At 43.4% G+C, this 64,215-nt stretch overlaps 3 protein-coding genes and 1 pseudogene across 7 annotated transcripts in view; 1 reads left to right on the top strand and 3 right to left on the bottom strand.

Moving 5' to 3' along the window:
* Positions 1 to 26,558: 26,558 nt before the first annotated feature.
* LOC134730866 (defensin beta 4A) lies at positions 26,559 to 28,660 on the bottom strand. The gene is made up of 2 exons (XM_063606546.1): positions 28,377 to 28,660; positions 26,559 to 26,695 (listed from the first exon to the last, which is right to left on the bottom strand). Exons 1-2 carry the CDS (start codon positions 28,432 to 28,434, stop codon positions 26,559 to 26,561), a joined length of 195 nt encoding a protein of 64 aa, XP_063462616.1. The 5' UTR covers positions 28,435 to 28,660.
* A 1,006-nt stretch (positions 28,661 to 29,666) lies between these two features.
* On the top strand, positions 29,667 to 32,254 carry LOC134730865 (60 kDa heat shock protein, mitochondrial-like; annotated as a pseudogene).
* A 7,842-nt stretch (positions 32,255 to 40,096) lies between these two features.
* LOC129395877 (beta-defensin 103A) lies at positions 40,097 to 41,730 on the bottom strand. Its single transcript, XM_055107306.2, has 2 exons — positions 41,673 to 41,730; positions 40,097 to 40,740 (listed from the first exon to the last, which is right to left on the bottom strand). The coding sequence occupies exons 1-2, from the start codon at positions 41,728 to 41,730 to the stop codon at positions 40,595 to 40,597; spliced, it is 204 nt and encodes a 67-aa protein (XP_054963281.2). The 3' UTR covers positions 40,097 to 40,594.
* Positions 41,731 to 58,431: 16,701 nt separating this feature from the next.
* LOC134728359 (sperm-associated antigen 11A) overlaps positions 58,432 to 64,215 on the bottom strand; it is a 16,837-nt gene continuing 11,053 nt past the window's right edge. The window contains exons 1-3 of one of the 5 annotated variants that reach the window (XM_063606658.1): positions 63,892 to 63,946; positions 62,754 to 62,829; positions 62,509 to 62,530 (exon numbers count right to left, since the gene is read on the bottom strand). In XM_063606658.1, coding sequence (XP_063462728.1) covers positions 62,509 to 62,530; positions 62,754 to 62,829; positions 63,892 to 63,946 — 153 coding nt within the window. Of the gene's footprint in view, positions 59,676 to 62,342; positions 62,531 to 62,753; positions 62,830 to 63,891; positions 63,947 to 64,215 lie in introns of those variants that run through there. The other 4 variants (XM_063606655.1, XM_063606657.1, XM_063606656.1 and 1 more) reach the window with 4 other exon arrangements.

Genomic DNA, 64,215 nt, shown 5'->3' with positions numbered 1-64,215 from the left:
AATTCTGTCTGCTGACATTAATTCTTATCTGCTATGTAAAGAAGCATAATCATAGGTTCTAGGAATTGGGACATGGACATCTTTGGGAGGCCATTAGTATGCCTACTACACCTAGTAAAATAAAACTCAGTGTAGCAAATAAATACTTTGGCCACAAAAATTGTCTTTAAGGAGAAAAATGTCTGTGAATAACTTTTTAGTATATGGACATTGCAAATATCATGGGATATATAATGTAAACTCTACTTAAACTTCCAGGCACCAGGAGAGCAACAAATTCATTCAAACTAAAAATGTCACATATTATAAAAACTAAATGAAATGATTAAATAAATAAGACTATCGGACAGGCCTGGGACCAAGGTGAGGTGGGTAAGTTTGAGTTGGACAATAGCAGGATTAGATTCTGTCCTTATTGAAAACTTGAATATTTTCTAGATCATGTGTTACTTTTGAATCAATTTTTTTTTTTTACAAAAAAAAAAAAACCACATGCATTATAAGATCACTTATCTTGAGTGCAGAATTTTTTGATCCCCAAATTCTGCACCTGCATCCAGTGCCTCCCTCACCTCTTGGCCTGGTTAAAGGATCTACAAAAAATCTCTAGGTCTGATTTTTTTTTTCCAATCTTGATACTCTAGGAAATCCAATGGATTATTTTAGACAAAAATGCATTTAGCTAGAGGTTGATGGTATGCACATTAAGAGAAAAGTTAATATCAAGAAGCAGAGAGCTTCATAGACATGTAGGGTATACCTGCAGAGTTCACGATTTAACTATCAAACGAGTTAAACTGCCCAACGAGAGAGGGCAGGGCTAGGCAGACATCTTGATGCTTCCCCTCAGAGTCTATACTGTCTTTCTTCTTGAGGTTTGCTCTCCTCTCATTGTGTTCTGTGCTATATTGCCCTCATTTAACTGTACCTTCAAAAAGGACCTGTTTTTAAGAGCTATTACATGAATTAAAATTATGTCTAGATGTGAGGAAATGCTTTGTGCAACTCAATTTTGCCATTAAATGTATAATAATTTATGAAGTAACACCTCTTCCTCAATGACCACTACATACATGAATAAGAGAAAGTCTATACCTGTAGAGAGCTCATAGACTATTGGAGAAGTAAAAAATTATCCACATGAGCAGGAAGCACAATTGCATAAGCAGGCTAAACCAGAAGGAGGGAGTGCTTGTGAAGAACAGGAGGATAGGGCGTTCCCTCCTTAGTGGATCACCCTGATTCCAGGAGGAAAGAGGTCTTTGAGTTGGGACATTAATGAGGCACAGTCTTCCAGGAAGATGTGGGGTAGGTGAGGGCACGCAAAGAGAGGAAGTAGGAGGAGCAAAGCACAGTTATAGGAAAACAATGGGAATAATTGGGGAAGGTGAAGGGACCTAAAGGGAACAGCTGTCACTAAGCCTCCCCCAAATCACAGCAGTGCCAGTCTCCTTGTCAGAAACTTATGACTCATAATTATTCACTCACATCTCATGATCATGATGGAAAAGCTCAGGTTTGGAAAAGAAACTCACCGTGGATTTATTCAAGATGATATTGACACAGACTTTGTGCCTTTCTGACATGGGGTTTTGAATTCTAACATCCCATTGCTCCTGTTGGTTTTGGGTTACTGGAGGAGCAACCCAAAAAACTCCTCCTGTGCCATCCCTGACCCCTGGTCTGGAGAGCTGGGAAGGACATTCCCAGAATGTCAGAGATTCGCTTGTCCGAAACCAACATTACACAATCACAATTACAATTACTAGGATAAAGATTCCATGTCTTCGAACACCGTAGCTTAATTTGGTTTACATGTGGCACGTCTCTGCTGAGTGAGCCCTTTCTGAATCCACATTAGTCACAGAAGCTTCTTGGACTCCTCGTTACTTTTTGCAGCATTTTATTCTGTCATGGCCATAGGTGCCAATCTGTTTCAAGCTTCTAGAGCAAATATTCAGAACACACACACACCTTTATTCCTGTGTCAGCTAGCAGGATTTCTTATATCTTTAGAAAAACCTAAAGAAAGGAAAAGAAAAAAAAGAAAAAAATCCCAGAAGCAATAAACAATAAGCAAATCAAAGGACAATAGGAGTGATAGGGTGTTAGAATTCAAAACCCCATGTCAGAAAAGCACAAAGCCTGTGTTGGTGTTGTCTTGAATAAATCTCTGGTGAGTTTCTTTTCCAAGCCTGGGATTTTCCATCATGATCATGAGACATGAGTGAATGATGACGTGAACCTAAGTTTCTTAAAAGGAGGCTGGCCCTGCCGTGGTTTGGGAATGTTTAGTTCCTGGAACCAGAATGTGAAAGACCGATCTCTGCTAAGTGACTGGGGCCTCCAGATGGGCTCAGGTAGCAGCTCAACAAGGATTTCTTGAGAATTCAGCTCCACCACACAAAAATAACCTCAAAGCTACCCTACCTCCATTTACACACACAGGCCAGTAACCTCTGCTTTCCAAATCATGAAGTCCGTTAAGTTTTTAAAATGAGATGGAAGAAAAAGATGTGGCTCAAATGGCGGAAATTGTTTAATGTGAATTTAATATGAAAGTAACTTAGGGCCGGGCCCAGTGGCTCACGCCTCTAATCCCAGTACTTTGGGAGGCCTAGGTGGGGGGATCACCTGAGGTCAGGAGTTTGAGACCAGCCTGGCCAACCTGGTGAAACCCTGTCTCTACTAAAAATACAAAAATTAACTGGGCATGGTGGTGGGTACCTGTAATCCCAGCTACTCAGGAGGCTGAGGCAGGAGAATCACTTGAACCTGGGAGGCAGAGGTTGCAGTGAGCCGAGATCATGCCATTGCACTCCAGCCTGGGTGACAGAGCAAGCCTCTGTCTCAGAAAAAAAAAGAAAAAAAAAAAAAAAAAAGGAGGGCAAGGAGGGGCAAGGAGGGGCAGGGGGAGGGGAGCTCGGAATAAAAAAAGACAAATAAAAGAAAGTAGATTACAATTAAAAACAATAATTAACAGTAGAAATAAACCTTTGTAATGAATTGTTTCTAATCTCTAAATTCTGTTCTCAAGCTCACCCTTCCATTTGTCCTCCCTCCTTCCTTTCCTCCTATCCTCCCTTTTGTCTCTTCCTTCATACTCTCCTAAGTGGTGGAATATCGCCCAGTGTCTGTGCCTCCAGGAGCCCTGCTGCTCCTCTGTAACCCAAAACCCATAAACAATATGGATAAAATGAGGCTTTTTCTATGTAATTTCTATCAGATTAGATATCTCAGGTCTTAGTCTCAAAGTATCTTTCTCTCTCCCTTCCTCCCTTCCACTCTCCTTTTCTTCCTTCACCGTTTTGTTTTATTCTTATAATATCAAGGAGAAAATACAATTAGGCATTCCATTTTAAAAGTGGCTTTCAATAGGCATTTTTGTTCTGTGAACCTAGAGCAGCCACAGAGGGCAAGTGTTTTCCAGGGCCTTCCATCTGAAAAGACGAAGGGCCAGTGTCCCAAACACAACTTCCCAAAGTACAGGCTGCGCCTTATCACTACCTGAAATTCTCTAGGTCACTCAAATCTACACTTTAAATATAAAAATTTAAAAAATGACATTCTGTACTTACTTCTTTGGATAAAATCAAAATTTCTCACTTTTATTGAAAAATAAAAGTCACCTGACAGTTTTCAACCATAGTTTTAGCAGTCATAGAGTGAAGATCAGGGAGGAGATGAGATTTACAGGCTACTGGGCCCCTCTGGCTTAGAAGAGGGAGTGAGGCAGCCATGAAGCTCTTAAACTCCTTTCATATTGAAGGAAATGGAGTTTGGTTCAACAAAGCAAGGCATGCAATCTACTCAGTCTAGAAGTGATAGTAGAAGAAAGAGAGAAAGGGACAAAGGGAGTCAAGCTGTAGGGGAGACAGGGAGAGAGGGAGTGCCCTGACACTGAGAGAAATACAAGAGGCAGAGAAAGGAGACAAAGGAGAGATATAGACATGAGAGACAGAGAAAAAGAGAGAGAGTGTCTACGGCCATAGCACCTTGAACATGTTTGATCTTCTCTGATCTTGTAAGCTAAGCAGGAGTGGGCCTAATTAGTACTCGGATGAGAGAGAAAGAGGTGAGAGAGAGGCAAGAGAGAGCCTCTACCCCATTTTTCCACTTTTCCAAGCCTCCTATTTCCCTGACTCATCTCATGTGGAAGAGGCATCAGGAATATGAAGCGGAATGAGAAGAGAAGATAAGGACCCTTATGGGTGATGGCTGGGAGCTTCACCATGAGCTGAGGCTGGGGAGGACACCAAGCCTTCCATCTAAACAGGTCTTGGCCCCTGGTCACTGGGCAGAATTTGGAACAGGTATTGCCTACCACGTCAGTAATTACAGTGATTGAAACTGACCACCTTACTGGGGGCATCAGACAAATGGCCCTCTGAGAAAAAAGTATACCCAGGAGCTCTTATGCAAATTTGGACACAAGAAACCCCAGAACATCCCCTCGTTCTGCTCATATGACCAGGGCTTCTTTCTGTCTTGTACCATTTGGGACCTGGGATGTGAATGGAATGAGGGGCAAGGTCTTTCTTACAGGGGAACAGACTCAGGGTCTGTGAACTGGAGATCACCTGCCTGCTCTGTGGGATGTCCTGTTTTTCCTGAATGTCTAGGGACAGTCTCAGGCCAAACTGGGAGCCAGTTCCATCTAGTTCTATCCATTGCTGGGACATTCAGCTCCTGGGGATGATACAGGGCTGGCTCAAACCCAGGGACCTGGGAGGGGCTCACGGCTTCTGGCAGCACCAGGAGCATGGTGGGCCCCATCCTCACAGATCTGAGCTGGTGAAATTCATGTGAAAGGTCCCCTGAAATTCTCTGTCATCACCATGGGACAGAGATGAGGCAGATGGGTGCCCACTTCCTTCCTCTGAGAAGGAGAATGGGAGGGTGGGATTGCGACTACATGTGTCCCCTCAGAGTCCACCCAGGCCCAGGCCAGGAGGTGGCCTACCACCCACACTTGAGTTCCCTCCGTTCACACCATCACTCAGGGAATGTCAGCTCCACAGGACCTCAGGGCTTTGGGAGCCAGGGCTTTCCTTGCTTTCCACAGATGTCAGTGCTAAGTGAGCTCAATGCTGTTGGGATTTGGTAGAGAAGCACGGAGTGGGGGTGCAAGGCCTCCACGTGGTCTCTTTCACGTGCATCCATGTGAAGAGACCACCAAACAGGCTTTATGTGAGCAATAAAGCTTTTTAATCACCTGGGTGCAGGTGGGCTGAGTCAGCGAAGGGAGATAGGGGTGGGGCCGTTTTACAGGATTTGAGTAGGTAATGGAAAATTACAGTCAAAGGGGGTTGTTCTCTGGCTGGCAGGGGTAGAGGTCACAAGTTGCTCAGTGAGGGAGCTTTTGAGCCAGGATGAGCCAGGCCAAGGAATTTCACAAGGTAATGTCATCAGTTAAGGCATGAACAGTCCATTTTCACTTCTTTTGTGATTCTTCAGTTACTTCAGGCCATCTGGATGTATACGTGCAGGTCACAGGGGATATGATGGCTTAGCTTGGGCTCAGAGGTCTGACAGTCTCCCTGTTGGTGATGGGACCCACTTCTGCAGAAGCCCTGTGTTTTCAGAGCTGTGCAAGGTCTCTGGGGACTCTCAGGACCCTGTCCTTCCTCCATAACCCAGAGTAGCAATTGGTGGCCACAGGCAATGGACAGAGCCCCTGGTGTCAGATGCTCAGGGGTGGGGCTTTTCAAGGGAAAATAAGTGGCATTCATCCTGGTTCCTCCCTCTTTGGATCCAAGGGAAGTTTGAGAGACAAGCAGGCCCCAGTGTCAGGTGTAGCGATGACACCGAGGTTTAGCGGTGACAGCCATGGGGACAATGAGCCTTGAGCCATGGTCTACATTTTAAATGACACACTTTAAGAATTCACAGTTTGAGGCAGGCCAGGGGTGTTTTTAAAGAAAGCTGCAATGGATTCTATGAACAAGATCTTTAATGTCTTTCTTATCATGAAAGGAAGTTTCCGATGGGGTAGGCAAAGAGAGGGCTGGGTTGGGTGCCCTTAGAACTGCTAAAGGAATCTGAATCCAGGGCTGCAGCTGACTCAGCAGGGAGTCACTCCCTTTGTCAGAACTTTGTTTTCCTCTGTGCTGAGCAGGCTGGAATTGAGGGGCAGACTCATTCATTTCCTGACACTAAAACTATTCCTGGCCAAGGAAGCCAAATAGAAAAACTGAATGAAAAAAAAAAAAAGCACATATGTGCTCTGTCTAAATTAATAAATAATTTTAAAAATATACTTTCTATGTCGCTGTCACCTTTTGAAAGTAACAGGAAAATGTCATGACATTTCACCCTAATTATCTCAGCATGGATCTCTTATAAATTAGAAAAAAATTCCTGCATCAATCACACTACCATTTATGCACATTAACAAGAAAATTTCCCTGGCCTGAACACTGGGACAGCAGCCATAGGTGCTCAGGAAGCAAAGTGTCAGTAAATTATTGCAAAACAGAAGTCAGTGCATAGACATTGAAATTGTTCCAAGAATAGCTTCGTGGCTGTTGAGTTTTCTGGGTACATGTTCAATCCAGATTCACACATCGAATTAGGTTCTCACGCCTCTTTCCTTGTTGAGTAAACGTTCTTAAGGAAATGCCATGGTACGTGGCAAGGGGCCTTACTGGAGTTATTACATAACTCTTATATGTAAATAAGAGTTTGAGTTAAGAGAGTGGTTCCCATCTTTTTCATGTGTGGCATCACTCCTGATTGATATGTCCTTAATGACTGCTGTACTTAACATGATTATTATAAAAGTAATACACTTGCATTTAAAAACTAACCCATAGAAGAGAGTGAATTTCTCCTACAATCCTGTTGCAATCCCAGGAACCACCGATAGCACTGTGGTTTTACACTTGTTGTCCTTTCTAGCTCTCAGTACATTTGTGAGGCCTTGTTAGAGAAGGAGGTGAAATTGCTCTGAAATAGGAAAGTCACTGTGAAATGCAGCACCTCTGTGTCCCTGGGGAAGAAGCCACCAAGGCTTAGGGAACATGGGCCTGGTTGCTCAAGGACAGCTGGGCTGACTGTTCCCATGAAGATTCCTATGGTTGCAGCTATTTCTTTTTTCCTGGCACAGCCCGATGTGACTCCTTCAGAGCAGTGTTCATCCTGGTGATAAAGTGTGTTTGATAAAGATCAAGGGAGGAGCACTTTTGTCTTAAAGGTAGGGTTATTATCTTGCTTCAGCAAGGAAGACTATCCACCAGCACAGATATGGGTTTTTTCCCAAACCAGAGGCTGTTTTCTGTGGCAAAGTGGTTCATTTCCCCAGGCAAGAGTGGGCATTCCTTTAGATAGGCTCCCAGAAAGCAAAGTCTCTCATATCTATAAGTTTAGAAAGCAAAGTTTCTCTGCATTGTGTCCTCAATGATAAATAACAGAAGCAGTGTTACTGGCTCTCAATTCTGGAGCCAGGACCAGCTTCATGGGCTTGAGGGCTGGGCAGTGACACAGGGACCTGCCCTCAGAAGGGCCAGTGCCTGGTAGCAGGCTCTGCCGACACCCTCTTGACCTTAGTTTTTTTTCTTTGAACTTCATTTTATAAGTGAAGCCCACTGAGACAATGGAGCAGGCACATGAGCAGAGTGGCTATGAGGGGGGACAAGGTGGGCAGGCTCAGGCCCAGTGACATGAAGGCCACATGCTGGAGCTTGCTGCCCTGAGCACGGGTGCCTTGGAGCGGCCCAGGCACATCTCGACTGGGAAGGAAGATGGCAACGGACCAGGATGGGAGGTGGCAGCAGCAGCAGCAGGTGTCCTCAGCCCTGGGGTGAAAGGAGGGTCTCTGTGTGGAGGCAGCACTGACACCTCTGTGCCTGTGCATTCTCAGAGTCATCCTTGGAGCTTCTGCATGAATATTTACCCCCTGACCTGAGCACCGGGACAGGAATCATAGGTGCTCAGATAGCAAATTGGGAGGAGAGAATCACAAAACAAAAGTGTGCCCATGGACATTGTGAAATAGTATGCCAGGGAGTTCTTGGAATTCCTCAGAGAGTTTAGAGTTCTTCAAGGAGTTATCCAAGGCTCAGAAATATAAATTAAATATATAATGATAGTCACAAAACTTCTGATGGGACAGGCACGGTGGGTCACACCTGTTATCCCAGCACATTGTGAAGCTCTGGTTAGAGGACTGTTTGAAGCCAGTTGTTGGAGACCACCATAGGCACTACAGTGGGCAGTATAGTTAGACCCCAACATTAAAAAAAAAAAAAAAAAAAAAAAAAAAGATTAGCTGAGCACAGCGGCACATGCCCGTAGTCCTAGCTACTTGGGAGGCTGAGGTAGGAGGATCATACGGGTTCAGGAGTCTGAGGCTGCAGTGAGCCATGATCATGTCAACAGATGGAGACCCTACCTCAAAAAGAAAAGAAAAGAAAAGAAAAGAACACTTCTGATCAATCAATTATTAACAAGTAGAGCAATTTTAAAACTTCAGTTCTTCTTGTTAAAGATACAACAATAGAATTCATAAAAAGGAGTTTTGAGTAAGTTACAAATCATGATGCCACATTTGGTCTGCTGTGGGCCTCTGCAACTTACAGAACATGTCAGAAGATGCATCAAAATTCCATTGGAGAAATTTACACTTAAAATTAAATTCAAACTTCCATAAAACTGATTTGCTTAAACAGTTAAATCCTTTGAAAAAAATAGCTCCACAAGAACCACCAGCTACAGATATACTAAAATTTGTGTCAAAATAGTTTATCCCAATATTGTCAGAGTTTAGATAATATTCCAGAAACAGTTGCTTCAGCAGATTCTTTTCAGAAGAAAAAATGAAGTTGCTCAAGGTATAAAGTTTGATGACCTAATAAACTAATTGAGAGAAAAGTTGGCCAGAAAAATTGTTTCATTCATCTAGATCCAATTAATAAAGTATTATTATTTATTCTATTAAAACTGTGACACTGGTTTCTGGTGGGGATTTATATGATTCTGTTCTTACTCTTCTAGAAGTATTATCCCTATTACATTTTTCAAACTATAAAAAATACTGGCTTGAGAAAGCTGAATATCCTCCTGCCTTTCATGACACTTTCTTCTGCTGCTCTTTGAACAAGGCACCCTGCATTTCCATTTTGCACTGAGCCTTGGGAATTTTGCAGCCAGCCCTGCCGTGGCCATTTTTATACAAGTTATCTCATTTAATCCTCAGAAGCAAACATGCCAGGGGGTTATTACCCAAGTTTACAGAGGCAGGTCCTGGGGCCTAGAAAGGTTAGAGGACATGTTCAAGGTCATCTGACTACTAAGTGGCAGAGATGGAATTTGAAATAAAATCCCTCTCTCTTCAAAGCCCATGTTCCTAACCAGCACTACACAATCACCATGGTGTCCTGATAACCTCCCCGCTTCATCCTCTTACAACCCCAAAGCTACAGTAACGCTCTGCCTAAGGCCAGAGTCCACGGGGCTACTGTCACCCTCTCCCATCTCCTGAGCTGAGCGGTGAGTCCACAGCCTGGCCTGGCCTTGCAGGAGGTGAGGGAATGAGCGCGCAGTTACTGCCACCTCGTGGCGGCTTGACTACATGACCCTGAAACGGAGATCTAATCTGTTTCCTGCCTGCCTGAAGCCTAGGTGTGCACCTGAGACTTCTAGTAATTTCCTTTTTCCCCTTAAGGAACCTATCGAGAGTTCTCACAATTTTATGCATTCTCTCAAGCAAGTAGCTTTCATTTATTTATTTTAAATATTCTCTTTTGTGTCCACATTCTTTTTTATTCACTCGTTTTCCTATTTACTTTCAGCTTAATTAGTTCTTTTTTCCCCAGGTTTTTTACAATGGAATATTAGATTGTCTATTTCTGAGCTTTCGACTTCCCATCATAATAGCAGTTAATGTTATCAATTTCCCTCCAAGCACTGCTTTTGTTGTATTGCCACAAATTTTGGTATGTTATGTTTCCATTTGCTGTCATGTGAAAATATTTTTAAATTTCTCCTTTGACTCATTAGAAATATGTTGAGTAATGTCCAAATATGTGAGGAATTTTCCAGCTATTTTCCTTTAGTCACAGCTTCATACATTCCACTGTGGATAGACATTATGCTTCATATGACTTTCAATTGTTTTGATTTTTTTGTTTCTTAGTCCAATATGAGCTCTCTTAGATAATATTTTAATGCATTTTACTGTTATCGGGAGGAGTGTCCTGTAAAGCTTATATAGGTCATAATGGATGATACTGTTGTTCAAGTTCTCTCTATCTTTATTTATACTTTGCTGCTAAAAAAAACTATTTCAAAGAAAAAAGTGTTGAAATATTCAATGGTAATTCTTAATTTTTCAACTTCTTCTCTTAGTTCTATCAATTTCTTTTTAAAAATTTTGAGATTCTCTTATTAGGTGCATACTAATTTAATAATAATGATATGTGTTCTTGGTGATTTAACAACTTTATCACTGGAAAACATAGGCTCTTTATCAGTAATAATACACCTTGCTGTAAAATCTACTTTGATTTATAGTCAGTTAGCCGATACAGCTAATTCTGTTTTCATTAGATTAATGTTTCCATGCTATAACTCTTTCTGTCCCTTTACTATCAACCTATCTTTGTCCTTATATTTGATAAAGACATTGGGTTTTTATAGACAGCGTGTATTTGGGTCTTGTTTTATACTACAAGTTTGCTAGTGAGGAATTCTCTTAGTTTTTGTTATTGTCATTAGAAAATGCCTTTACGCGGTGGGTCACGCCTGTAATCCCAGCACTTTGGGAGTCCGAGGTGGGCGGATCACGAGGTCAGGAGATCCAGACCATCCTGGCTAATACGGTCAAACCCTATCTCTACTACAAATACGAAAAAAATTAACCGGGCATGGTGGCGGGTGCCTGTAGTCCCAGCTACTCGGGAGGCTGAGGCAGGAGAATGGCATGAAACCGGGAGGCGGAGCTTGCAGTGAGCCGAGATCACACCATTGCACTCCAGTCTGCGTGACAGCGAGACTCCGTCTCAAAAAAAAAAAAAAAAAAAAAAAAAAAAGGAAAAGAAAATGCCTTTACTTATTACTGGAATATGTGTTTAGCATTAATCTAGAAATGTATTTTTGTTTGTCAGGGTCCTATGTTGACTTATTTTTCTTCTTTTGGTACTTAAATATGTCACTTTATTTTTTCTACTTCTGTAAGCAGTGTCTTCTCTCAGCATGCTTTTAAGATTTTCTCATTATTTTTGATTCAAAACAATTTGATTATTGATATGGTTTGGCTCTGTGTCCCTACTCAAATCTCATCTGGAATTATAATCCCATAATCCCCAGTGTCGGGGGGCGGGACCTGGTGGGAGGTGATTGGATCATGGGGAGGTGATTTCTGCCTTGCTGTTCTCATGATAGTGAGTGAATTCTCAAGAGATGTGATGGTTTTATAAATGGCAGTTTCCTTCTGTGCTTACTCTTGTGCTCTGTCTCTCTTCCTCTCTCTCTCTCTCCCTCTCTCTTTCGTCTGACACTGTGGAAGACTTGCTTGCTTCTGCTTCACCTTCCATCGCGATTGTGAGATTCCTGAGGCCTCCTAGCCATGCTTTCTGTTAATCCTGCATAACTGGGAGTCAATGAAACCTCTTTTATTTATAATTATCCAGTCTCAGGTAGTTCTTTATAGCAGTGTGAAAATGAACTTGTATAATTATGATATTCTTGTTCTGTTTTTTTTTAAATAATTATTCTTCTTGGATGTCTTTCAATAGCGAATTTGTATGTTTCCAGTCTCACCAAATTTATAAAAATAGGCTATTATTTCATTAACTTTATGCTTTCTCCTGGAACTTCTTTCTGCCTTCAAACACACATAGGTGCTAGATTGCTTGATATTTCTACGAAGTGCACTGTTTATTTTTCATCCAGAGTTTTTTTTTCTCCCTTTGCTTCATTTTTTCATTTGTTTGTGTTAATGTAGACTCAGGCTTACTGATCCTTTCTTCTATACTGTCATATGTCATTAATCCAATTCAGAAAATTTTTTGTTCTCATGATCATTTTGTTTTATTGCTGGAAGGCCCATTTGGTTCTTTTTATGTGTTCCTCCTCATCAAAAAGGTTTTCTCTTCAGCCTTTGACATATTTATAACTTTTATAATAGCTCCTTTACGTTCCCTTTTCTGATCCTAGTACCTTTGTCATTATTGGGTCTGTTTTTACTGAATGACTTTTCTCCTAGTTATGGGCTGTATTTTCCTACTTCTTTTCATGCTTGGAAATTTTTGATTGGATTCAGTATATTATAAAGCCTATTTTTTTTTTTTTAATTTGGAAACAGGGTCTTGCTCTGTTGCCCAGGCTGGAATGCAGTGGTGCAATCTCAGATCACTGCAACCTCTGCCTCCCTGGTTTAAGCAATTCTCTTGCCTCAGCCTCCTGAGTACCTGGGACTACAGGCCTGTGCCACCATGCCCAGATAATTTTTCTATTTTTAGTAGGCATAGGTTGGCCTGGCTGGTCTCGAGCTCATGCCCTCAAGTGATTCACCTGTCTTGGCTTCCAAAAGTGCTGAGATTACAGTCATGAACTGCCACGCCTGGACAGCTTGAATTGTTGAGTAACAGTTTTGGTTGTTTTTTTTCCCCAAAGAATGCTAGACATCATCTGGTTCATTTTGGGGGTTCTATACGTTCATTTGGTTTTTTCAGGAATGGCTTGAAAATTTCTTGAAGCAGTTGCAGAGCAGTTTAATCTAGAGCTAACTAGCACCACTACTTGCTGATGGCTTTCTGAGGTTCCGAGTTCTCTCCACTTTGCTGTGGGGATGCAAAGTTTTCAAGACTTGTCTGTCCTCCTGAAAATGCCGTTCACTCCCTTATGGAGTTTTTACTTTTTTCTGGCCTGGGGAAGTCTTAGCCCAAGTGTGCACACATCATAACATAGCCCAAGAGTGAAGGCATTCTTCTCTTCTCCAACACTCAAGATCAATGCTTCCTTTCAGTAGCCCACTCTCTGATATATGCACTGGAAATTGGGGTCTGATACAGGTTGGATGTTTGTACTTTCCAAATACTATGTTGAAATGTAATCCCCAGTCTTGGAGGTGGGACCTGGCAGGAGGTGTTGGGGTCATTGGGGTGGATCCCTCATGAATGGCTTGGTGCTGTCCTGGAGATAATCTGTGAGTTCCTTCTTTGAGTCATGGGAGATCTGGTTGTTTCACACAGTGTGGCACCTCCCCAACTCTGGCTCCTTCTCCTGGCTTGTGATACTCCTGCTCCCCCTTCCCCTTCCTACACAAAAGGAAGCCTTCTGAGGCCTCAAAAGGAGTAGATGATGTCACCATGCTACTCATACAGCCTACAGAATAAGGAGCCAAAATAAACTTCTTTTCCTTATGAATTACCCAGCATTAGGTATTCCTTTATAGGAGTAAAAACAAACTGACACAGAAAATTGGTACTGTGCAGGGGGCATTGCTGTAAAGACAGCTGAAAATATGGAAGTGGCTTTGTCACTGGGTACTGGCAGAGGTTGAAAGAGTTTGTAGGGCCCAGCAAAAGATAGGAAGATGAGGGAAAGTTTGGAACTCTTTAGAAACTTGTTAAATGTACGTGACCAAAATGCTCACAGAGATATGGACAGTGAAGTCCAGGCTATCAAGTTGTTAGATGGAAAAGTGGAAGTTACTGGGAATTAGAGCAAGGGTCCCCATTGTTACACCCCAGTCAAGAGCTTGGCTGCATTGTGTTCACGTCCTAGGGATTTGTGGAAAGTTGAACTTTAGAGTGATTAGCTAGAGCATCTGGTCTAAGTAATTTCCAAGGAGCAAAGTATTCAAGATATGTAGCTGCTTCTACAAGCTTGCAATAAGATACAGGAGCAAAGAAATGCTTTAAATTTGGAACTTATACTTAAAGGAGAAGCTGTCAGGCGTCTCAGCCCAAGCCAAGCCATCGCATCCCCTGTGACTTGCACGTATACGCCCAGATGGCCTGAAGTAACTGAAGAATCACAAAAGAAGTGAATATGCCCTGCCCCACCTTAACAGATGACATTCCACCACAAAAGAAGTGTAAATGGCCGGTCCTTGCCTTAAGTGATGACATTACCTTGTGAAAGTCCTTTTCCTGGCTCATCCTGTCTCAAAAAGCACCCCCACTGAGCACCTTGCAACCCCTACTCCTGCCCGCCAGAGAACAAACCCCTTTTGACTGTATTTTTCCTTTACCTACCCAAATCCTATAAAACAGCCCCACCCTTTTCTCCCTTCACTGAATCCCTTTTTGGACTCAGCCCGCCTGCACTCAGGTGAAATAAACAGCCATGTTGCTCACACAAAGCCTGTTTGGTGGTCTCTTCACACGGACGCACATGAAATTTGGTGCCGTGACTTGGATCGGGGGACCTCCCTTGGGAGATCAATCCCCTGTACTCCTGTTTTTTGCTCTGTGAGAAGATCCACCTATGACCTCAGGTCCTCAGACCGACCAGCCCAAGGAACATCTCACCAATTTTAAATCAGGTAAGCGGCCTCTTCTTACTCTCTCCTGCAACCTCTCTCACTGTCCCTCAACCACTTTCTCCTCTCCACTCTTCAATCTCTCCCTTCTCTTAATTTCAATTCCTTTCATTTTCTGGAAGAGACAAAGGAGACACATTTTTTCCATGGACCCAAAACTCCGGCACTGGTCACGGACTGGGAAGGCAGCCTGCCCTTGGTGTTTAATCATTGCAGGGATGCCTCTCTGATTATACACCCACGTTTCAAGGGTGTCTGACCATGCAGGAACACCTGCCTTGGTCCTTCACCCTTAGCGGCAATTCCCGCTTTTCTGGGGAAGGGGCAAGTACCTCAACTCCTTCTCGCCTTGTCTCTACCCCTTCTCTGCTTTTCTGGGAGAGGGGCAAGTACCCCTCAACCCCTTCTCCTTCACCCTTAGCGGCAAGTCCCGCTTTTCTATGGGGCAAGAACACCCAATCCCTTATTTCCACGCCCCAGCCTCTTATCTCTGCACCCCAATCCCTTATTTCCATGCCCCAACCTCTTATCTCTACACCCCAATCCCTTATTTCTGCACTCCGACCTCTTATCTCTGTGCCTCAATCCCTTATTTCTGCACCCTAACCTCTTATCTCTGTGCCCCAATCCCTTATTTCAGTGCCTCAACCTCATATCTCTGCACCCCAATCCCTTATTTCCATGCCCTGACCTCTTATCTCTGTGCCCCAACCCCTTTTCCCACTTTTCTGGAAGGTAAGAACCCCCAAACCCCTTCCTTCCATTTCTCTACTCTCTCTTTTCTCTAGGCTTGCTTCCTTCACTATGGGCAACCTTCCATGCTCCATTCTTCCTTCTACTCCCTTGGCCTGTGTTCTCAAAAACTTAAAACCTCTTCAAGTCACACCTGACCTAAAACCTAAATGCCTTATATTCTTCTGCAATGCCACTTGACCCCAATACAAACTCGACAGTAGTTCCAAATAGCCAGAAAATGGCACTTTGAATTTTTCCATCCTACAAGATCTAAATAATTCTTGTTGTAAAATAGGCAAATGGTCTCAGGTGCCTGATGTCCAGGCATTCTTTCACACATCAGTCCCTCCTAGTCTCTGTGCCCAGTGCAACTCATACCAAATCTTCATTCTTTCCCTCCCGCCTGTCCCCTCAGTACCAACCCCAAGTGTCGCTGAGTCTTTCTAATCTTCCTTTTCTACAGACCAATCTGACATCTCCCTTCCTCCCCAGGCTGCTCCTCACCAGGCCAAGCTACATCCCAATTCTTCCTCAGCCTCTGCTCCTCCACCCTATAATCTTTTTATCACCTCCCCTCCTCACACCTGGTCCGGCTTACAGTTTCCTTCCGTGACTAGCCCTCCTCCACCTGCCCAGCAATTTACTCTTAAAAAGGTGGCTGGAGCCAAAGACATAGTCAAGGTTAATGCTCCTTTTTCTTTATCCCAAATCAGAAGCGTTTAGGCTCTTTTTCATCAAATATAAAAACCCAGCCCAGTTCATGGCTCATTTGGCAGCAACCCTGAGATGCTTTACAGCCCTAGACCCTAAAATGTCAAAAGGCCGTCTTATTCTCAATATACATTTTATTACCCAATCTGCTCCCAACATTAAATAAAACTCCAAAAATTGGAATCTGGCCCTCAAACCCCACAACAGGACTTAATTAACCTCACCTTCAAGGTGTACAATAACAGAAAAAAGTTGCAATTCATTGCCTCCACTGTGAGACAAACCCCAGCCACATCTCCAGCACACAAGAACTTCCAAATGCCTGAATCACAGCAGCCAGGCAGTCCTCCAGAACCTCCTCCCCCAGGAGCTTGCTACATAGGCCAAAATCTGGCCACTGGGCCAAGGAATGCCCACAGCCCGGGATTCCTCCTAAGCCGCGTCCCATCTGTGTGGGACCCCACTGAAAACCGGACTGTTCAACTCACCTGGCAGCCATTCCCACAGCCCCTGGAACTCTGGCCCAAGGCTCTCTGACTGACTCCTTCAGAGATCTTCTCCGCTTAGTGGCTGAAGACTGACACTGCCCGATCGCCTCGGAAGCCCCCTAGACCATCACGGACGCCGAACTTCGAGTAACTCTCACAGTGGCGGGTAATTCCGTCCCCTTCTTAATCATTACGGTGGCTACCCACTCCACATTACCTTCTTTTCAAGGGCCTGTTTCCCTTGACTCCATAACTCTTGTGAGTATTGATGGCCAGGCTTCTAAACCTCTTAAAACTCCCCAACTCTGGTGCCAACTTAGACAATACTCTTTTAAGCACTCCTTTTTAGTTATCCCCACCTGCCCAGTTCCCTTATTAGGCCGAGACAATTTAACTAAATTATCTGCTTCCCTGACTATTCCTGGACTACAGCTATATCTCATGGCCGCCCTTCTTCCCAATCCAAAGTCTCCTTTGCGTCCTCTTGTAACCCCCGACCTTAACCCACAAGTATAAGCTACCTCTACTCCCTCCTTGGCGACCGATCATGCACCCCTTACCATCTCATTAAAACCTAATCACTCTTACCCCACTCAACACCAATATCCCATCCCGCAGCATGCTTTAAAAAGATTAAAGCCTGTTATCACTCACCTGCTACAGCATGGCCTTTTAAATCCTATAAACTCTCCTCACAATTCCCCCATTTTACCTGTCCTAAAACCAGACAAGCCTTACAAGTTAGTTCAGGATCTGCACCTTATCAACCAAATTGGTTTGCCTATCCCCCCTGTGGTGTCCAACCCGTACACTCTTTTGTCCTCAATACCTTCCTCCACAACTCACTATTCTGTGCTTGATCTTAAAGATGCTTTTTCACTATTCCCCTGCACCCCTTGTCCCAACCTCTCTTCGCTTTCACTTAGACTGACCCTGACACCCATCAGGCTCAGCAAATTACCTAGGCTGTACTGCCGCAAGGCTTCATAGACAGCCCCCATTACTTCAGTCAAGCCCAAATGTCATCCTCATCTGTTACCTATCTCAGCATAGTTCTCATGAAAACATATGTTCTTTCCCTGCTGATCATGTCCGATTAATCTCCCAAACCACAATCCCTTACAAAACAACTCCTTTCCTTCCTAGGCATAGTTAGTGCAGTCAGAATTCTTACACAAGAGCCAGGACAGCACCCTGTAGCCTTTCTGTGCAAACAACTTGACCTTACTGTTTTAGTCTAGCCCTCATGTCTGTGTGCAGTGGCTGCCACTGCTTTAATAGTTATAGAGGCCCTCAAAATCACAAACTATGCTCAACTCCCTCTCTACAGTTCTCATAACTTCCAAAATCTATTTTCTTCCTCATACCTGACTTATATACTTTCTGCTCCCCGGCTCCTTCAGCTGTACTCACTCTTTAAGTCCCACAGTTACCATTGTTCCTGGCCCGGACTTCAATCTGGCCTCCCACATTATTCCTGATACCACACCTGACCCCCATGACTGTATCTCTCTGATCCACCTGATATTCACCCCATTTCCCCATATTTGCTTCTTTCCTGTTCCTCACCCTGATCACGCTTGATTTATTGATGGCAGTTCCACCAGGCCTAATTGCCACACACCAGCAAAAGCAGGTTATACTATAGTACAAGCCACTAGCCCGCCTCTTAGAACCTGTTATTTCCTTTCCATCGTGGAAATCTATCCTCAAGGAAGGAAATAACTTCTCAGTGTTCCATCTGCTATTCTACTACTCCTCAGGGATTATTCAGGCCCCCTCCCTTCCCTACACATCAAGCTCGAGGATTTGCCCCACCCGGGACTGGCAAGTTAGCTTTACTCAACATGCCCTGAGTCAGATAACTAAAATACCTCTTAGTCTAGGTAGATACTTTCACTGGATAGGTAGAGGCCTTTCCTACAGGGTCTGAGAAGGCCACCACAGTCATTTCTTTGGTTCTGTCAGACATAATTTCTCAGTTTAGCCTTCCCACCTCCATACAGTCTGATAACAGATGAGCCTTTATTAGTCAAATCAGCCAAGCAGTTTTTCAGGCTCTTAGTATTCAGTGAAACCTTTATATCCCTTACAGTCCTCCATCTTCAAGAAAAGTAGAATGGACTAAAAGTCTTTTAAAAACACACCTCACCAAGCTCAGCCACCAAAAAGGACTGGACAATACTTTTAGCACTTTCCCATCTCAGAATTCAGGCCTGTCCTCGGAATGCTACAGGGTACAGCCCATTTAAGCTCCTGTATAGATGCTCCTTTTTATTAGGCCCCAGTCTCATTCCAGACACCAGACCAACTTAAACTGTGCCCCAAAAAACTTGTCATCCCTACTATCTTCTGTCTAGTCATACTCCTATTCACCGTTCTCAACTACTCATACATGCCCTGCTCTTGTTTACACTGCCATTTTACACAGTTTTTCCAAGCCATCACAGCTGATATCTCCTGCTGCTATCCCCAAACTGCCGCTTTTAACTCTTGAAGTAAATAAATAATCTTTGCTGGGAGGACTATGATGAGTCTCCTTAGGCACTCTCTAATCAGATATCCTGAGTCGTCCCAATTCTTAGACCTTTTATACCTGTTTTTCTCCTTCTGTTATTCCATTTAGTTTCTCAATTCATCCAAAAGCGTATCCAGGCCATCACCAATAATTCTACATGACAAATGTTTCTTCTTACATCACCACAATATCACGCCTTACCGCAAGACCTCCCTTCAGCTTAATCTCTCCCACTCTAGATTCCCACGCCGCCCCTAATCCCGCTTGAAGCAGCCCTGAGAAACATCGCCCATTCTCTCTCCATACCACCCCCCAAAAATTTTCACCGCCCCAACACTTCAACACTATTTTGTTTTATTTTCCTTATTAATATAAGAAGGCAGGAATGTCAGGCCTCTTAGCCCAAGCCAAGCCATCGCATCCCCTGTGACTTGCACGCACATGCCCAGATGGCCTGAAGTAACTGAAGAATCACAAAAGAAGTGAATATGCCCTGCCCCAACTTAACGGATGACATTCCACCACAAAAGAAGTGTGAATGGCCGGTCCTTGCCTTTAGTGATGACATTACCTTGTGAAAGTTCTTTTCCTGGCTCATCCTGGCTCAAAAAGCAATCCCACTGAGCACCTTGCAACCCCCACTCCTGCCCACCAGAGAACAAAACCCCTTTGACTGTAATTTTCCTTTACCTACCCAAATCCTATAAAATGGCCCCATCCTTATCTCCCTTTGCTGACTCTCTTTTCAGACTCAGCCCGCCTGCACCCAGGTGAAATAAACAGCCATGTTGCTCACACAAAGCCTGTTTGGTGGTCTCTTCACACGGACGCGCATGAAAGAAGCAAAGCATAAAAATGTGGAAAATTTGCAGCCTAGAAATTTAGTAGAGAAAGAAAAAGCATTTTCAGAAGAGGGCTGTAAGGGGCTGTGGAGAAACCACTTGCTAGAGAGATGTGCATGACTGAGAAGGAGCCAAGTGCTAATAGCCAAGACAATGGGGAAAGGGCTTATAAGGCATTTTTGAAAACTTTGAGGCATTCCCTCCCACCACAGCCCACAGGCCTAGGAGGAAAGAATGGTTTCAGTGGCCAGACCCAGGCACAGCTGCCCTGCTCAGCCTCAAGACACATCCTGGCTGCCCAGCCTCCAGCCTCAGCTCAAAGGGCCTAATGTACAGATTGGCCACTGCTTCAGTGGGTGAAAGCCAGAACGTCTTGGCAGCGTTCATGTGGTGCTAAGCCTGCAAGTCTGCAGAGTGCAAAAAGGAAGGAGGCTTGGCAGCTTCCACTGAGATTTCAGAGGATGTGTGGCAAAGTCTGGTTCTCCAGGCAGAAAACTGCTGCCGAGGGAGAGTACCAAGAGAAAAACTCTACCAGGGCAGTGCTAAGGGGAAACGTGGGGTTGGATTCCCCACACAGTGTCCCCAGTGGGGCATTGCCTAGTGGAGCTGAGGGAAGGGGAACACTGCCCTCCAGACCTGAGAATAGTAGCACCGTTGACAGCTTGTACCCTCAGCATGGAAGAGCCATGGGCATCAGATTCTGACCTGTGACAGGAGCCATGTGGGCTGCACCCTGTAAAGCCACAGGGGCAGAGCAGCCCAAGGTCTTCAGAGCCCACCCTCACAGCAGAATAAAGGACATGGAATCAAGAATTATTTTGGAACTTTGAGGTTTAATAGCTGCCCTGCTGAGTTTCTGACATGTGTGGGGCCTGTAATCCCTTTTATTGGCCAATTTCTGCCTTTTAGAATGGTAGTGTTTAGCCAATGCCTGTACCATCATTGTAACGTGAAAGTACATAACTTGTTTTTGATAGTACAGGCTAAAAGGCGGAAGGAATTTGAGTCTCAGGGGATGAGATTTTGAATTTTGGACTTTTGATTAAGTTAATGCTGGAAGTAGTTAAAACTTTGGGGAGTGATTGGGAAGGGATGATTGCATTTTGCAATGTGAGAAGGACATGAGATTTGAGGGGCCAGAGGAAGAATAATATTTTTCAGATGTTTGTCCCCTCGAAACCTCCTGCTGAAATCTAATCCTCAGTGTTGGAAGTGGAATCTGGTGGGAAGTGTTTGGGTTGTGGGGGTGAAACCCTAATGAATGACTAACTGCTTTCATCACAAAAATGAGTGAGTTCTTGCTCCGAGTTCATACAACATGTAGTTGTTTAAAAGAGTCTGGGACCTCCTTGCACCCTCTCGCTCCACTCTTACCACGTGATATTCCTGCTCCCACTTGTCTTTCCACTATGACTGAAGGCTTATGGAGTCCTAACAAGGAGCGGATGCAGGCACCATGCTTCTCACACAGCCAAAAATAGTGAGCCAAATAACTTCCTTTCCTGAAGTATTATCCCACCTCAGGTATTCCTTTAGAGCAACACACACAGACTGACACAGGGCGTATCGTGCTGTGTGAGCTTGGACCTTGGTCTCCTCAATGCTACAGCGTGCTGGTCTCCATGTGAGTCTTCCTCCCTGTGCTGTGGCCTGTAACCTGGCCCTATAGAGAGCTAGGGGCAAAAGGACATCCTACTTTATTTGTTTGTTGCATTGCTTATTATCCAATATGTGAACACAGCTGTCTCACACCTGCTGACTAGTTCCATCTTGTCTACTGTAGGAGGGCAATTCCCATAGCAGTGAGTCCGTTTGGATGGAAACTGAGGAACAGGCTCAACTTTTTCAGTCTTTGTCCCTTCTTCCCGAGAGCCTCATTGTCTTTTCATATAAGCCTTCAGAATTTGAGAAAGATATACATAAAATTCCGTAAAATGTTGGTAGGTTTTCATCTTTGTTCTCCATTACAGAAATGTAGCCTTAGCTTTTTTGTGTTACTAATTTTGTGCTCAGTTTATAATTTGAAACCAGTAGGCCCTTCCTGTTCGTGTGTTCCACATCAGGAAACATTCTACGAAAACATTGTGTCTGAATTGAGCATGCACAGGCCTTTTTCTCTTGCCATTATTTTCTAGGAAATACAGCATAACTCCTACTTATTTAGCATTTACATTGTGTTCAGTGTTACAAGAAATCTAGGAATGATTTAAAGTATATGCAAGGAGTGTGAAGATTATATGAAATTACTACTCTTTTATATCAGGGACTTGAGCATCTGAGGCATTTGGTATACACAGGGGGCCCTGGAACCAATCCCCCATGGATACTGAGGAGCAATTGTATTTGTGTTCTGTTTCTAAGCAAATTGTCGTAAGCTTAGTGACCTAAACCAACACAAATTATCTTGCTGTTTGGGGGATCAAACATGAAAAATCAAAGTGTCCGTAGGACCTTGTTCCTTTCCAGAGGTTCTAAGAAGCTGTTTGCTTTCCTTTTTTTTTTTTTTTTTTCTTCTTTGCCTTTTCAAATCTGAGAGGCTGCCCATGTTCCTTGGTTTGTGGATCCTTCCTTCATCTTCAAATCCAGCAATGGCTGTTGAGTCTTTCCCACATCGCATCACCCAGACACTGACTGTTCTGCCTTTCTTTTCCACATTTAAGGATTCTTGGATTACGTTGGTCTCATTCACATGATCTAAGTTAATCTCCCGGTTTTAAAGTCAGCATATTAGCCAACTATTCTATCTGCTGTCTTAGTTCTTATTTGCCGTAAAGTGTAACATAATCCCAGGTTCTAGGGATAAGGACATGGACATCTTTGGGATGCCGTTATTACGCCTGCTACACCTAGTAAAATAAAATTCAGTGATGTAATAAATACTTTCGCCAAGAAAAATATCTTTAAAGAAAAAATGTTTTCAGTGATTCATAGTGTTATTAGATGAATATAGGAGGCCAAGTTCAATTTGGCTTTCAGAAAAACCATGAAGAACTTTTTAGTGTATTTAATCCCAAATAGTATGAGATAGATAATGCCACAATAAACTGGATGTTGTTTATCTAAAACTCACATTTAACTGAGTGTCCCTATACTTTTATTTGCTAAATCTGTCAACCCTAGTCATGTAGGATTAATACAAACAAATACATGTTTCTTCTAAGTTGCTCACATATGAGAGCAAAACAAAGAAAAGTACATTTAAGGTTCTATCACAGGTCTCTCAGAAAAAGTTTCCTGGATGTGTTATCATTCCCCAGATACCCTACAATTAGATCTTTTTGATGTTTCTTTAGTGTTTTTTTAATTATCTCTCTTTGATCAAGACCTTCACTGAAATGTATTCTTTTAAAAGCAAACACTCCTCCATTTTGGATTCATTAAGAGACAGATGTTAGCATGAAAAAGCCCATATCCCAAGAAGGCTGGGGCATCTGAAACATGTCTGACCCTTTTCATTTTTGAATAGACTCTCCTGTCTTATGTAAAAATATTAAATAATTGAATTCTAGTACTTGATACAATATGTGAAGTCAATATCACAATAGATGGGATTAATAGCAAAGTGACCAGAGCAGAGTAGAGGATCCAAGAATTAAAACACAGGTCAGTGGGCTGGGCGCGGTGGCTCATGCCTGTAATCCCAACACTTTGAGAGGCCAAGGCAGGCGAATCACTTGAGGCCAGGAGTTCAAGACCAGGCTGGCCAACATGGTGATATTCTATCTCTACCAAAAATACAAAAAAAAAAAAAAATTAACTGGATGTGGTAGAGGGCACCTGTAATCCCAGTTACTCAGAAGGCTGAGGCAGGAGAATTGCTTGAACCTGGGAAGCAGAGGTTGCAGTTGAGTTGAGATCACACCACTTTACTCCAGCCTGGGTGACAGAGCAAGGCTCTGTTTCAAAAAAAAAAAAAAAAAGTAAGAATACAAGTCAGTGGAAAATTTTCAGGTTGAAGTGCAGAGATATAAAATAATGAAAAATACAAAAAATGGCATAAATGTATATGTGAAGACACAGTAAAAGGATGCTTTGTATATGTGTGTCTGTGTGTTTGTATTGAATATATATGCAATACACACATATTGCATATGTGTTTGTGTACATACGTATGGTTGGTGCAAAAGTAATTGCAGTTTTTGCCATTACCTTTAAAGGCAAAAACCACAATTACTTTTGGACCAATTCTCTATCTATCTAGACAATTCTATTTCCAGGAAGAGAAAGGAGAGAGGGACAGCAGCAATAACTGAAGAACTAATGGCTGAAAATCTGCTCAAAGCAATGATATTATTCCACATATTCAAAAAGCTCTGAAAACACCAAGAGGATGTGTCGAAAGTAAACTCTACCTAGACTAGTCACAGACAAACCCTGTTCTTTGGAGAGTTTCTTCATCTGCTTTAAATATAGTTGGAACAAGATCAGTTGCTAATTTTGTAGCCAGGTGAATTCAATAAAATGATGAATGAGCTTCAGTATTTAAAATTAATACCTTTTTTTTCTTATGAGTCTTCAGGCACGATGAAATGGGAACAATTTTGTTCTGTTATGTCATGAGTTCACAGGTTCAGGGACTTAGAGTATGACTTGCAAGCTCACTTGTTTGGAATGGATTCTGTGAATTCTGTAAACTCCCGGAGTTATCCTATTTTTGACCATCCAAATTAAACAGCTCCAGCTCCCATTCCTCATTAGTGTAGACAGCCAAATGTTTCTCAGAACTCCCTACAGGTGCTTATGCTCCTAATATCTTGTGCAAATTCTTATTTCTGTCTTCTGTGTGACATTCTCTGGCCACCTCCACCTCACTCCTACAACCAACTACCCATTTTCTTTGTAGCTTCGCATTAAGAATTACTGAGGCTTTCCCCCTTTTCCAAGAATTTTCAAATACACAGCCATTGATTGAGACACAGTTTTGCAAAAACGTAAGGATAATGACGGTGGTTAATGCACAGAACTGTTAAAAATAAGAATAGAAATCAGAGTGCATTCTGGCTAAAGAGTTCAGCCACTCTTGGTAATAACCTCTACAGACTACTTTGTGCCCTGATGTTACAGGTATACCTGCTCTTTTGGAACCCAGAATTCCTTTCATTGTTAATCTCTGAGGGCCAAGAAACCTTTAACATTTTATTTTTAGAACTGTAGAATGATTTAGCGCTTATGAATTGTATCTCTATTTCACAGATGCAGTCAGGTGTCCTATCTTCCAAGACCTAAACAGCCATTAAAGGGCCTTCTTAAATAAAAGGAGAGTTTCTTCCTAAGAGAGTTGTGCTGTTTCCCCTAGAACATAGGAATGAATGTCATTGTCATGGTGACTTTTACTTTTTGTGTGTGTGTGAAGCTTCACTTCTTTTATACAGTCAAATGATATATGCTTCCAGGAATCAAGAAATCCACTAATTTATTCAAAATAACAATGTATACACAATGAATATTAAATGACTAAATAAAGGCAGGGTCTGACTATCCTGGCATCAAGGTAGGTGAGTGCAACTGAGTTGGACAATCACAGGATTAGACCCTGTCTTGATTTAAATTTTGGAGAGTTTGTTAATTATGGTGATTTTTTCATGAATATTATTTTTTAAAAATCTATCGCATTATAAGATCATCTATCTTAAGTACAGGATATCTTAGTGCTTACATTTTATACCTGAGGCCAGAGCCTCCCTCGCTTCGCCCTAGTCCTGGCTCTGTCATCACGTCTGGATAAAATCTATATCCAGATAAAAATGCTTTTACTCTAACAGGGTCTGGTTACTTTTTTCAATCTTGAGATTAGGAAAGACAATGGATTATTTTGGAACTAAGGTGCATTTTCCCAGACGTAGATGATATGCACATTCAGTGCAGAGCTAATGTGAAGAAATAGAGAGCTTCTTATGCGTCTAGGATACACCCACAGAGTTCATGATTTAAGGACCAAACCCTCCCAAGGAGAGAGAGCAGGGCCAGGGAGCTATCTTGATGCTCCCCCTTAGAGTCGATGCGTCTTTCTTCTTGAGGTTTGCTCCCCTCTGCTTGTGTCCCATGCCATATTGTCCTCATTTAATTGTGCCCTCAAAGAGACTTGTTTTTAACAGCATTTACTTGGATCCTATTAAGTTTGTATGTAAGGAAACCCTTGTACAACTGCATTTTGCCATCCAATTAATGAAATAGTTTATGAATGGCCAGCACATAAATGAATAAGACAAAGTCCACACTAGTAGAAATCTCATAGCTAAATGGAGAATTGAAAATTCACGCACCTCCGTAGGAGGCATAATTGCATAAGAAACCTTAGCCAGGAGAAGGGAGTCCTTGTGAAGAACAGAGGACTGGGCATCCCCTCCCTTGGCAGATCCACTATGATTCCATGAGGGAACTGGTCTTTGAGTTGGGCTTGCTTTTTTTAGGGAAGATGTGGGGTAGGTGAGGGCATGCAAGGGGAGGATGCAGGAGGAGCAAAGCACACGTTTTAGGAAAATGCCGGGAATAAATGGGGAAGGTCAAGGAATCCAAAGAATACAGATGCCTGTGACCCTGGAAAGCACTCCAAGCCCCACTGTGGCATCTCTGACCCCTGCCTGGAGAGCAGAAAAAGGTGTTTCAAGGATATTAGAGATGGCCTGCCCAAACCAACATCACCCAATGACCAAAATTACTAGGATAAAGATTCCGTATCTTTGGACACCATAGTTTAATTTGGTTTACATGTCGCACGTCTCTGATGAGGGAGCCCTTTCTGAATCCGCATCAGCCACAGCAGTTTCTTGGTCTCCTCATGGCTTTTTGCAGCATTTTGTTCCAGGGAGACCACAGGTGCCAATTTGTTTATATCTTCTAGGGCAAAAGACTGGATGACATATGGCTCCACTCTTAAGGCAGGTAACAGGATCGCTTATACCACCAAAAACACCTAACAGGGAAAAAACACACAAAAAGAGCAAGCAGCATGTAAGAACTCAAAACTCATGTTGGAAAAACACAAACCCTGTGTCAGTATCGCCTTGAGTAAATCCGCAGCGGGCTTCTTTCTCAAGCCTGGGCTTTTCCATCATGATAATGAGACGTGAGTCAGTCATTTGGATCTAAGTTTCTGACATGGAAACTGGCACTGCTGTGGTTTGGGGGATGTTTATTTTTGTAGAACCTGATTGTGAAAGACCCTGATCTCTCCTGAGTGACTGGGGCCTCCAGGTGGGGTCTGGTAGGAGCTCAGCAACGATCTCTTGTGAATTCAGCTCCACCACAAGAAGATAATATCAAAGCCACCATACCTCCATTTTAACACACACAAGCCAGTAAACTTATGCTTTTTCAAATCATTTAGTCTGTTAAGTATTTGATCTGAGATGGGATAAAAAGATGCAACTTACTGAAATTGTTTAATAGGAAATTAACACCAAGTAACTTACAGTTGAAAACCACAATTAACCATAGAAATAAATTTTGTAATGGCTTGTTTCTAATATCTAAGTCCTGGTTTCAACCTCATTCTTCTTTTTTTATCCCTCCCTCCTTCCCTCCTTCCCTCCTTCCCTCCCTCCCTCCCCGCCTGCCTGCCTCCCTGCCTCCCTGCCTCCCTGCCTCCCTGCCTCCCTGCCTTCCTTCATTATACTGTTCTAGGTTTTGGAAAATATGAGGTCTGTGGTGCCTCTCAGAACCCCATTGTTCTCACAAAACCCAGGACTCATAAATAAGATTGGTAAAATGAGGATTTCACAATATGATATCTATTAGATTAATTGTTTTAGGATTTATTCTCAAATTTTCTTTTTCCCTTTCTCCATCCTTCCCTTCCACTCTCCCTCTTTTATCCTTTCATGGTTTTTATTTTATTTTCATAATATCAAGGAGAAAATGAAGGTTAGGCATCCAGGTTTAAAAGTTGGTTTCAATGGGCTGTCCCTGTCCTGTGAACCTGCAGTGGCCTAGTGGCAGGGACTGTTCTCAGGGCCTCTGATCAGAAAAGTCCTGGGGGCAGAGTGTCTGCTGCAGTAGTTCTCACAGTATAGTTTGGGCCTTAAGATTATCTGGAATTCTCTAGGTTGCAGTATCTACCCTTTAAATATAAAAATTTAGAAAATGGCATTCTATACTACTTTTTTTAGATAAAATCAAAATTTCTGCCTTTTGTTTAAAAGGTCACCTAACAGGTTTCAACCATAGTCTTAGCAGTTGTAGCATGGAAAGCAGTGAAGAGATGAGATTTACAAGCTACTGGGCTCCTTCATATTGGCTTAGAAGAACGAGTGAGGTGTCCATTGGGTTCTCAAACTCCTTTTCTATTGAAGGAAGCAATGCTTGGTTCAATTAAATAGGGCATTCAGTCTACTCAGTCTAAAAGTGTGGGTAGAAGAAAGGAAAGAGAAAGAAAGAAAGACATGCTCTAGGGAGAGAGGAAAAAGAAAGACAGAAAAAAAGAGAGAGAGGGAAGAAGAGAGAGAAGCAGGAGAAAAGGATAGAGGGGACACAGAGAGAGAGGAAGGAGAGAGAGGGATGAGGGAGAGATAGGTGGAGGGGAATGAGAGGAGACAGAGAACTTCTACGCCATTCTTCCATTTGGCTAACCCTCCTATTTCCCTGGCCCATCTCACCTGGAAGAGGCATCAGGAATATGAAGAGGAACGAGAAGAGGAGATACAAGACCCTCATGGCTGATGGCTGGGAGCTTCACCAGGAGCTGAGTCTGGGGAGGACATCAAGCCTTCCACTTTATAAAGGTCCTGGTCCCTGGTCACCAGGTAGAGTTCAGAACTGGTATTGGGTGCAATGCTCATTACAGAGATTAGGATTCAGCCACTTACCTGGTGAGTCAGAGAATGGTCCTCAAAGAACAATGCACACTCAGGAGATCTTATGCAAATCTGGACTCAGGAAACCCCAGAAAATCCCTTCCTCCTGCTCTTGGGACCAGAAAATTCATCTTATCTTGAACCATTTAAAACCCAGTGTGTGAATGGAGTGAGGGGCTGGGTCTGTCTCACGTGAGAACAAACTCAACCTCAGGACCTATAACCTGCCACTCACCTGCTGCCCACTCTGTGGGACGTCCTGTTTTTCCTGAGTATCTGGGGACAGTCTCAGGCCAAATTGAGAGCTCTTTCCATCTAATTCTATCCATTGCTCAGACATTCAGCTCCTGGGGATGATACAGGGCTGGCTCAAACCCAGGGACCCTGGAGGGGCTCAGGGCCTCTGGCAGCACCGGGAGCATGGTGGGCCCCATCCTCACAGGAGATCTGAGCTGGTGAAATTTATGTGAAAGTTCCCCTGAAACTCCCCATCTTCCCCACGGGAGAGAGATGAGGCAGATGGATGCCCACTTCCTTCCTCTGAGAAGGAGAATGGGAGGGTGGGATTGTGACTACATGTGTCCCCTCAGAGTTCACTCAGGCCTGGGCCAGGAGGTGGCCTACCACCCGCACTTGAGTTCCTTCCATTCACACCGTCACTCAGGGAATGTCAGCTCCACAGGACTTCAGGGCTTTGGGAGCCAGGGCTTTCTCTGCTTTCCACAGACGTCAGCGTGAAGGGAGCTCACTGCCATTGGGATTTGGTGGAGAAGCACCGAGTGGGGCTGCAAGGCCTCCACGTGGTCTCCCTGTTGGTGATGGGAAACACTTTTGAAGGAGCCCCATGTTTTCAGGGCTGTGTGAGGTCTCTGGTGTCTCTCAGGACCCTGTCCTTCCTCCGTAACCCAGAGTAGCAATTGGCGGCCCCAGGCAATGGACAGAGCCCCATCCCGGGCATTCAGGAGAGGGCCTTTCTCGGGAAAATGAGTGGCATTCATCCTGGTTCCTCCCTCTTTCAATCTAAGGGCAGTTTGAGAAACAAGCAGGCCCCAGTGTCCATGTCTGTGATGTCTCAGGGGTACAGCAGTGACAGAGACATGGGGACAATGAGGCTTTCCTCATGACCTGCCTGACCTCTTCATTTAAAATATCAGGTTCTGAAGAACCCTGATTCCTGGCAGGCCAGAGGTGGATTTAAAGGAAGCTGGTAACAATATTGTGCAGCCAAGATCCTTAATGACATTTTTATAAAAGGAAATTTCTGAGCCTAGCATGGTGGCTTACACCTGTCATCCCAGCACTTTGGGAGGCTGAGGCAGGTGGATCACATGAGGTCAGGAGTGTGAGACCAATTTGACCAACATGGCAAAACCCCATTTCCATGAAGAATACAAAAATTAGCCAGGCATGATGGCTTACGTCTATAATTCCAGGTATTTGGGAGGCTGAGGCACGGGAATCGCTTCCGACAGAGCAAGACTCAGTCTCAAAGAAAAAAAAAAAGAAGAAGGCTCTGATGGGGTATGCAAAGAGAGGGCTGGGTCAGATGCTGTCAGAACTGCTAAACAAATATGCATCCAGGACTGGAGCTTAGTCACCAGGGAGTCACTCTGATTGTCAGGGCTTTGTTTCCTTGTGTGTTGAGCAGGCTGGAATTGAGGGGCAGACTCATTCATTCCTGACACTAAAACTATTTCTTCCTGGTGAAGAAAGCATACAGAGAAATGGAATATGAAATAAAGCCTTTATGTGCTCTGCCTAAATTAATAATTTATTTATTTATTTTTGTATATTTTCTATGTCACCTTTAGAACGTAAGAGGCAGCTCTCACTTGCTGCTAATGACCTGCCTCGCCATGCGCATGTCCTGCCACCACCCCACAAAAATGCTTCCATTACCCACAGTCTTTCACCAGATGAGACCAGTGTCCAGGCTACTGGCTCCTCACCTCACTTGAAGTGATGGTAAAGATGTAAAATTTGGTGCTGATGTCCGAGCCTTAATGCTTCAAAGTGTAGACTTTTTGTCGATGCTGTAGCCATTACAATGGGGCCAAAGGGAAGAACAGTAATTATTGAACATAGCTGGGGAAGTCCCAAAGTAACAAAAGATGGTGTGACTGATGCAAAGTCAATTGACTTAAAGGATAAATATAAAAGCATTGGAGCTAAACTTGTCCAAGATGTTGCCAATAACACAAATGAAGAGACTGGGGGATGGCACTATCACTGCTGATGTACTGGTATGCTCTATTTCCAAATAAGGCTTCCAGAAGGTTAGCAAATGTGCTAATCCAGTGGAAATCAAGAGAGGTATGATGTTAGCTGTTGATGCTATAATTGCAGAACTTAAAAAGCAGTCTAAACCGGTGACCAAACCTGAAGAAATTGCGCAGGTTGCTACAATTTCTGCAAATGGAGACAAAGAAATTGGTAACATCATCTCTGATGCAATGAAAAAGTTTGGAAGAAAGGGCATCATCACAGTAAAGGATGGAAAAACACTGACTGGTGAATTAGAAATTATTGAAGGCATGAAAATTTGACCGAGGATATATTTCTCCATACTTTATTAATACATCAAAAGGTGAGAAATGTGAATTCCAGGATGCCTATGTTCTGTTGCATGAAAAGAAAATTTCTAGTGTCCAGTCCATTGTACCTGCTCTTGAAATTGCCAATGCTTACTGTAAGCCTTTGGTCATAATTGCTGAAGACATTGATGGAGAAGCTGTAACTACACTCATCCTGAATAGGATAAAGGTTGGTCTTCAGGTTGTGGCAGTCAAAGCTCCAGGGTTTGGTGACAATAGAAAGAACCAGCTTAAAGATACGGTTATTGCTACTGGTGGTACAGTGTTTGGAGAAGAGGGCTGACACTAAATCTTGAAGACGTTCAGCCTCGTGACGTAGGAGAAGTTGGAGAGGTCACTGTGATCAAAGATGATGCCATGCTCTTAAAAGGAAAAGGTAACAAGTCTCAAATTGAAAAATGTGTTCAAGAAATCATTGACCAGTCAGATGTCACAACTAGTGAATACGAAAAGGAAAAACTGAATGGAGAAACTTTCAGATGGAGTAGCTGTGCTGAAGGTTGGTGGGACAAGTGATGTTGAAGTGAATGAAGAGAAAGACAGAGTTACAGGTGCACTTAATGCTACAAGAGCTGCTGTTGAAGAAGGCATTGTTTAGGGATGGGGTTGTGCCCTGCTTCGATGCATTCCAGCCTTGGACTCATTCACTCCAGCTAATGAAGATAAAATAATTGGTGTAGAAATTATTAAAAGAACACTCAAAATTCCAGCAATGACAATTGCTAAGAATGCAGGTATTGATGGATTTTTGATAGCTGAGAAAATTATGCAAAGTTCCTCAGAAGTTGGTTATGATACTATGTTAGGAGATGTCATGAATATGGTGGAAAAAGACATTATTGACCCAACAAAGGTTGTGAGAACTGCTTTATTGGATGCTGCTGGCATGGCCTCTCTACTAACTACAGCAGCTGTTGTAGTCACAGAAATTCCTAAAGAAGGGAACAGCCCTGGAATGGGTGCAATGTGTGGAATGGGAGGTGGCCTGTTCTAATTCCTAGAATAGTGCTTTACCTTTATTAATGAATTGTGATAGGAAGCCCAAGGCAGTGTTCCTCACCAATAACTTCAGAGAAGTCAGTTGGAGAAAATGAAGAAAAGGCTGGCTGATGTTTAAGAAACCACTATAACCATCAGTTACTGGTTTCAACTGACAAAATACATAATGGTTTACAGCTGTCATCCATGCCTACAGATAATTTAGTTTGTATTTTTGACTAGAAAGATCTTGTACATTCCTGACACTGAGTACAAGAGCCATGTACTGATGTACTGTTTTCAACTTAAATCACTGAGGCATTTTTTAGTAAAAATGAATAGTAGTCTATTCTGTTAAAATCAGGATTTTAGTGCTTGCAACCACCAAATGAGAAGTTAAGCAGCCTTTCTGTGCAGAGTGAGAATAATTGTGTACAAAGTAGAGAAACTTCCAATTATGTGACAACCTTTGTGTACTAAAAATTTGTTTAAAGTTAAAAAAGAAAGACACAAACATCATGACACTTCACTGTAATTATCTCAGCAGAATCTCTTACATATGAGCAGACATTCCCACATCAAACACAATACAATTTACACACATTAAGAAAACTAGTTCCTCAATGTTATTTATTATCTTGTCAATATTTCACATTTCTCCAATTGTTCCAACCATGGCTTCATGGCTGTTGATGTTTCTGGATACATGTTTAATCTAGATTTGCACATCAAATCAGGTTGTCATGTCTCTTAATTTGTTGAGCAAATATTCTTAAGGAAATGTCATGGTACTATGAGAAGAACCTTATTGGGGCTTAGAGTTTGAATTAAGGGACTGGTTGCCATCTTTTTCACGTGTGACTTCATTCCTGATCGATACATTCTTAATGACTACTATGCTTAACATTATTATAATAAAAGTAATACACTCACATTTAAAAACTCACCCATAAAAGAGAGTGAATTTTTCCTACACACTGGTTCCAATCCCAGGAACCACCGATAGCACTGTGGTTTTTCACTTGTTGTCCTCTCTAGATCTCAGTACATTTGTGAGGCCTTGTTAGAGAAGGAGGTGAAATTACTCTGAAATAGGAAAGTCACTGTGAAATGCAGCACCTGTGTCCCTGGGGAAGAAGCCACCAAGGCTTAGGGAATATGTGCCTGGTTGTTCAAGGACAGCTGGGCTGACTGTTCCCATGAAGATTCCTATGGTTGCAGCTGCTTCTTTTCTCCTGGCACAGCCCAGTGTGACTCCTTCACAGCTGTGTTCATCCTAGTGATGAAGTGTGTTTGATAAGGACCAATAGAGGGTCATCTTTGTTTTAAAGGTAGGGTTATGATCTTGCTTCAGCAAGGAAGACCATCCACTGGCAGAACCATGGGGCTCTTCACCAAAACCAGAGATGCAGCAATTCTAGGATTTGGGGACATGTCAAGATTTGGTAAAATATACATGACTTTTCTTTTTCTTAATGAGCTAAAAGCAAAGCCAGGTTGTGTGTAAAATGGGAACCATCAAGTCTAACTGACAAATAGACTCACTATGCTGTCTTTTAATGAAACATGACCTGTGCTGTGTCCCCAAACCTCTCTCTATAACTGGGGAGAGAATTTCAGGCTGTTTCTTTGTGGCAAAATGGTTCAGTTCCCCAGGCAAGAGTGGGAAGCCTCATTCTTATAGATAGGCTCCCAGAAAGCAAACTCTCTCATCTCTATGATTTAGAAAACAAAGTTTCTCTGCATTATATCCTCAATGTTAAGTAACAGAAGCAGTTTTACTGGTTCTCAATTCTGGAGGCAGAGCCAGCTTCATGGGCTTGAAGGCAGGGCAGTGACACAGGAATCTGCTCTGAGAAGGGCCGGTACCTGGTGTCAGGCTCTGCTGATAGCTCCCTGACTTTCTTAGTTTTTTCTTTGAACTTGTGTTTTGTAAGTGAAGCTTACTGAGGACAATGGAGCAGGCACATGGGCAGAGTGGCTATGAGGGAAGACAAGGTGGGCAGGCTCAGGCCCAGGGACGTTCTAGAGCTTTGCTGTCCTGAGCATAGGCAATCTTGGAGCAGCCCAGGCACATCTGGACTGGGATGGGAGGTGGCAGCAGCAGCAGCAGCAGCAGGTGTCCTCAGCCCTGGGGTGAATGGAGGGTCTCTGTGTGGAGGCAGCACTGACACCTCTGTGCCTGTGCATTCTCAGAGTCATCCTTGGAGCTTCTGCACAAAGATTTACCCCCTGACCTGAGCACTGAGACAGGAACCATAGGCGCTCAGATAGCAAACTGGGAGGAGAGAAGCACAAAACAAAAGTGTGCCCATGGACATTGCAATAAAGTATACCAGGAAGTTCTTGGAATTCTTCAGAGAGTTTAGAATTCTTTAAGGCATTATCCAAGGCTCAGAAATGGAAATTAAACATGTAATAATAGTCAGATTCAACAGAGAAGGATGCTATATTTGTATAAAACTTCTGATGGGCCAGGCACGGTGGTTCACGCCTGTTATCCCAGCACGTTGTGAGGTTCAGGTCAGAGGATTCCTTGAGGCCAGGTGTTGGATACTAGCTTGGGCAGTATAACCAGACACCATCTCTACAAATAATGATAATAAAGATAATAAAGATTAGCTGGCCATAGTGTCACATGATCGTAGCCTTAGCTTCTTGGGAGGCTGAGGTATGAGGATTACATGAGTCCAGGAGTTTGAGGCTGTAGTGAGCAATGATCATACCACTGCACTCCAGCCTGAAAAATACAGACCTTGTCAAAAAACAAAAAACAAACAAACAAAAAAACCCTTCTGATTAATCAATTATTAACAAGCAGGGCAATTTTAAAAATTAAGTTTTTCTTGTTAATATATACATAGCAATAGAATTCATAAACAGGGGTTTTGAATAAGTTACAAATCATGATGCCATATTGGTCTGCTGTGGGCCTCTACAACTTACAGAACATGTCAGAAGATGCATCAAAATTCCGCTGGAGAAATTGACACTTAAAATTAGATTCAAATTTACATGAAACTGATTTGTTTAAAGAGTTAAATCTTTTGAGACAAATTGTTTCACAAGAATCACCAGCTCCAGATATACTAAAATCTGTTTCAAAATAATTTATCCACATGTTGTCACAGCTTGGAATATATTCCAGAAACAGTTGCTTCAGCAGATTCTTCCCAAAAGATAAAATGAAGTTGCTCAAGGTATAAAGTTTGTTGTCCTAATATATTATTTGACAGAAAAGTGGGCCAGAAAAATTGTATGATTCATCTAAATCCAATTAATAAAGTAGTATTTTTATTCTATTAAAACTATGAAATTAATTTCTGGTGGAGATTTGTAAGATTCTGTCATTACTCCTGTATAACTATTACATTTTTCAAACAATGAAAAATATTTGTTTGAAAAAGCTTAATATCCTACTGCCTTTCATTACACTTTCTTTTTCTGCTCTTTAAACCATGGTACCCTGCATTTCCATTTCGCACTGAAACTTAGGAATTTTGCAGCCAGCCCTGCTATGGCCATTTTTATATTAGTTATCTTATTAAATCCTCAGAAACAAGCCTGCCAGGTAGGTATTACACAAGTTTACAGAGGCAGGTCCTGGGGCATGGAAAGGTTGGAGGACACGTTCAAGGTCACCTGGCTACTAAGTGGCAAAGATGCAATTTGAAATAAAATCCCCCTCTCTTCAAAGCCCATGTTCCTAACCAGCGCCACACAATCATCATGGTGTCCTGATAACCTCCCCTCTTCAACCTCCTACAACCCCAAAGCTACAGTAACGCTCTGCCTAAAGCCAAAGTCCATGGAGCTACTGTCACCCTCTCCCATCTTCTGAGCTGAGTGGTGAGTCCAGAGCCTGGCCTGGCCTGTTGTTGCAGGAGGTGAGGGAATGAGTGCGCAGTTACTGCCACCTCGTGGCGGCTCGTCTATATGACCCTAAAACGCAGATGTAATCTGTTTCCTGCCTGCCTGAAGCCTGGGTGTGCCCCTGAGACTTACAGTAATTTCTTTACCCCTTAACGAACCTATTGAGAGTTCTCACAATTGTATGGATCCTCTCAAAGAATCAGCTTTTATTTACTAATTTTTAATGTTTTTTATGTCCAGTTTCTTTTTATTCACTTTTTCTTTTTCTCTTTTTTTTCTTTTTCTTATTTACTTTGGGTTTAGTTTGTTCCCTTTTCCCTTACTGTTTCTTACAGTGGAATCTTAAATTGTTTATTTGTGAGCTTTTCTGCTTTCTATCATAATAGCATTTAATTATAAATTTGTCTCCAAGAGCCACTTTAGTAGCACTTCCACAAATTTTGGTATGTTATGGTTTCATTTTCTATCAGTTCAACATATTTTCTAAAGTATCTTGTGATTTCTCCTCTGGACCACTTAGAGACATGTTCATTGATGTCCCAATATATGGAGATTTTTCCAGATGACTTTCTGTATTGATAGTTTTGTGAATTCCTCTGTAGATAGACACTGTCTTTTGTATAACTTTAAACTATGTTGATTTTTTGAGACGTTTCATAGATTAGTATGAGCTCTATTGGGTAATATTTTAATGCATTCTGCTGTTATTTGGTAGAGTGTTCTATAAATCTCAAATAGATTGTGCTGGATGGTAGCGTTGCTCAAGTCTTCTCTACCTTTACTAATATTTTGTCTGCTTTAAAAAATCTCTTACAGGAAGAGAAGTGTTGAATTGTCTAATTGCAATTGCTAATTTGTCTATTTCTTTAATGTCTATTGATTTTTCTTTAAGAATTTCAAAATTCTGTTATTAGGGGCACACACTGATTTAATATTAATATCTGTTCTTGGTGATGTAACCACTTTATCATTAGGAAAAATATCTCTCCCTATTACTGATAATACCCCTTGCTCTAAAATCTACCCTAATTTATGTCAATGAGCCAGTATAGCCAATCCTATTTTCTTTATACTAATGTTTTCATACTATATCTCTTTCCATCCTTTTATTTTTACTCTAAGTTTGTTCTTAAAGTTTATATATAAAGTGGGTTTTTATAGACAGCATGTAGTTGGGTCTTGCTTTTTACTGAACTGACAATCTCTCTCTTTAAGGAGCTTCTAGAATGTTCACAGCATGCTCTTTTCATCATATGGAATCAAATTTCTACCTAGCATCTTCCCTTTCTGCCAAAAAACTTATGTTTGCATTTTATAGTACAGACTGGCTGGTGAGGAATTCTCTTAGCTTTTATTGTTGTTACTGGAAAATGCCTTTACTTATTATTTGATTATGTGTTTACCCTTTTTTTAGAAATATACTTTTGCTGGGGTGGATTTCTAAAAGGACAATTTTTTTCTTTCGGCTTTTGAAGATATCACTTATGTTTTGTTCTTCTGTAAGTAATATGTCTCCTTTCAGACTGCTTTTTAGTTTTATTTTTGTTTTTGAGATGCAGTCTCTCTCTGTTACTCAGGCTGGAGTACAGTAGGGTGATCTCGGCTCACTGCCATCTCCGCCTCCTGGGTTCAAGAAATTCTCCTGCCTCAGCTTCTCGAGTAACCTAGGATTATAGGTGCATGCCACCATGCCTGGCTAATTTTTGTATTTTTTTTTTAGTAGAGACAGGGTTTCACCATGTTGGCCAGGCTGGTCTCAAACTGCTGACCTCAGGTGATCCGCTCGCCTTGGCCTCCCAAAGTGCTGGGATTACAGGCATGAGCCGCTGTGCCCGCCCTCAGGCTGCTTTTAAAATTTTATTTTTATTACTGTTTAAAATAATTTGATTATGATATGTTTCATGTGGTTTTCTTCATGTTTCATGTTTCAACTTGGATGTCTTCATGTGGTAAATTTGTGTGTTTATAGTCTCACCAAATTTGGAAAACAATAGGCCATTCCTTCCTTAGCTCTATCCTCTCTCTCAAAACTTTTTTTTTTTAATTCGAGATGGAGTCTTGCTCTGTCACCCAGGCTGGAGTGCAGTGGCATGATCTCGGCTTACTGCAACCTCTGCCTCCCAGGTTTAAGCGATTCTCCTGCCTCAGCCTCCAGAGTAGCTGGGATTACAGGTGCACGCCACCACACCCAGCTAATTTTTGTATTTTTAGTAGAGATGGGGTTTCACCATATTGGCCAGACTGGTCTTGAACTCCTGACCTTGTGATCCACCCTCCTCAGCCTCTCAAAGTGTTGGGATTACAGGCGTGAGCCACCGCGCCTGGCTGTCTAAACACACATAGTTGCTAGATTGCTTGATGTTTCTGCACAGGTCACTGCTTATTATTTTCCAGCCCTTTTCTCCTCTCTTTGCACTATTTCTTCATTCATTTGTAGTAATATAAACTCAGGTTTACTGATCTTTATTTTGGAATATATGCCACAATCCAATTCATAGTATCTTTTACTCAGATGTTTATTTTTAATCTCTGGAAATTCCATTTGTTTCTTTATATCTCTCACTCATCATGAACAGTTTTTCTCTTCAAACTTGGACATATTTATAACATTTATAATAGCTCATTTATATCTTTTTTTGCTGATCCTAGTATCCTTGTCATTTCTGGATCTGTTTTTACTGAATGATTTTTCTCTTGATTATGACCATATTTTCCTGCATAGCAGCTAATTTTTTATTAGATTCAGTGTGCTATAAAGCACAAATTGTTGAGTGATGGATTTAGTTGTTTTTCTTTGAAGAATGTTAGGCTTTATTCTGTCCCACATTTAAGTTTCTTATAGATCAGTCTGGTCCTTTCAAGAATGGTTTAGAAAAAAATCTGTTAGAGTGGTTGCAGAACAATTTAATCTAGAGCCAAATAGCACTACTACTAATGTGTTAGTTGCCCAAGGACTCTGCAGTCTCTCCACTTTGCTAGTGGGAATGAAAATTTTTCCAGCCTTTAGTGCTCCTAAAATTGTTATCCAATCCCTTTTGGGTGTTTTTGTTTGCCTCTAGCCTTGTGAAGTCTTACCCCAAGCGTGCTCACATGAAAACACAGCCCAGGACTGAAGATTTACCATGTGTCCCTGCCCCCACCACCAACACTTCGGGGCCTTGCTTCCTTCTAGGTACCCTCTCTCTGCTATTCTGCCCTGGAAGTGGGGGTGTCCTGTGCTTTGGGAAGTTTGATTTCAGTCTCTTCAATGCTTCAGGATTGCTGGACTTCGTTTGAGTCTTCCTCTGTGTGCTGTGGTCTGCACCCTGCTGCTGTAGTGAGCTGGGGGCAATCGAAAGTCTCACTTAATTGGTCTGTTGCACTGCTTATTATCCAATGTCTGAACACAGCTGTCACGCATCTTGACAGGTTCCCTTTTGTCTGCTGTCAGAGGGAGATTCCCATAGCAGTGAGTCCATTTTGGATGGAAAGTGAGGAGCAGTCTCATCTTTTTGGGCCCTTGAGCCTTTCTTCCTAAGAGCCTTGTTGTATTGTCTTTTCTCCATACATGGAGCCATAACTGGGGTCTGGTGTCAGGTATGAAAAACCACACACTCCATTTGCTGGAATCCTTCTGTGTCAACGTTGAGAGAGCACTAGATAGTTAAACTGCAGTACCTCCAAATCATTTGAATGATTAAAGATAATTCAATCAATAAATCATTTGAATGTACTTCAATTCAATAAATACTTGTTGAGCAGCCTTCATGCTCAGGGCACTTTACAAGCACTACAGGAAGAATTAAGACAAACTCCTTGCTTTTAAGGCTCACAAAATCTAATATGGAGATTGGCAATATGTCAGTGTACACAATGTAAAAACCAAGCAAGGGTTGTAGATGGAGGACTCAAGTCAGAACCCTGTGGTGAACCAGAGGAAAGACTGTAAGCATTTGGGAAATCACCTGTGTTTTTAAGGTGGAGATAAAATGTGAGACAGTCCCTGAAGGACAGTTTAAAGTTTAGAGATGAAGTTGGAGGAGTGAGGCAGACATGAGGTCAACCAGAGCAGAGGCATGGGTGAGAGAAAGCAAAGTGAATATCTGAGGAAGAGCCAGTTTCCTTATTTCTCTGAAGACAAAGTTTTTGGAAGGAATTGGGATAGCCCCTGAGGGATGCATGAAAACCTTAGAGATAGATTTGGTGGAGAGATGCCATTTGGGGTAGAGGGACTGAAAAGGCCCAAGGCTTGGATGACATGAAAGCAAAGGGCATATTCCAAGAGAGTGAATAGTCCAACTTCACTGGGGCATAACATTCACAAAGGAGGAATAGAACCTGGTAACCCTTGGATAATAAGGTCGGGCTCCCTTATAGATTTCTCCAGAGATTCTACTTTCTTTGAATGACAGGTGAGTCCTTAAGATTTTCTGAGTTGTCTGTTTGGAAACAAGTACCAAAATAACCAGATTTAAAAAAAAAAAAAAATCAAGCTCCTAATTTTTTTTTAAAAAAGAATGTAATTTGATTTTACTTTTATAAACTTTAAGAAGGCATTTCCACACTTTACAACACTCTCGTCATGTTTCAGGGTTCTTATTTCTTTCTTCGGCAGCATTTTTGGCCACGCGTCGAGCACTTGCCGATCTGTTCCTCCTTTGGAAGGCAGGTGAGCACAGCACACCGGCCGCCTCTGACTCTGCAATAATATTTCTGCAATGTGTTTATGATTCCTCCATGACCTGCAATGACAAAATAGCACACACAGAAAGGTTTTAGGAAGGCTTTTAGTACACATACAAGGCTTCTGGAATTCCTCAAATAACTCATCTCTTGCTTTTCTTGTATTCTTTTGTTTCTTTTTCCTTTTTCTATAAAATCAGGAGGAAAATAAAGGTATGACTAAACAACCCATAGACAATGTTTCTAAGGCTGCAGCTCAGCTGTGGACCCACAGTGGCACCGGGGAAGTGGCGTGACCCTGTGACTGCCGCAGGAACAGTGGGGGTGCTGAGGCTGTGGTGTCCTCAGAGGTAGCACAAACATTCCACCTCCAACCACCGCACTTAGTAAAACAGGAGCCTGTGCTTCTATTCTCAGAGTAAATCAATCTTTCCTGCTATATTAAAATTTTATGTCTGATTCATGTCTCATCAGCTGGTATAATAATCTTCCCTTGAAGAGTTGGGGAAAGAGATACCTTTGGGGAGCTATTTAGTTTCTTAATGATTTTTTTTTTTTGAGGTGTACTCTCACCCTGTCACCCAGTCTGGAGTTCAGTGGCATGATCTCGGCTTACTGCAACCTCCGCCTGCCAGGTTTAAGCAATTCTCTGCCTCAGCCTCCCGAGTAGCTGAGATTACAGGTGCCCGCCACCGTGCCCAGATAATTTTTGTATTTTTAGTAGAGACGGGGTTTCACCATCTTGGCCAGGCTGGTCTTGAACTCCTGACCTCGTGATCTGCCCACCTCGGCCTCCCAAAATGTTGAGATTACAGGCATGAGCCGCCGCACTTGGCCTCTTAATGATTCTTGTCTGAAAAAAAAATGGTGATGCCTAGTTCCCATATAACAAACCTGCTTGGTCCAAAGCACTCTGACGGATGGAGAAATACTGACTCTGAATTATATATTCTCAATTAGCTCAATCCTTAGATTTCCCAGCCCATCTTACCTGGAACAGGCACCAAAAACAGGAAGAGCAAAGCAAACAGAAGATAATGGATCCTCATAGCTGCTAGGCTTCACCCCACGCTGAGACTGGATGAAAAGGTGTGCTTGGTCACTTTATAAAGGTTCCAGCCACGGCTGCAATTCTTGTCATATTACAGTGATGACATTATGACATGTTTTCTGATGCATCATTCCAATGCCTCTCGCCATGCAGAACACACCCACTCACTCAGTTAATTAGGAACCCAATGGTAAGGCAGAGCTCCCTATGGATTTGTGGCTGTCTGGGTGCTCTCTGGACTCCAGGGGCTTGTCTGGGTGTGGGTCGGATTGGGGTGTGGGTACAGATAGGGCTGGCATGGGCAAGAATGCCCCCTTTGGAGAATAGTCTCAGGGCATGTGACTAGGGGCTGACTTGTCCGTACTTTGCTACTTTGGAGCTTTTTTCCTCTTCCTAAAATGCTGGGAGAGTCTAAGACCCTCCTGGGGACCAAATAAATCCAGCCCTGGACATATTCAATACCTGGCAATAGGACTGGCTTTTTGGTAGTGAGGTAAGGGAGGAAAATGGGCTACATTCAAGGTTAGCTGACCGCCTGGCCCTTGGCCTATGATGGGGTGCTATAATTTGAGTGAAACATGTCTCATTCTTTCATTTTTTTTTTTTTTTTGAGAGACAGAGTCTCACTTTGTTGTGCAGGCTGGAGTGCAGTGGCATGATTACAGCTCACAGCAGCTTGAGCTGTCAGGCTCAAGAGGTCCTCCCACTTCAGCCCCCTGAGTAGCTGGGACCACAAACGCATACCTCCACACATGGCTAAATTTTAAATTTTCTGTAGAAAATAAAATGGGGTCTCACTATGCTGCCCAGACTGGTTTCGAGCCCAGATGTGAACTCCTGGGCTCAAGCAATCCTCCTGCTTCAGCCTCCTAAATTGCTGGGATTACTGGTATGAGCCACTGTGTGCGGCCCATGTCCGATTCTTCATCATTGTCTAAAACCTACCAAATTTATGAGTAAAGAAGGTGTTTAATTTTACTTCATCAGAGAAAGAGGATGCTGGGATGATAGATTTAATAGACTGGCATCTCCTCCTAGTCAATGACTGTCCCTGTGCAAAAGAGGGGCTTCAGAATAGACATTTAAGACCTCAAGTTACTCTTGACTCAGGAGCATTCAAGGCAGTCCAGGGGCCAGATGATTTCCCCTGCATATAGATTCAACGTTTAGAGGGAAAAATGCTAAAAAAGAAAAAAAAAAACAGCTATTAAACTTAAATGTTCAGGAATCCAATGGATGGGTTGTATTTGGTTGACTATCAATTGGGAACTAAGTAAGTCAATGACAATTCAGTTGGGAGCTGAAGTCACCGTGATGTCTCCTAGCTGCTGCTTCGTGTGAATGCAATTATAACGGATCCACTAAGGATCAAGGGTGTGTTAGTTCTGGGAGTGTGTGTTCAGAATTTGGGTGCACCACACCTGTCAGATTCAGTAAGAAAACTCTGAACACATACTATAGGAAGGGACAAGTATCATGTTTTCAGCATAGGTGAGGGTGAAGTGGATGAGATACCAAGAGGGACCAGTCTTGGTTCTTTCTCTCCAGAAGCTCCATGTAGGGCCAGGTAGATGGGCAGACAGTCAAATGATAAATTTAGGATGGATTCTAATGGGAGTCATAGGAAGATTTCAAGCACAGGGCTGCAGAAATGTAGAAGAAAGATAACTCATCATAACTCAAAGATAACTCTTTGAGCCAAGAGTGGAGCTCAATCAGCAGATTTAAGACTTTAGATATGTAGATGCTTCTTTTTAAAATCTAACTTTCCTCTTAAGTTCATGATTTCAGACGAAGCAATTGGAGATATTTATAAATGGGGGAAGGAGGTGAGTGTGGGTGGGATGGGTGCTGACTTCACAGTCTTACTATGTCAGAGATAACGATGGCATTGGGTGTTGTAGAGGATTAGCACCAGCCCTCAGCCTGGGGTGAAGACAGTCAGACGCTGGAGATGACTTGCTTTTCCACATGGAGAATAGACTTCCACAGGTGAACCCCTGGTCTAACCTGTTCCTTCATAGACTGGGAGGCATTTTTATGGCAACACCACTATTTCATAAAGGTTCCTTGGGGAGGAAAAAGTGCCACTTTTTCTTGTCAACTAATTTGGGAGCTGGAAATTGGAGATTGGGCTGTGACAATCAGCCTTTTCAAGTTTGGACATACTCCAGACACACAAAATCCGTTTTGAGAGGGACTTACCTGTTTTAAGAAAATTATAAAAGTAATGCATTTTTATGGTAAAATTTCAAACAATAGAAGAGAGAGACTGTGTAATTTACTTCTCTACTCCAGGGAGCCACTGATAACTGTGAATTGCCCTCTTTTTGGCTTATTATAATCCTTTTCATGTCATAAATACTTTTAGCCTCTCAAATGATAACAAGTACACGTGTGCTGTCTAATAGTTGGGTGAATAGATTCATGTGTCTGAAGCCTCACAACACTAACGAGAGCTGGGTCTTGTCACTCCCTGCCCCTGGGCTCTGAGTCACAGCGCTTGGAACTGCAGATCCTGCAAATTTTTGTACCCATGTGCTTGGTTTCCTTGTAGCTCTCACAGCCAGCATTTCGACAATTTTGATTAGGTTGAGCGAGGAAGAGAAAATTTAGTTATTTATCACCTTTGTTCATGTCAGACTTTCCTTTAATTATTATTTTTTAAATCCTGTTCTTAAAATGTGGAGCCGAGATGTGATTGGTCCAAGTTTGTGGCTGAAGGGCAGAGCTATGTAGAAGACAAACACCAGGTCTGAAGTGAGGCGTCACTGGGCCATCACTCAGCCCTACTGTGTATGGCGTGGGTTTACCTGAATAAATTACCTAAGCTCTGTGAGCATCTGTAACTCAGCAACAAAGCACAGAGAGCAGTACATTTCCTGTTTAGGTCATAGTGAAAGCCCTATGAGTTAATGGTGTGAAATTGACTTGTACATTGCAAATTACCATGTGACCCATGTATCACCCAAGTATCACCCACGTGACCCTCGGTTAACGATATCAAGACTCTGGCATGGGCTCCCAGCACGGGAATCCAGGGTGTCAACTCTTCTTCATCTTGACATAGTCTAAGATGAAGTTTGGCTGAGCCATTCTCCTTTGCAGCCATTAATCTTGTCACAACCACCATTATATAAGTTATACAAATAAAGGCAGACATTTTTCCAATTTTATAGATGAGGACACTGAGGCTCAGAGAGGTTGAATGACATGCTGTAGTGAATGGCAGCATTGTGACCTGAAGCCAGGATGTCCAGTCATTTCTCTGCCTGCTCTCAGAGTCATCCCTTGACTACTGTTGGTCTACACTCATGTGTAGTGGTCTATACTTAGGTGTGTCCCCTTTTCCATCACCCCATTGTCCCTAAATTCTTTGCATCCTAGCGTCTCAAAAAATCTGTCCAAACTACTCTTCCTAAGTCCAGCCAAGCCTTTTACATCCCCAGCTCAGTGAGTTTTTTGTCTGTAATCTTCCAACCTGACCATTTTGCAACATGTGCCTCATAAGGCCACTTTCAGAAACCTATCCCTCGATTTCAATTCAACATCCAGAGAACTTCATGGACATCTGCTCTGTATTAGGGTCTTAGGACCTGGTGCTGTGCAGGAAAGAAAGATAAACAATATTCACCCTCTAGGCTCTGAATTTTCACTATTTCCCAGTCTAATGGAAAAAGATACAAGCTGACAGTAACACGATATAACAGACATCCGCTTTCCATTGTCTCCTCCTATCCTTCCCATTACTGCCTTTGATTCATCATGGAACTTTTCCTCCTTCTCCTGTCCCTGAAGTCCCCAAAAGGGAGCATCTTCAAGAATTTAACATTTTCATGGCAATCATAATGATGATGATGATAATGATCCTCCTCCTCATGATCATCGTCAAGTCATTGTAACAGATTTATTGAGTACATATTATGTTCTAGACACTGTGCTAAGCAATTTACTTGCATTTATTTCATTTGAATCATGCAGTAATTTAATAATGTTGATACACTTATCTGCATTTCCCAAATGGGGAAAGGCCTGTTGATGCTCCCATGCTCCTAACTGTATTCCAGATGCTTACTCGTGGGCCTCTGCTGGCTTCATATGATCTTTGGGATGTGGTTATCTATGCCTGCATGCAGCTACCTTCCATCTTCATCTCTAGTCTGGACCATTTCCCCAATGTTCTCAACCAATCTTTACATCACTTTTTCTGTAAATATCAACTTCACTCTCCAGATTGCTTGGTGATAGATGCTGGAAACTAGATTCTTTCTGACTCTTCTTTCTTTTTTTTTTTTTTTTTTTTTGAGACAGAATCTCACCCCGTCTCCCAGGCTGGAGTGAAGTGGCACAGTCTTGGCTCACTGCAACCTTCACCTCCCGGGTTCAAGCGATTCTCCCACCTCAGCCTCCCAAATAGCTGGGACTATAAGTTTGTGCCTCCATGCCCAGCTAATTTTTGTATTTTTAGTAGAGACAGGGTTGCACCACATTGGCCAGGCTGGTCTTGAACTCCTGATCTCCAGGGACCTGCCCTCCTCGGGCTCCCAAAGTGCTGGGTTTACAGGCATCAGCCAATTCTTTCTACAAAGTGGTTTGCATAATTTTCAGGGACCAACGCAAATACCAGTTCCTCATGATCACAGTCACCCCAGTTGAAAGTGATCCCTCCCTCCTCTGCAGTTCTGCAGAGCGCATTTTGCATGACACTTGGAGCTTCTACCAAGTTCCATAATGAATGCCATATACTATTTGTGAACATCTCTTATTATCTTTAATAGATGGTGTCTTTTCATTTATGTCCTTATGTTAATGAGAAAGTACATACTCAAGTCCTATGTTGCTTTCACCCTTTAGATAATAAGAATTATTTTCAAATCCTAGAGTATCTCCTAGGATGCTCAGGATGAATATCACAAAGAAGAAATACTTCCAGAAGAGCAAGGAAATAGGGAGAGAACACTAGCAGCTAATGCAAAGACAACAAATGATTTACAACATGAGAACAATCTGAACACACTTATGGTTTAACAAAACATAAATAAATTCGTGAGATACTGAGTGTGGCAGGCAGCCACTGCAATGGCCCCCAGTAACCCTTGCCTTTAGGGAATGCTGGTATCATGCTTTGGTGCAGATATGATATGGAGGGTGGAGCAGAGGCTTACGAGACTGAAGGCCAGAAGACCAAGAGCTGAACTCAGGGCTGCTGTGTTTTGGATGCCAGTGGGAGAAAGGCAGACCTGAGTGCCAGAGCCATCTAGAAGAAGCAATCAAGAGTTAATACAATGGTTGAGCATGAGAGAAGGAATTAAGAGAGGAGGCAGCCTAGGGATACTGTTCAGGGGACAGGGTAGGTGGCGGTCCCATCAATTAGAATTAAAGTGGTGATGCCAGCAGGCACTGAGGGAGACATGCTATGGAGAGAGAGCCAGGCTTAACATATGGCATCTTTTTAAAACAGGCTCAAACTAGTTTAGGAATTTATAGGCTTAGCAGTGATGTGGGGTTGCATGCCTTTCCCAGAGTTTCTAAAATCATGCTTGACAAGATGGGGACTGACTCTCCTAATTCCTATAGGCAAAATCAAGGAGGGGATAAGTGTATGAGAAATTCATATAAAGCTACCCTAAAGACATTTTTCTACCCATTTGGCAGCAATATTTTCGCCACAAATAGAATGAAGTGCATAATAGTACCTCACCTTCTGTTTAGCCTGTGTAACTCCAACCAGGTTCTTTCTATTTAATCATGGCCCTGTCCCAGTAAAAACACACCCTATACTACCTCTGGCCACCAGCCTACACAGTTCTGATGGCTGCTTCCTCAGGGAGGACTTTTAGGGGACAGGTGGCTCTTACAAAACAATCATGAGGTCAACTCATCAATGGGCTGGCAGCAGAGGTGGGGAAGTGATGCATCCAAGGCAAAAGGTGTGACCCAGGGGACTTTTTTGTTAAAACAGGTCATCTGCCACTATCCTTTCTTCAGAACTGGTAATTGAGATGAGCCTATTGACTGATGTGGTAATAGGCCATGGATGACTATTAAATGATTTGCACATGGTGGCTAGTATCTATGGAGCTGTTATTACGTACCTGGCATGGCAATTGGTGCTTTAATGCATTTCTCTGACAAAAAAAGGCATAAAGTAGGTATCAGAATTTTTACTTAAGGAGAAGGAGGAGGCACAGTGGCTCACACCTGTAATCCTAGCACTTTGGGAGGCCAAGGTGGGTGGATCACCTGAGGTCAAGAGTTTGAGACAAGCCTGGCCAACATGGTGAAACCCCGTGTCTATTGAAAATACAAAAATTAGCTGGAAGTGGTGGTGGGCACCTGTAATCTTAGCTACTTGGGAGGCTGAGGCAGAAAAGTTGCTTGAACCTGGGAGGTGGAGGTTGCAGTGAGCCCAGATCACACCATTGCACTCCAGCCTGGGTGACAGCAAAACTCTGTTTCAAAAAGAAAAAAAGATTAGGAAACTAAGGCTAAGACAAATGAAATAACTTTCTAAAATTTGAAGCCCAGGACCATCAGGCTCACAGATTATGCTAACTACTTGCTTTATTATTCAGGTTATTGTAGTTATATTTTATATCAATGTTTCTGTCAAAGGTTTTTGGTGTGGGGTTTCCCAGTGGAAAGGTAAATGATTATATGTGGTGGAGAATAAATGAGAGAGGGCTTGGGGAATGGAAGCTACACCTCACCCACTTGGCTCAGACCACAAGGCTACTCCTGTTTTGAGAATTTCCAGCTAACTGCCTTATAAAATTACATAGCATGGTATTTATGGTGCTAGAGCACCAAGAAAAATTCAATAAAATGATGAATTTGACATCTCTGACTCAATCTCCTCTTCCCTATTTTTCAAGAGGTTTTATGATTGCGTATATTAGGGGCCAGCAAACCTTTTCTGTAAAGGGCTAGACAGTAAATATTTCTAGGCATTGCTGGCCATGTGGCTTCTGTTGCAACTACTTAATTCTGCAGCTATAGTACAGAAGCAGTCATAAACAATACATAAACAAATGGCCGTGGCTTTGTTCCAATAAAAATGTATTTATAAAACTGGGTGGCAACTGGATTTAGCCAGTAGTCCATAGTTTTCTGATCCCTGGCATAAATTTATGAGACACTGAGTGTGGTAGGAAGCCTCTACGATTGCTGCCAAGGATTCCTGTCTTTGTGAAATGCTGTTATTCATGCTCTGGTGTAAGCCACTCCTTTTGATTATGAGCTGGCCTCATTCGCTCATTTCTAATAAATAGATTATAAGTCTATGAAGCAATAGATTATAACCTAATCTCAGAAGTCATGAGAGTAAGCTATAAAAAGGCTGTGGGTTCAGTTTTGGATGCCTTCTCACTCTTCTTGCTCTTGTGGAAGCCTGCTGCCATGTTTTGAGTCGCCCTATGGAGAGACCTACAAGGCAATGAACTGAGGGGCTTCTCTGGCCAACAGCTAGGCAGTCACTAAGGCTCTTAATATACCAGCCCACAGGGAACTAACTCCCTCCAGTAACCATGTGAGTGAGTTTATGGAAGTAGATCCTTCCCTGTGTAGGCTTCAGATACAACTGCAGCCCTGGCTGACAGCTTAACTGCGACTTCATGACTGAGCTTGATCTAGAAGCACCCAGCTGGGCCATGCCTGGTTTCTACAATCCACAGAATGTGTGAGATAACAATGTTTCTCGTTTTCATCCACTAATTTTTGGGATAATTTGTTATGTAGCAATGGATAACAAATATAGTGAGGTATAGTGCAAAGAATGGAAGAGATTTAGAGACCTATGTTTCAATCCCAGTTTTTTTACAAATTTACTACGTAAATTTAGACTAACTGTTGACCAAGTCTAGCCCTTCCATTTTTTATTCTGCCTACAAAAGGGAAAGGAATCATGGATTTCTGAGGTCATTACAGGTCTAAGTCTTCATGGTTCATTGAATTGAGTCAAGCTGATTCCTGCGTCTAAACCAGAGTCTTGAATTGGAAGCCCATGAGTAAAATATAGTCCATCGACGTATTTTGATATTAGGTGTCAACATTTAAAAAACTAAAAATTTTGTATAAAAATTCAGTTTTCTGACTTCCTCAGAAAAATTCAATGATTAAACCACCAGGGCCCACGTTTCTACATGTAACACTAAGATTTATCCAAAAATCTCTTGTCCCGTTACATCACAGGTCCCCAACCTCTGGGCCATGGACCAGTACCAGTCCCTGGACTGTTAGGAACTGTGCCACACAGCATGAGGTGGGTGACAGGCAAGTGAGCGAAGCTTCATCTGTATTTAAAGCTGCTCCTCATCACTTGCATTACCACCTGAGCCCCACCTCCTGTCAGATAAGTGGCACCATTAGATTCTCATAGGAGTGCAGACCCTATTGTGAACTGTGCGTGCCAGGGATCTAGGTTGCATGTTTCTTATAAGAATCTAATGCCTGATGATCTGTCACTCTCTCCTATCACCCCCAGATAGAGCTCTTTAGTTGCAGGAAAACAAGCTCAGGGCTCCCACTGATTCTACACTATGATGAGTTGTATAATTATTTCACTGTATGTTACAATGTAATAATAGAAATAAAGTGCACAATAAATGTAATGCACTTGAATCATTCCAAAACCATCTCCCCCACCTTGGTCCATGGAAAAAATTGTCTTCTACAAAGCTAGTCCCTGGTGCCAAAAAGGTTGGGGACAGCTTCTTTACATAGTACATGAGTGCTCCAATGCACTGCAGTAGCCAATTCCTTAATATCTCTCACTGGCCTGGCTCTGATGGACTTTGGGGAACCACTTGAATGATGCTTATTTTGAGATCTTCCCTAAAACAGAGAAATTATGTTCTTTTACCATCTGCTTGTATCTTGGGTCCAGGACACTGGCCAATTTTTAGTTCAATATGGCCTTTGCAAAGTTCTGTGATGTGATAACATCTAGATCCACAAGTCCCGCTCACGCAAACTTCAGGGAAATCCCAGATCAGAGCCACATATTCTTATGTTAGAACATTAGAGCTCTTATGTTCTTCTCTCTCTTCCTTACATCTAGAATACATCTTATCCCTCCCTCTTTACAGAAAAAGACACACACTTCTACATACACACAGACATTTCTAGTTTCATACCATTGTGGTTGGTAAAACATACTTCATATGATGTTAATCTTCTTAAATTTGTTAACTTGTTTTGTGGCCTCACATGTTATCTACTCTGGAGAATATTCTACGCGCCCTTGAGAAGAATGTGTATTCTGCTGTTGAATAGAATGTTCAGTATATGTCTGTCAGGTCCGTTTGGTCTTTAGTGTTGTTCAAGTCCACTGTTTCTTTATTGTGTTTCTTTCTAGATGACCTATCCAATGTTAAAAGTGGGGTGTTGAAGTCTCTGATATTACTGAATTGCTGTTACTCCTTTCAGTTCTCTAAATCTTTGCTTTATATATTTATAATTGTTTTATTTTCTTGATGAATTGACCACTTTATCATTATATAATAACTTTATTTGTCTCTTGTTACAGTTTTTGACTTAAAGTCTCTTTTATCTGATGTAGGAACAGTCACTCTTGCTCTTTTTGATTACCACTGGCATGGAATATTTTTCCCATCCCTTTACTTTCAGCCAATGTGAGGCCTTCTAGCTAAAGTGAGTCTGTTGTAGACAGCATATAGTTGGACCTTGCTTTTTGATACATTCAACCACTTTACATGTTTTGATTAGAAAATTTAATCCATTTACATTCAAAGTGATAGGTAATGACTTACTATTGTCATGTTGTTAATTGTTTTTCTTTAGTGTTTGTAGTTACTTTGCTTATAAAATCAATGCACTATTTTTTTTCTCTTTGTTAACTTCAGATCTCAGAGTGTATTTAAGAATATCACATCTTTGAGCAGTTGCCCATTAATTCAATCTCAAAACTGAGCATCTTCTTTAAGTCAGACTTTGAGTTCCTCATGCCATTCTGTGCAATGGCAAACCAAAAATGTGTTTTAGTTTTTCTCAAAAACACATTGAAATCTCTTTATCTAGTTTTTGGAGATGGAAGATTATAGGAGTGGAAATCAGTACCCTCCTCTTCTCTATTCATCTCTGATACGAGCATGTGCACAGAGGTGGTTTTTGGCATTTCTCCATTTCCTGGGGACAGCTTCTTTGAAAAGGAAGTCTTTTTCTCTATTTTTATTTCCATAAAGGCTACTCAGCCAAATAAATGAGATAGCTGTTTCTTTCCCTACCCTGCAATCTATTTGCTCTTTTTTCAAGGTTCCAACTTCTTCTTACCTTTTTTTCCTTTTTTCCAGGACGAAAAAAAATATTTAATTTGATCCTAACTTGAAGAATCCAGGTTCAACACCTCCTGAGATACAAAAAGAGGGTGACAGTGTACCTTAATGATCCAAGAAGGCATGAGGTGGAGCAGGAAAGAAATCAAATGCTACTTTGGTGAACAATGAGATCCTAGCTCTTGGGGAGGTGAGAAGCATCTGAGTACTCAGGGAAATATTTCTTTCTTCACTTGGGGTTGAGACTGTACTGTCCTCAGAACCTAACATTTGTCCTGGGGAGTTGTACAGATGTTCTATCTAACAGGTTCATGAGCTAAGATATAAGTTTGTTGGCACTCACCCTGGTGGGCATGCATGGAGACAGCCTGAGGGTTGGACCAGTACCCAGTAGACAAGGCATTTTAGAGAACTCAGCCCCTCAGGCTTAATGTTCTCTGGAGCTTGGGTGTCACTAGATACCCATGATATTCCTGCTGCTATTCTCAGTGACTGCTCCAGCCTGTTTAAGCGAAGGGAAAGAGGTGCTGGAACAATCAAGTGGTGTCCTCACTGCTGGCAGGTGGGAGGGAGGGAGCAAAGGAGAGCAGTGAAGCAAGACTGCACTCCCAAGCAGTGAAGGAGAGAAGGAGTGTGAATGAAGGAGGAGGACAACTTGGGGTCAAGAGACTGAGGCTGGAACATGTAAGAGCCCACTGGCCTTTTAAAGGACCTAAGCAAAGAAACTTCCCTTTTGGAATCTGGGAAAAGCATTAATTTTCCAGACTTTAATTTGTTGCCCTTCTTTGATGAAATCTCCAGAAACTTTGATAAAATGTTCTGTTTGTACTGCATAGGTCTCGTACAAAAGTGTGAGGGAGTTTGAGGGAACTTTTGGTCAGGGGAGGGTGACTGTGGTCCACTGCAACCCTCCTGTGTGCTCCTGGAGAGAGGGCATCACCTTTTACATGGAGGTGACCACAGCAGAAGACCATGACCCCCAGCAGGGCCTCGGTTCCAGGCAACGCTCACAACACATAGGAGGACCCAGAAACACTTTGTTCAGGAAGAACCACAACTCTGTACTTCAAGCAATGGTTCTGGGCTCTGGATGCAGAATGAACACAATGAGGTATCTTAATAATAACAGCTAAAGATCCACCCCAGACAAGGAAGTCACGTCACTGCAGGAGGTGCCTTGGCATAATATTTAATTTTCAAAAGCAGCCGAGATGGGGATGAGAACCAGAGGATTAGAGGAAGATGACTCCTTAAGGATGAGGGCACTCATCTGGCTTAGAGACACAACCTGGCCTGTAGCTGATACCGTCTGCACCTCAGGCTCCTCCCTGTAACAACAACTCAGTGACAATGGTAAACTCAAATGTGAAGCTTTTCCAGTTCCTTTGGTTTTGCTCACCTGTGACGTGCACCACACCTAGCATCGAACATCGCAGCTGAATATTCAGTCCTGTGAGTCACCGTGACTCTGCCATCAGCTGGTCAGGCAGATGAGAATTCCAGGAAGCCCGAGGCTGGCGCATCCCCCTGCCGGGAAGGGACCTAGCCTTTGCCCTGTCTCGTGGTGTGAATGTGCATTCCTGGTGCTGAGATTGCCCAGCCACCTTTACTCCCAGTCATGCTAGAGTCTGCCAGGCTTTCCTCACCTGGAGGAGGACACGTGAGTCTTGTGGGAGGAATTGGATAGAAAGACACCCCCCTTTAGGGGAAGAAGGATGGAGAAGCACAATGATGGCAAAATGCTGCCTTCCAAGACTTCTTCAGCTGTAGCAACTTTCCCCACTTCCAGGCACTACCACATGCCTGGTCAATCCTACAGAGAGGCTGAGAGTCTCTTTGTCACCTGGTCCCCCCATTGCTGCCCCTCTACCCGGCCTTGCAGCTGATGCTTCCCTCCATGGGCTCCCCCACCCAGGATCTAGGCACTGAGTCAACTGGGAGGCAGGAAGGGAGGACAGAGTCCCTTTGACTCTCCCCACATTCTGGTGGGGCTGATCTGTCACTCTTCCGGGTGCCAGCCACTGGGCTAGTCCTTAACTTCCTTCCTTCATTTCTTCCTTCCTTACTCCCACTTTCATTCCTCCCTCCGTTTCCTCCTTCTTTCCACAAACATAGGCATCGAGCTAAATATTCAGGAAAATAAATGGTGCACAGGTCACAGGCTCTGGGTGGCACAGGAGTCTGTAGAGGACAGCAGACACAGGAGGCAGTTGAATGGTGACAGACTCCAGCTCCAGGTGGGCCCAGCAGTGGAGGAGTCACAGGAGCGGCAGCCAGCCACATTCGGGCCTGAGTGTCAGCTTCCCGGAGAAAGTGTAGTCAGAGCTGCAAGCTAAAGGGTGAACAGGGGAAAATGTGAGCAACGTCCCAGGTGTAGGAACCAGAGGGTACAAAACTGGAAAATAAAAAGCATGTGAGTTCAGGAATTTAAAATACCTTGGGGCTGGAAGTGGTGGCTCAACACCTAAAAAAAACTAGCAGTGTGCAATGGTGCATGCCTGTGGTCCCAGGTATTTGGGAGGCTAAGGTGGGAGGAGCACTTGAGCCCAGGAGGTGGAGGCTGCAATAAGCGGTAACAGTGCCACTGCACTCCAGCCTGAGCAACAGAGTGAGTCCCTGTTTCAAGAAACAACAACAAGAAAAAATACTTTGGGCTGGTTGGAGATGAACAAGGCAGCAGTTCTGGCTGGGGAGTTTAGCAGGGGCTTCTATACAAGGGGTCTTGGGGACCCTATTGGGAAGTTTGGGGCTAACCAGGAGGACAGTGAGCAGCTTGTGATGGGGTTTAGGCAGTCAATGCGGGGGTCAGACTAGGCTTCATGACAGTCAGCCTGGTACCTAGGGAGGCCTGGGAGCACCAGGCTCAGCGTCAGGGAGGCTCTTGACCTCCTTCCTGTCTGGTGCCCATCGCCCCTTTACGGGCCACCTGGCTTTGGTTTGGATGTCTCTATCTTGCTTTTAGACCAAAACCAGTGGCTGAATCCATGCCCAGGGCCTGGGACCTGGCTTTGCTCTCTGCTGGCCTCCCTGTGCTTGCTCATTGAGTCTTTCCCACTTGTCATTTTCAGTTTCCATGCTGTACCCAGGATCCTACCATAGGAAGGAAGCCAGTTCGCTCTGCTACATTGAATTTATGCTTCTCTCTTGCTTTTCTGCACCATGCAGACCCACTCGGGGACCAGGGGAGCCTCCTGTAGCGATGGGTCTCATGTCTGAGCCTGACCCTTCTCTCTCCCTGCAGCCCTGCATTGGAGTCCCAGGACACGAGAAGCTGGCAATTCAAGGCCTGACAACAGGCTTAAGCCAGTGTCTAGAGGCATGGAACTGTGCCTCTAGTTCCATTTATATTTTTGAGTGGGAAATATGATGAACAGTGGATTCAAACCTCTCCTTGGAAGTTCAAATGACAGGAGGAGAAGCCTGCTATGCTAACATGGATCAAAGGGATGGAGACTTTTGAGTGTAAAATCATCCACCAGCTTCTCCCAATACCCACTGCTGGGACAGACACAAATCTCCCTCCTTCCAGGACCATCTTGCCAGGCTCCTGTCTGCTTCCTTCTCCTGAGACAGGGCAGGGGTCCCTTATCTCTTAGTCTTGAGGTGAGCTGTGAAATACCTTGAGATGGCTTCCCAGAGCGGCATGGAGCAAAGCTCACAAGTCATTTTCCACCTTGCCCAAATCCAGGAACACATGCATTTCGCAGAAACCCCAACTCCTTTCACACATTCCCACCACAGCGAGAATAGGAGACTCCGCCCCTTTTTTCCACTTTACCAGCTGTGTGCTCTTGGGCAAGTTTCTTAACTTGGGTGAGTTTCCACTTCTTCATGTCCAAGTAATAATAACCACTTCATTGCAGATCAAGTGTAAAACATAAAAAGCAATTCTTAACGCATGGTCTTCTGTTATCCTTGTTATGACCACAGTGATTGTCACAAGCACTATTTATTAAGAGAGGGAGAGCTAGAAGTGACGTTGCGGGTGAACAGCATGTCTCCTATATTCTATGGCATAGGAACCATGTGGCATAAGGGAAAGTGCACCAGGTTGGGGGCCCATCAGGGTCCACCATTAACTTGCTTCGTGCAGACATGCCTCTTAAACCTTAAAATAGACATGGTAAAAGTCTGCTGGCTCCCGGCTGTGTGGCTCTGGGTAAGTGACTTCACATTTCTGAGTCTTAAGTATCTCATCTGCAGTGTAGGCATATTCATGCCACTCCATAGATGACCTGGGATCAATGCATGGGCAGTGCTCGGCATAGAAGCTGGAGTGGAGAAAGCATTCAGAAAGCTCCAACGAGCTGGGAGAGGTGGTGTTGCTAGGTCTACCTGCAGGAGGTACTTGGACCCCTGGGAGTTTAGCAGCAGAGTTCTTCTATACCTGTATGCTGGACAGATCTGGTCTGAGCTCTCCATCTGCCTGGGCCTTGTCTGTGCCGGCGCTTGTGTCCCATCCCAGGGGCCTCCCTCTGGGTAACCACAGTGACCACGAAGCCCTTGCTAGCCTGTCTATAGGGTGGGCTACTCCTTTGTGTGCATTCTCAGATTTAGGCAGGACAGGCACATGTTTCCCTGCAGGCGAGACCTGTGACTAAGCTTCCAGTGGAGTCACCTGTAGAACAATCTTCAGGTGATCTAACACACCCATGGCATCCCATGGGGAGGAATCTTGGAAAAAGCTTGAACCTCTGGCATCCCGCCATCCCGAGGACCGTCAGGATTTTAGAGACACCATTTATGGTCTTCTCAGTGTGGCGGACCCTTGCTCCTCTGCAGAGTGAGGGAGGAAGCCGAGGACCTTGGGTGAATTTCTTTTATAATTTTGGGTGAATTTCTTAATTCATTCCGAACAGATGACATTATTTGTGTGCATAGAGGGGGATGTGGAAGGCAATTCCAAAAGAGGAATTTTAGTATTCTGAGGTATTGCAGTGTTATTGTTAAAGCACATAGCCTATGGTCCTGCAAGAGTAGTATTTTGAAAGGTTTCCTTCTTTGTTTTGTTAAAAATCCATCTTACCCCTTTATTGTTGCAGTATGTTAACAGAGAGCCATTTTCAAGTGGTCGATAATCAGCCTGGGAGAGCTATGCTGCCCGTCTCTGCCTCATGTGAGGAAGGATAGGGGCTTGGAGGAGTTTCGGTGGGATGGACTTGCTCATATCGCCCAGCACAGGATTGTCATGGGGGTGGGATTTGGTGATAATAAATCACCTTTAGAGATGGGTGGCAGGACAAGAGCCTCACCTTTCTGTGACGATTATTCACATTCAAGTGTTCCAAGAGGTGGCAAGACAGGCCTGACTGCCTTGATCTGAAGAGCCCAGACCAACTCTAAAAGGTTTAGACTTTGAGCTTATGTGGGAGATTGGCTCATGCATGGGTGGTTTAAAAATCCATTCTAGGCCGGTCGCGGTGGGTGATGCCTGTAATCCCAGCACTTTGGGAGGCCAAGGAGGGTGGATCACCTGAGGTCAGGAGTTCGAGACCAGCTGGCCAACATGGTGAAACACCGTCTCTACTAAAAATTTAAAAACTAGCCAGGTTCAGGTGCGCACATCTGTAATTCCAACTACTTGGGAAGGTTGAGGCAGGAGTATCCCTTGAACCTGGGAGGCGGAGGTTGCGGTGAGCCAAGATTGCACCACTGCACTCCAGCCTGGGTGACGGAGTGAGACTCAGTCTAAAAAAAAAAAAAAAAAAAAAAAAAAAAAATCCATTCTGGCTATAATTGCATAGTGAGACACTATGTGTAAATTATACATGTATCTGCATGTGTGTATTTTAGTCACTAAATTACTCCACCTGTATGATGTTAAAATGCAATATGTACTCTTTCCATGTTGACAACTATCTCAAATCACATTTGCTGTATCTTATTTGAATCAAGAAGATTCAATTATTAGTTAATAAAATGAATCACCTGTACAGTCCCAATACTGTATGGTTCATAAGGAATTTCGTGTATCCTCTGTTTTCAAAATCAAAGAGCAAACAGCCTGTGTTCAAATTATCAAGGAAGGGCCAAAGCTCAGTGAGGTCAAGGACGGCAGACATAGGACAAGGACGCAGGCATTTTCATTCCTAGTTCAGGGCTTTTTCCAGGATGCCATGAGGCTCACTGGGGCATGGCTTCAATTTAGTGACATCCTGGGTCCCTTTTCTGTCTATGATTCCATGAGGGAGGGACAGAAGATACACATGTCATGCTGTCAGAGGCAGATGCTCAGTGTGGAGACTCAGGGGCCAGGGGACTCTTCACTTCTCCAGCCCCAACACATCGAGCCTCCCTGTTAGCTCTGCTGCCTCCTGTGGGGTAAGTGTCAAGCCCCTGAAAATGAAGGGGTTACAAGTTCTGTTGTGAAGCCCTATAATAAAGGAGAGCTAGTAAAGGCTTTGCCCCACCTTCTGACCGATTGTAGAGACGAGTACCCCAATGGGACGGGGAGTGGCTGGAATGAGGAGAGGAAGAAGGCGGTGAAACCAGGGGATTGTGAGAGATAAGACAAGGATGCGGGCTTCAGGCTGTGACTAGGATGTGGCCGCGATCACAGTGGGGTTTCCCAGCATCCCCTGGTGAAATCTGCCCCAGTGCTTGGATTAAAAAGGACAGTAGTGGTGCACTGAAGAAGACCAGTGTTTGAGGCTTAGGTTAATTCACTCATTCCTTCCTCTATTTCATATTTATTGTTCTTCACTGGTTACTAAAGATGTAAATATGAGTATTTATGTACCAGGCCCTGTCCTTGAGGAGCTCAAGGTCTAGTGGGAGGACTATAAATATGTAAATAAATGATGGCAACAGAGTGACTAGACCCTATGATAGGATGCACCGAAGTGTCTGAGGGGCAGAGACGTAGACCAATTGATAATGCCAGGCAGGAATGCGGGTAGAGGGCCAGGAAAGCTTCAGAGTGGGGTTGAAATTCGAGCCAATTTGAGTACTAGGAGGGAACAGCTCTGTCATTCCTCGTTACTGTGTCATATCAGGAAGCTGATTCCTTAGAGATACAGTGGAGATTATCATACTTATCTCAGAAGAAAGAGCTATGTGAAAAGTATGAGGATTTGCCAAGAAAAACATCCTGGGCCCCCATTGGACCAGGCCTAGTCCTTCTGCCCCTGCTGGCTGGCTGGAGCTCCGGCCCACCACCAGGCACCCTCCTGCCCCTCTTGGGGTTGGCAGAGGGTTCACGCACCTCTGAGTGCCAGCCAGAGAAGCAACTGGCAATGTCCTGGGTCTCCCAGCACCTCTTCCCAGCTTCCCCTGACCACAGGCTGAAGGTGTCTTAGCAAGGACAAGGCAGGTGAATCCTCAAATTGAAAACAGATCTGGACGGAGGGCAGGATGGGGTGGACGTAATCACTACTTTTATTTGTCCTCGCACTGAGGATCATACTCCGGTCTCTCACATGGATCCCTGGGGAGCCAGTCCACGGAGCACAGCCGAGAGGCAGTCCAGGCTTAGTCAGAGCCACAGACCGTGGGTGAGGCTCCTGCTCTTCGGCTGCAGAGAGCTGCCTCCTGGCCTCTGAGGCCGATCCACCTGGGCCACCCTGCGGTCACAACTCCAGAAGACAGGAGGCAGGAAGAGGAAGGCTCTACTCTCCTTATCCACAGCGTTGTCTGTGCTGCTGGCCTGTCCCTGTTCCCAAATAAGAGCAGATGCCTGACAATGCCTCAATAAATATCCCTGCTGATTCAGTCTGAACTTAATTCATTTCCACCCCCCTGGCGTCAATGGTACCCTGTGCAGGACAGAGACGAATGAGGCACTGTAATCAGTGCCATGAGATTCAGGCCAGAAGCGTTGGTAACCTGGGCGCCCTGGCTCTCCCCTGCGGTGACCCCAGCTGCTCCTGTCCTTAGCCCAGTGCCCAGCTTCAGAACAAGTGCTCAAAAAAAAAAAAAAAAAAAAAAAAAAATCCCATCTGCAGGCACTGGAAGGGCAGCGCGCCCCCGCGTGGTAGGTGTTGGTATTGCCGGGATGCCTGCCTGACCCAAGCCTTTCAGGCTTTGAAAAAGAGCGTTTTGGGGATTCTGTCTTAGAACCACTCCAGGACATTTTAGGACGGAGTTCAATCCTGTCACTTTACAGATGGGGACAGGGATGCTATGGAGATCTGCCCAATATCCCAGAGGGGCGGAACAAGAAAGTAAGCCCCAGTTTTGGGGGCTCTCACTTGGTCTCTGGGCTGATCCAGTCAGATTCATTCTCAGGCCTTACAGAGACACTTTACATTGAAAAAAAGAAAAAGAAAAAACAGCCAAAAAGTAAACAAAAATTAAAAAGGGAACAGAGCAACTCCGGAGCTCACCACTGAGGACTCCAGGAGCCTGCACCACCTTCCCTCCCCTCCCTTCCTTTCCCTTCCACTCCCCTTCCCTTCCCTTCCCTTCCCTTCCATGTTTGCTTCCCGGAAGCCTCAGCAAACACTCCCAGACAGCCTGTTTTGTGCTGCGCAATGCCATAGGTACCAGTTTTTTACCATGCCTTACAGGTGGACAAACACTTCCTTTGGAGAAATTTTACATAAGAGGGAGATGACATTTTCTACAATTTAGATCAGCCCAGGCCCAAGGTCCACCTTAAAAATATTAAATAGTACAGCCTAGGGCCCACGCGAGTGCCCTGCTGGCTGGCCCTGGACTCTGCGGAGGGCTCCCTGGGGGTTCTCACCTGCAGCACCCTGGCAGGGAGGGACGGGGTTCCCATCCTCCCCATCTCACCTGGTGGAGACCCCTTGGTCCTTGGGTGAGGCTCTGCTTCCACACCCCCAGGCTGCTGTGCTCTGATGGGGTCTGAGATCGAGCCCAGCTCCTTCATTTCATTTCTGAGGAACATGAGGCCAAAAGAAGGGGCTGCTGTCTAACGGCACCTGCTCAGAAGTCCCATCCTTATGGAACCAGGCTCTAGCCCCCCAGTGGCCCTTCATTTTATTTTGTGTTTCTGGTACACAGATCTGCTGGTGTGGGCTGGTGGCACTCCTGGCTGAGAATGTGTCTGCCAGTTCTGAGGCATGCACGTTTGCTGCGTTTCACTCTGAGCCAAGGCTAATAGGGGCCAATGCCCTTCAGGAAGTCATTCCCTTCAGGGATGGAACAATGGCTCTCCCCTCTAGAGGCATGACAGAGAGCCCTGCAGAGGTGCCTGTGCCTAAGAGAGACTTACTCTGTGCACTTCCAGAGGTCTGTCTGATTGCATTTAGAAAAGAAAAAAAAAACAAGAGTGAGTTTAGAAGAGGCTGCGAGAGGCCAAAGGCAAGATGACAAATATTCATTGCAACTTGAGCTGGGAATTGAGACTGTAGCCCCAAAGTATACATTCTAGAGGGCTCTTTACAGCACCTCAGCTCATTCAGGAGCACACTGGACTCAGGCAGCGACAGAAAGAGGAACACAGAGCATCTTCCCAAGCCACCTGTCAGTCAGGAAAAAGCTTGGCATGTGGTCTCTATCTCTCAGCACGTTTGTTTTTATTATTTTTTAAATTCCTTGCTTGTAATTGGTGTTCACTACCATTGGAACTAGTATTCAACAAATTCAAGCAGGATCCAGAGAAAGGCAAAAGGCAGCTAAGCATTCAGGAATCTCCATGAACAGGGGCCCTGCCTTGCTCCAATTACACAGAAATATGTTTTTTAGAAGGATCATAGAAGAATGAATGCTGGCTGATAGGCATACTGAGAATGCCATTTATGAATTGCTAGCCTGGGGGAAATGTGCTTCACCTGATGATTTTCGTTTTTCTTTCATTCCTAAAATGGACCCGCTTACCCCCTATTATACACACTATCAGCTTGTTGTATTAATAAATTGAAATAGCCTAAGAGTAAATGCTTGAAAACAATACTATCCTACTGAAATGTGACCTGTTGGTGTTATTGCTTGAGGAGGCATAAAGGGAAAAGGGATAAGGTGCATTACCATCTGGGTGAATAAGCAGGAGAAGGCTAGTGCTGGGTGTGGTAAGAAAGATGTCATCAGATGGAAAACAGAGCAGCAGATTGGTTGCATTTATGTCTCTCTGAAAATCAGTTTGGAGCTTGGTTTCTAGTCGGTTCCCATCTCCAGATACTTAAGAGACATTCCCTTGATTAGGAAAGGAAAGTGGAATATCACAAAATTCTGAGACCCCTTTGAAAAGGCAGTACATGGAGAAGTAAGGAAGTTAAAAAAATGTCTTTTATCAGCTCTTCACCTTTGGTGCTAAATTCATTCAACAAATATTTATTGAACACCTACTATAAGCTACACATTCCTTTAAGCCCTTGGGATACTTCAACATCCCTGCCTTCCGGGAGCTTATATTTTAGATCCCAGATCTGCCATCCATCTCTGGTTTCTCTTTTCCTTCTTCATCTGTATTTGATACGCAACACCTATTCCAGGGATCAGAGCAAATGTCATGCTTTTTCTCACCAGAATGGCAGAAAAAAAGTCTGCAGATCCCTTGCTGCATACGGCAGATGGTATTTCTAATTCCCAGTGGAACATCCCCTATGGATACAACAGAAGAGAGTTGACATTTAACTCATATAGTGCAGAGAATAGAAGATGACCCCAGCCCACTGCCAAGGGTTATATATTCTGACAAGGCTAAGTATTTTTGGACAAGCCCCAGTTTAACCGAACTTTGGCCTCTTAGCTTTAAAACAGGAACGATAATTTATATCTGAAATGTTGCCAGGAGGATGATAGGGTGTGTTTTATGAATGCTCACCTGGCCCATCTAGGCCCTAAAAAGCCCACGCAGATCTTAAATGAGGGTCCTCGAGCCTCCTGGTGAGAGATGTGCACTAGAAGGAAACAAAGGAAGTTTTGGAAAACAGAAGTGGTCCAGAATAGGACAGGTCTTGGTCTCTAAGGAAATTAGAGGTATTAACCCATTCTCAACTTATGGCCCAATTTTTAGTTTTATGTCCTACAACGAAAAGGAGAAAATAAAACCTCTCTCCTCACCAGGACCTGTGGGCTTGTAAGTCACAAATGACCACCTAAATTTTTATAACAACAGGACATTGGGCAAGAGATGGTTGAAAGAAAGATCTTACTTATGTCAGATCTGCAAATGCCACGTACGATGACTTTAAACAGCAGCAACAACAGCAGCAACAACAACAACAGCACAGTGTTGGTCTTGCGTGATTAGGAAAACACTCTTGTACAACATCCAACCTCCAAACGGGGTCTAATCCCTGATTCTGTATCATCTCAGCCCTGTCACAGCTTGGAGGAGACGGCAAAGTGAAGAAGGTGGGGGGTCCACCTTTAGTCAAGACAGAAGAGCCCCCAGCCTGGAAGCGTGGAGACCTGGATTCTGGTCTTACTTCTTCCAATATCTCATTATGTCTCCTTAGACAACTCATTTAACTGGTTACACTTCAGCTTGCCCATCTGTAAAATGTGTTCTATGTGCAAGCAGGGGGAATATTATAAGTTTGAAGACCTACTATGACCATAAAGATTCATTGCACAGTGGTAAATTAACACTTTCTCTGGACTTTGGTTTTCTTTTTGTAGAGCATGGGGCTGCTATAGACAATCTCTGATTCCCTTCCAGCTCTGACATTCATATGACTATAACTTCCTTCTGAAAACTTTTCTCAGACTGCAGTGAGTGCTTGCCACTTGTATCAGAGCAAGCATACCCCTTTGTCTTGTGTCAAGACCTTTATAACACTTATTTAGCTTTTAAAAAACTTCACAGGGGAGATCAAAATTGTCCAAGACTGAGCCCCACAGTGGCCCACCTGCATCCACTAACAACATACAGACACACCTACCCACTGTCCATATAGACACACACATAAATGGAATTCCTGCACTACCTTCCCCAGGGCTAACCAGGAGACATTTACCTGAGTTTGTTTGGACCAAACAAAAGAGAACAGCAAACAGAAAAAAGACCTTCATGTTTTAAGGTCCGTTGAACCTCCCTGCCCTCCCGTGAAGGAGAGCAAATATGATGAATGATGGAATGAAATGGAGCGGAGAAGGCACAAAATGGGACATTTATAGGTTTTTGGGAATACTGATCAGCATGAGCATATTTATCTGCTCTACTGAGTAAGGCTGTGGGCAGAAGGTTACTGACTACTCTTCCCTTTCTGCCTAAAAATAGACTGGCTTCCGGATATTCAGAGAAGCAGGGATCAACCAATAATTCCATATACGGATATTGA

Source organism: Pan paniscus, chromosome 7 (genome assembly GCF_029289425.2).
Source record: "Pan paniscus chromosome 7, NHGRI_mPanPan1-v2.0_pri, whole genome shotgun sequence".
Lineage (NCBI taxonomy): Eukaryota > Metazoa > Chordata > Mammalia > Primates > Hominidae > Pan > Pan paniscus.
The sequence above is the reverse complement of the archived record's forward strand: the minus strand, read 5'-3'. Positions and strand labels throughout refer to the sequence as shown.

Bases quoted from the DNA above. Each gene is read 5' to 3' on its own strand.
- LOC134730866 (XM_063606546.1), bottom strand. From the start codon at position 28,434: ATGAGGGTCTTGTATCTCCTCTTCTCGTTCCTCTTCATATTCCTGATG. The intron at 26,696-28,376 runs GTGAGATGGGCC...TTTCCCTGTTAG, and splicing joins ATTCCTGATGCCTCTTCCAG to GTGTTTTTGGTGGTATAAGC.
- LOC129395877 (XM_055107306.2), bottom strand. From the start codon at position 41,730: ATGAGGATCCATTATCTTCTGTTTGCTTTGCTCTTCCTGTTTTTGGTG. The intron at 40,741-41,672 runs GTAAGATGGGCT...TTGTCATTGCAG, and splicing joins GTTTTTGGTGCCTGTTCCAG to GTCATGGAGGAATCATAAAC.